The sequence below is a fragment of the Bidens hawaiensis genome, unplaced genomic scaffold (genome assembly GCF_021521415.1).
Source record: "Bidens hawaiensis isolate Kalapana, Puna unplaced genomic scaffold, B.hawaiensis_p1.1 tig00014233_1, whole genome shotgun sequence".
NCBI lineage: Eukaryota > Viridiplantae > Streptophyta > Magnoliopsida > Asterales > Asteraceae > Bidens > Bidens hawaiensis.
Window position 1 is genome coordinate 508,463 of NW_027492227.1, and position 72,089 is coordinate 580,551.

The 72,089-nt window shown below is 38.3% G+C and overlaps 1 protein-coding gene and 5 pseudogenes across 1 annotated transcript; 4 read left to right on the forward strand and 2 right to left on the reverse strand.

Annotated features, from left to right (window-relative positions):
• Nucleotides 1-6,146: 6,146 nt before the first annotated feature.
• LOC143546146 (dehydration-responsive element-binding protein 1B pseudogene) lies at nt 6,147-7,101 on the reverse strand (annotated as a pseudogene).
• A 12,169-nt stretch (nt 7,102-19,270) lies between these two features.
• Nucleotides 19,271-26,980, forward strand: LOC143546120 (UPF0481 protein At3g47200-like; annotated as a pseudogene).
• Nucleotides 26,981-28,958: 1,978 nt separating this feature from the next.
• On the forward strand, nt 28,959-30,522 carry LOC143546159 (UPF0481 protein At3g47200 pseudogene; annotated as a pseudogene).
• Nucleotides 30,523-32,712: 2,190 nt separating this feature from the next.
• On the forward strand, nt 32,713-34,528 carry LOC143546160 (UPF0481 protein At3g47200 pseudogene; annotated as a pseudogene).
• A 15,883-nt stretch (nt 34,529-50,411) lies between these two features.
• Nucleotides 50,412-51,954, forward strand: LOC143546147 (UPF0481 protein At3g47200 pseudogene; annotated as a pseudogene).
• An 8,447-nt stretch (nt 51,955-60,401) lies between these two features.
• Nucleotides 60,402-61,337, reverse strand: LOC143546121 (uncharacterized). Its single transcript, XM_077037852.1, has one exon. It carries the CDS (start codon nt 61,335-61,337, stop codon nt 60,402-60,404), a length of 936 nt encoding a protein of 311 aa, XP_076893967.1.
• Nucleotides 61,338-72,089: the final 10,752 nt, after the last annotated feature.

The window sequence follows — 72,089 nt, forward strand, 5'->3', positions numbered from 1 at the left end:
TAAGAGCGTCGATATAATGTACCGTCAAGCAGTTCATAGTTCTGCGCCTTGTGTTTTATCTTCCTCGCTTGCGCGCGATCATCTGGTACTCTTCCCTCCTTCAAGAATTCCATTATTGGAGTTATCCATGATGAAGGTGTTGTATGAGTTACCAGGACAGACTTTGCTACCACCGACGGGTTGCTCATTACTTCTACCCTGACATCTTTGCCAAAGTGATCAAAACTGGTTGATGCCATCTTACTCAGCGCGTCTGCAGATTTGTTTTCACTGCGCGGAATATGAATGATTCTGAAGCAGTCAAATTGCTCGATGAGCTTTTTCGCCTGCTCTAGATATAGAGGCATGGTGTTCTCCTTGGCATCATAAAGGCCATTAACCTGTGCTGCTACCAAGTATGAATCAACATGGGCCTCTAGCTTTTTAACCCCGAATTTGTGCGCGATGCGCAGGCCAGCCAGCAGGGCTTCATACTCAGCCTCATTGTTGGTGCTTTTGAAGTCCAACCTGATGGCGTAAGTATATTCATGATTCTCTGGATCCACCAGTTTTAGGCCTGCGCCGGAGCCTTCGTTGTTTGAAGCTCCGTCAGTGAACAATCTCCACACATTTTCTTCATCATTGGCTCGCGGAGGGTCTACCTCGCGCTGAGCCTCTTCAACTCTTCCTTCGGGGACCTCGGCTATGAAATCAGCCAAGACTTGTCCCTTTATTGCTGGACAGGGCTTATAGGCGATCGTGTGCTCGCCTAATTCCAGTGCCCACTTTGTCAGCCTTCCTGAGAGCGCGGGACGCCGCAAAACTTGCTGGATGTTGTAACCAGTCAGAACTTCAATGGGATGACCATTGAAATATCTATAAAGCTTGCGCGACGCGTGTGTTAGTGATAAAACTAACTTTTCCATGATGGAGTAGCGCGTCTCAGGATCTGTCAGCACCCGACTCACATAGTATATTGGCGTTTGGATTCCCTTGCGATCCACCAATAATACTGCGCCGATGGCGCGCTCTCCTGCTGATAGGTATAATGTCAAAGTTTCACCAGGAAGTGGAGCTGTGAGCGCGGGCAGATTTATCAAACATTCTTTAATCTCACTGAAAGCTTGCTCGGCCTCAGGAGTCCATTTGAACTGACTTTTCTTTAAGCAGTTTCTCAATGTGTTGACAAATGGGGTAGATTTGGTTGCATGGTTCGCTAGGAACCTGTTGATTGAGACCAATCTACCATTCAGCTTCTGTACTTCTTTCATGGTGGATGGTGAGGGCATGTCAAGGATGGCCTCCACATTCTCAGGGTTCACCTTGAAACCATCCTTGGTGACCATTACACCTAGAAATTTTCCCTCTAGTACGCCGAAAGTACATTTGCTCGGATTGAGCTTCATGTTAACTTCCTTTAGGCGCCCAAGGGTTTCTTCGATGTCTTTGAGCATTTGCTTTTCCTCCCTGCTCTTGATCACCAAATCATCCACATAGACTTCTAGGTTTCTTCCGATTTGGTCGCTGAAAACGGCATCCATAAGTCTTTGGTAGGTGGCGCCCGCATTCTTCAAACCAAAGGGCATTTTTGTGTAGCAAAAAACACCCTTGTCAGTTCTAAATGCGGTCTTGTCCTCATCTTGTGGTGCCATTTGAATCTGGTGATAGCCCTTGTAGGCATCCAGAAAACATTTGAGTTTGAATGGCGCCACGGAGTCTACCTTTGCATCGATGTTTGGTAGGGGATAACAATCCTTTGGGCACGCTTTGTTGAGGTCCTTGAAGTCAATGCACATCCTCCACGACCCGTTACTTTTCTTTACCATCACAGGATTGGCTACCCACGTCTGGTATCTTATCGGGCGGATGATGTTTGCGCGCAGTAAATCCTCAACCTGCTCATTCATGGCCCTCGCTTTCTCATCCCCCATGACTCTCTTCTTTTGAGCAATTGGCTCTACAGACTTGAAGGTGTTGAGAGAATGCTGCGCCACGTCTCGCGGAACCCCAGTCATATCAGAGTGTTGCCACGCGAAGACCGACATATATGCTGTGAGCAATCTTTTCATTCTCAACCTCGTGTCGTCTGATATCGTTGCGCCAATTGTGATCTTCTGCTCCGGGAATTTTGGGTTGAGAATCCATTCCTCTGGCGCGTTGTCTGCCATTGGAAGTTTCATTCTCCCCTCCCGCGGAGTACTTGTCACTGCGCACAAATGATCTCTGTATACAAAAGTTACACCTGTTGGTGTTGGGAACCCCAACGCGCCGTGCGCTGGCGACGGTATGGCGTTGAATTGGGCAATCGTTCCCCTACCCAAGATCATATTGTGGCAAGAAGTGGTGGGCAAGACCAAGAAGTTGACAACTTCGGCTCGCTTGTGTTTCTCATCCCCCATAGTTAGCTCAAATTGTATTTGACCTAGGGGATGAATGATTTCATTGGAAACACCAGAGATCGGTGCATTCACAATTTCAAGCCTTGCTTGGTCTGCCGGATCCAGTTTCCTGAAACACTGCTCATACATTATGTCTGACTCGCTGCCAGTGTCCACCAGGACTTTTGACACTTCGTAATGAGCAATGTGTGTAGTGATAACAAGAGGACTGGTGATGGAAGGGCCTACCCTGATTCTTGGGAAGATGACTTGCTGCTCGCGCCAATCTCCTTGGATTTGCGCGCTTCTCTTTCTTGAGGTCTGCCCTTGCCTTCCTCCATCGGCTACACAGATTCTTTTGTACTTTTTGCTGGCTGAGGCTCCTGATTGTTCATCTTCTGGTCTTGAATTTTTCACCAGGTGAGCTAGCTTGCCTGATTTCACGTCCTTTTCAATTGCATCCTTCAAGTGGTGGCATGCATCAGTGTTGTGCCCTGTGGACTTGTGAAATTCACAGTACTTGCCACTGTCTGATGGTCCCTTGTAGTGTAGTGGCTTGGGGCTTTTGAATTGGACATTCTCAGTGCTTAACACCTGTGAAGGAGTTTTAATGAGGGGAGTCCATATTCTTGGCAGAGGTCTGCTAGGATCTCTGCCGCCCTCCCTCTTGTCACCCTCCCCGCGATTACGAACATCTTTTTGGGGCTGGGGTGAGCTTGGTTGCGCCTGTTTTTCTGCGGAAGAAAAACTGGTTGGTTGCAACCTGGACCATACAGAGTTCTGCTTGCCCCTTTTTTCTTTGCTGCGCGGTGACTCAGCTTGATGCGCTCTTTCTCTTGCCCTATCTTGGGCAATTTGTTTTTCATTTCTCGCGAAGACTCGCGAGGCTTCCATTAACTTGGCCCACGTGGTGGGCATGCCCTCTCTGCTTACGAGAGCTCGGCGTAGTTGATCACTGCGAGCGCCTTGTATAAAGGCCACGCGCAAAAGTTGCTCAGTGATCCCTCCGATTGCCAGAGACTCCTGATTGAAACGAGTGATGTAGTCTTCAATCGTTTCATCATTCCTGCGCACGCAGTGCATGATGTCATCAGGGTCGCGCGTGTGTCTGCGCTGCTGTACGAAGTGGGCTTGGAACTTTTCCAATAGTTCCTCGAACCCATCGATTTGCCCAGTCGGCAAGCTCTCGAACCATACACGCGCCGCGCCCGTGAGGCAGCGAGCAAACATGTGACACCATGTTGGCATCGTCCAGCTCTCTAGGTTTCCCGTGTTGTAAAAACCTTGCAAGAAATCGTTTGGATCTGTTGTGCCGTCATATTTACCCAAACCACTTGGCATCTTGGTTTTGTGCTGGATGGGAGCCTGCGCGATGCGCGCAGTGAACTTTGAATGTTTCACCAAGATGGCTGGTCTATACGGTGTGGTTACGTCCACTTGCCCTCTGACTGGTGGGCTGTACGGCATGTGCAGATCCAGATCGGCTCTGGCTCCAGGCGCCATGTTCACAGGCGCGCGGAGCTGTGAGCCTCCTGCATGAGTATCTCGCGTCTTCCTCATGCTATGCACTTCTTCATCACTGAACTCAGTATGTGCAGTGTGAACAGAATGTCCTTCTTCCGGCGCGCGCGGCCTTTTTGTTCCATGAACAGTTTGCTTATCAAGCGCTTGCCTTTGTGTTAAGTCGGCTAGCTTTTTCTGCTTGACCATCTCATTATACTTGTCCATTAGACGCCGCTGCTCGTTTATGAGCCATTCTTTAGGATCATTTGTTTCCTCTTCTGGACCCATTGGTCCTTTTTGTTTCGCGCCGGCAAGATTTTGTAACGTAAGATCGTCTGGAGGAGTTTCAGTCTGGCCGTGGGGAGTTGTGATGAAGGGACGGTTACTGGTGGTGCGCGTAGAATCACGCGGCACCCTCAGAAACTGTTGTCCCTCATTAACATCCTCACGTTCAATATCCTCTAGAACTTGATCAACGTTATGAACGCCAGAAACCATGGTGATTTTTTTTTATATATAGATCTGATGAGATCTGATTGCCGTTGTAACAGTGGATGGCGCCAATGAAGAAACGTGGATCGACTCACTGGTAGACGATCTACTTTCCTCGGGTGTGATTATACTATTTCACCGATGGTTTTCTTGGATCTGGGTTCTTCCACCTACAAAATGAACAGCACCGTCAACTTACCCCTCAGAAAGGGACAGAGGGGTCCTCTTTGGGGTAACCCTCCGGTGTGAGAATAAGTATTTGTGGAGAAGATAATAATATGTGAGAGTAAGGAATTTAGAGTGTATTGCTTAATAGCTGAATACTCTGTGATTGTATGTTATCAGGTGATATGTGATGATGTTTCCTTGTGGAGTTGATGCTGTATTTATAGTGCTAGGGTTTCCACTGATTGGGCTCAGACCCAATTAGGGTTTTGCTGGCCTCCTCCAATTGTTCTGCGCCACGTGTCCTCTGGGACACCTGGTGCTTTCTCATTGGTTGTAATCACGTGGTAGCACATGTGTCATGCTGAGTTGTCCACCTTTCATTTGGCAGCTGTCAACATCAGCATATTCTTATTCCTTAAAAAGATACCTTCTGGAAGGTTGTCTGACGTGCACAATCAAGGTTGCCCTAATCCTGATTTGGATAAGGACGAGGTTGATTATGTGCATGTGTGATATGCGCCAATCCTGAGGATGCGCGAGGTCTTCTCTTTATTCTCACGCGCAGATGTTTCATGCGCAGATGTGATATGCGCCGCGCGCTGATGCGCCACGCGCATATGTGTGCCTGGGCATATGATGCCTGAGCATGTGTGGTGCCTGGGCATGTGATGCCTGAGCATGCGTGGTGCCTGGGCATATGATGCCTGAGCATATATGATATGCGCCATGCGCATAGGTTTTGGCTTTGTGCCTTTATAATGTCTTGATTTCAAGCCTGTTGTCTATATCTTGTGGGTTGACCCGCCTTGCTCCGTGTTGAGGCGGGTACATACCTCTTCATCATTTAAGATATATTATTGCATCGATCGTGTTTAAACACGGTACCTTTGGATGAAGTACTTATGTGCCCTACTGAGACAGAAAGGATTTGACGATTGAATAATTAAGAGTGTGCTTATAACGAATAAATTTTGTTCAATTCATATTAATTTCTTTTTTTACCACTTTTTTTAGTTTTTCTTTATTTCAATTACTTTTGTTTGGTAAATGATTTGTTGACCCGTTTTCTTTGCATAAACATTTAACTTTAGTTTAGATATGTTTAGCTAACCAGTTAAACATATCAGTTATTTATTTTTACGTCACGTTAAAACCTGCATGATCTATGTTAATGTATCGATGCATCAGATAACAAATACATCTTTTCTGCGCACCACGAATGTCACATGCTAGTTGTAAACACATTTACATATTTAAGTAAGTTGTAGATACATTTATATCATATAAGTGATATAACCAAATAACAATAATTATAGAACTTTCTTTTAGGATCTTTCAGCAAAGATGCATTACATTTGTAGAAACATGTATCCATAGGTTCCTAAGTAAGGTACACCGTGATATGCTCTATGTAGCATTTGTTGTTAAAACACACCTAAACTTAGGTAACTCTAGTAACAACTATATGTTCCGTGAATTGGGAACCCATGAAGCAAAAACGTTTGTCCTATGTTCTTCAAATATATACTCCGGTAAATAAACAAATTAATTTCAAATCTTATATATTATGATTGAATAAGCTCCAACATTTGAAATCTGATATATATATTATAGGTTTCAATGCTTCTAATACCTCCAAAGATTTAAATCAACATTAGAATCATTAATGTCATGATCATCACTCCAATCAAAACCTTTTTTCATGCCTGGTGGTGTAATCACCAATCCCTCCGCCATGCTATTATAAAAACCATGCATATTAAACAACATTTCTTCATCCACAAAACCCGTCTCCGCCACTTCCACCGCCATCTTCTCACCACAGTTTCCACCTGAGAAAACCCTGATGAAGAAGATGGCATGGTGTCATAACGTCTTGGTCCAAATGTAAGAGCTGCCTCAAAAGCAGCTTGTTTAATATCACTATCAGAAGTTGAAGCGGCTCGTCTAATCAGACAAGCCGAGTCAGGAAAATTAAGTGGTGAGTCATCACCGCCTAAAGCTAGGGTTGCTGCATCATAAGCCCTAGCTGCCATTTCTGGGGTTGGGAATGTTCCCAACCATATTCTATGTTTGGTACTCGGCTCACGAACTTCACTAACCCATTTGGACCCATTTCTTAACCGGACACCTCTATAGACGGGGTGTCTTGTTTCTTTAAACTTCTTCCTCCCGGCATTTCTCTTTGTTGATGAGGATATGACGAGTTCGGGTGTGTCGGGTGGAGAAGATGATGACGAAGAGGTCGAAAACGAGCCGTCGTCATCAATAGTTTCCATTTTTGTGACTTATAGAGGAATGGAGGAAGTTGATGAGAATTTATAGTAACACATTTTTAGCTTTTGGGTATTTATAAACAATATGAATAAAGAATTGAAAGTTGACATGAGAAGCTGGCTACATGATTTGTCATTAAAAACACGTGCAAGATTAATGACCAAGTAAAACATAGAAAACAAAAAAACATTTGTTTACAACTAAACGGCGGACGGAAACTGGTCCACCAGGACCACCACAGATAAGTGACGTGGAGAGCCGAACGTCGGATAAGTTTCATTCTTAATTATGTATGTACTTTATTTTTGGTTTTGATGTATATCAAACAAATATGAAAACCTAAAAAGAAAGAAAAACCAGTGCTACCACCTGTTCCGTAAATGTGTAGTTTACTAAGACCGGCCATTGTGGGCTTCAAAAAGGCTACATAGGGCCGATTTCGGGAAGGTCAACACCGGTGTTTCGAAACCTCGTTTTTTACGTAGAGAACCGCCTAAATATCAGTTAAAATTAGGATGTCAATCTTGACTCATGTGTTGAATAAGTTGTATCAAAATGTATAAGATGAGTCATAATGGGTCAAATTAAAAAAAATGATTGAAACGAGTTAAAACGGGTTGACATTTCTCGGGTTTTTTTATTTTTATTTTTTTATGGAACGAGAAAAACGGAGGAAACTTTTTGATATTTTTACTTTTTAAGTTTTTGATTTATATTTCGAGTTACAATTTTTTAGTTATTTTTTTGATGAGTGGTTTTGAAATGGGTCCAAATGGCTTGAAATTTCAAAACCCATTTCAAAACTCCTCACCAAAAAATTCAAAAAAAATAATTAAAAAATTATAACTCGAAATATAAATTAAAAACTTAAAAAGTAAAAATACCAAAAAGTTTCCTCCGTTTTCTCGTTCCATAAAAAAAACCCGAGAGATGTCAACCCGTTTTGACCCGTTTCAATTATTTTCTTTTTTTAGTTTAACTCATTCTGACCCATCTTATACATTTTGATACAACTCATTCAACGAATGAGTCAAGATTGTCACTGTTAATTAAAATTATTAAAATAAGTCAAAATACAACCAAAGCTGAAATCTGAAAAAGGTAGTATGAGCATTAACTAATAATAATAATCTACACGGATGATCGTTATGAACTCGTGGTTTAGGTCAAATTATGGATTTCTTCCCGATATTTACAAAATTGCATGCTTATTCGTTACCTAACATTATTCATTTCATAAACGATGATTGGGTATGATAAAATCACTATTACATCATTTTTCAATAGTTACAATATAGCCCTTATTTATTTCTTTAAAATGTCTACATTAGCTTTTGGATGGGGTCGAAAAGAAATGTACTATAGACTGAATTAACATTATACCTACTCAAAACAACATTTGCATGTGCTTCTTTATATATCACGCTATTTTGAAAAGTATTTATAGATGGAACCGTTGACGAGTTATCAACATTGACGCGAGTTATCATCATGTTGACATGTTACGCTAGGAAATGAACGTGTTCTCTAAAGGCAGACACACAATCTTTTAAAGTGACGCGTTGAATAAGAACCTCAACCGCAACCTTTTTTCTTCCTAGTTTTAGTAAAAAAAATTTATTTCAATTATAAGACCATTAACATCGTTAACTACCACAAACATGCTCGATCAGATGTCACATCAGATGATCAGATGCCATTAGCCCATCAAAATCACATATTTTCCCATCATCCTTGAAAACATCACTATATTTTCACATTATCGTCATGTTTTACATTTATTTTCATATATAATTTGCTTTTTTACCAAATAAAATTATTGTTAAAACTTTAGTTAACTTATTATAAAAACAACTACATGCTATTATGCTAAGTAAAATAATTTATTTAAACTAATGTATTGTATAAGAAAAATATAAACAACCAAATAGATAATGGCTTTGAAATAAAGAGATTTCAAATATTTGTTATTATGTAGAATTATTAAGCTTAAAATTAAAAATAAAGATAGTATACACTATACAAGCTATTAAATTAGGAAAAAATAATAGGCATTGTGGTATGGTTCTATGGGGTATGGGCCGTATGGCCGTATGGGACTATGTGTCATTCTCCATTTTTTAATTCAATTTATTTTTAATAATTTTCGATATAATATTTATTGAACCCGGAAACGAATTAAAACAGGTGAAACAATTAAATTACATTTAATTTTTAAAAAATACAAACCATAAACTTTAAAAAAAACTAATATGCTATGCCGTATTGTGGACGATTTTTTTCTTCGTTATTTTCAACATTTCGAGATCGCTTCCGATAAAAGTTGGGTTCTATTTTTTGGTAGAGAAAGATGAAGATGGTGAATAATGAAGATGAATATGGTGTTGATTGGAAATGGATTTGAAAATGGAAATGATATATACATAAACAATTAATATTTTTCTAAAGTTAATGTATGAAAATGGTAGGGACGGAAAAGGAAGGCAGCGTGATATGTGTGAGGGTGATCATTCCTCTCACGTGACACATGAAGTGAAGGAGAGGGGGCATGATGTGTCAATGAGATCATGCAATGATGTTGTGGTCATGTATGATCCCACACCTCACTGCTTTACATAGGACTCACTGCAAACACGGTAGCAATGTTCTTAATCAATGTCCTTAATCACTGACACTTCATGGAGAGGCGTCATCCTCCATGTTATGACACGCAGCCTAATAAAAATTCCATACACTCGGCTATAAATATAAAACTCCATCAAACGATAAAAGAATTATGATCCCTCTCGCTATACTTTGTCCTTATTATTCGTCACAAACTTTACTGATTATCACGCCGGATGGTGGTTACATGAAGCCAATGAAAGTTTCATGTAACGAGGATTGCTTGGTTTTCATATAAGAGCACTCACATCTAGATTAAGGATTCTTAGTTTATCACACCCTATAAAAATATCCATCTAGCCTCTGTATAGACTCCTGTTTCTTCATGAACTAAGTAAGTTTCTTTGCTATTGTGAAGTAATAATGCGCTTAATCAATGAATTAAAATCTTTGAATTGTTATCACGTATTCACATACACGGCCATGTAACCACAACAGGCCAACATCAATCAGTTATACTCGTCAACAATCAAATATCGATTTTCATATTGCTTGAACACAAATCGTGATCGATTAATCATTATCAATTCTCGCATTAAAAAATAGTTTATAACTTGAAATTTATATATTTATAAAAATGTTAATAACTTAATTTTATGATAATTTATAAGTGATAGAAAAGAATAAAAGAATAAAATATGAAAAGAAATACACAACAACAACCGTATCATGTGTGGATAGCTTTGTTGAACATTATACCTATATTTATCTATACTCTCTAATAAAAGTTTACAAGTTTTGTCACTAGTTACTCTTATATTAAACGTCAACTTTTTTAATAAATTTATAATAGTAAAACAATAGTTACCATTCTTAAAATTTATGTTTCAAAATTTGTTAATATAATATTACTTTCTTTTTTTTCAAATATTTGATATTTATAATTATCTTTTAATTTAAAAGTTGTTTTACAGACTATTATACAACGACTGTATTAATAGTGTTTAACGGGTTTATTGTTTCTTGTATACTGATTATTTATTAAATATTATACTTTCAAGAACTACTCGTGTAATACACGAGCCTTAATCTAGTATGTTATATAATCACGAGCTGTTTTTATTATAATCATTTTAGCTCTTCTAATATAAAACAATAATTTTGAAAGAAAATAATTTAAAAAACCGGTTCAAAGTGCCAAATGGACATATCCGGACAATTAAACCGTCAAATATGTAAAGCCCATCAATTCGAAAGACACATCCATCCTGCCCTGTTTGGTTTGTCATTTCTCAACGCTGAAGTAGTAGTTCGATCCAAATTTTTTGTCGAAACCAACTGAACCAGACCATAAACATCCCTAGACAAACGATTTAAAGGCTCGGCTTTCCTAAGATTAAATGTTACGGGATCTCCATCAATTAAGATCCCGAACAACAAAACAAGCATGTTTTAAGACCATTACGTTGATTAAACCGGGTTTGTTCAGGAGTGTAACGGGCCAACAAGTGACACGTAAGGAATAAACATAAGTCAGATTCATGGACCCATGTACGTGCTGTCTTTCATGTCCTTTTCCACTTTTGTATAAGTTGAAAATGGATTACAATCATGTGTCTACGTGGGTTATATAGTTAGGGGTTGGTAGCGAGATTCTTTCCCCATTTTAACGTTATACTATGGATATTAATCAACAAGCCAAACCACTTGTTACTTGTTTGAGATTGGTTGGTTAAAACGTGAAAACGGGTTGAGACTAAACGAGCATAAAAATGAATTTTCCTAAAGAGTCCGAGCCCAAACTTCATTTATCAATTTCACCGTGTCATGCAGTTTATTTATTGCATAACTAATAGTTAATAATTATGATAAAAATAAGTATTGTTAATAATTGTTAACTGAGGCGAGCTCGAAACGAGCTCAAGCTTTAATAACTATACTTGCTACCCAGAGCTCGAGCTTTATAAATAGAGCTCGAAATGACCCGAGCTCAAGCTTGAGCTCTTGTAAACAAAAGCATACGGTCAAACCTAAATAAACTCCAACTCGATTCATTCCGTTTAATTTTATTTAACAGTTCTTTTAAAATTTCTTCTAATCAAGTTTAAGGAAGAAAATAAGTCAAGTTTAGGTCATCCCAAACCATACCCGATTATTTAGGTGGAATAATCGAGCATATTACAAATCTCATAGCCGTCTCAAACCCAAAAAAGAAAATTTAAAACTAATCCTAACCCTTTATGGAATGGATATTACATGTCCTATAATTAAAAAATAAAATTATATGTTATGATAAAAATAATTATAATAAACCATAATCAATATATCATGTCTAATATTAAACTACTATAAACCAAATTCTTGTTTTATAATATTTTTATCTTGTGTTACGGCCATCCATGGTGGTAAATCCAAAATGTGAAACAAAAGATGGTAAAGTAAGGCGGTGCAGAGTTTCTCATTTCATACCAAAAATATGGGTTGTGATAGTGTGAATTGTGACGTAGGTTAATGTGATGTTAACATTATTAGTCTATAATTAAAATTAAAAACTTAACAAAAAGTGCCCCCAAACATGTGATTCCCTTACACACTCGCCCCATTTCGTTTATTAAAAGCTGAGTTAGATATAAAAATCTGTTTTTTATACTCAGGTTATACTTGTAAATGTACCTCCACAATTTTGATGTAGTAATTTCACCAATCATATCAAAGTATTTTTATTTATAATTTATTGTCTAAAGTCTAACGCGGTAATGCTACATTGCTAGTCACGTATGGGCAATTGGGCATCTTGCGTAAACGTTGTGTTAATAAAATTTGTTTTAATAAGGACTCAACTAGAAAGAAGTGCATTGTGGTTTTATTAAGGACTCAGTTATAATAGTTGTGTAATAAAAGGTTAGAATACAAATAGTAATGAAGTGTAGGGGTCAGTATGAGCAATTATTTATTTAACATTTTAACCACCTCACTTACGTTGTCGTGGAACATGAAAATCTTTGTATGTTGACGTTTGACTCCGTTTTCAACTTCACGTGGTGACACGTGACGTTTGAAACAAAGAAAACACCGTTTTCACTATTTTTATCGGCACTTAAACACTAAGACTCGTTCTTTTTATTTGGGAATGCAATTTTCTTTTCAGACACATAATTTTATTCTTTTATAACTTATATGTATATATGTAATTATTTATTTAAAAACAAGTAAATAGTTAGATAAACTTGCTTTTACTACAACCTTTAAATTTATGTATATATTGGGCCGGCCCATAGGGTGGCGGGTGGTCGACGGCCACGAGCCCGACACTCCGTTAGACCCGAAATTTTTTTTTTTAAATAATTTATATTTATTTTTATTAAAAGCAATATGTATGTTTAAACTTAGTTACATGATCATTGACTTAATCTAGTGGCAAAATGGTATTACTCTCAAGCAAAAGGTTATGGGTTATAGTTTAATTTGAGACATGTTTAATCCTATTTATATACAAAAGTTTTTTATACAACCCAAATTATAACCAAGTAAATTCATAAAAAAAATTAATTGTTTAAACCAACAAAATACCCTTTTTTAATTAACGTATTTATATACAAAAGTTTTTAATTAAAGCCACGCTGCCCCTAGTGGTGCACTGGGAGAAGCTATGTCAAGCTACCAGGAGGGTAGGCTGACAAACGAGCTTCGAATTCTCCTTGCCCGGATGCAGCCGCGCGTCGAGCTGCTTTGTCGTGAAAACGACAAGTTAAAAGCAGCTCGTATCTAAGAAGTAGCTCAAGTGCGGGCTGTCCGGGAGGAGAACAGGAGGCTCTCCGCCGTTGCTGCGGAGAAGGAGAAGGCCTTCAAGGCCCTTGAAGTTGAAGTTCAGGCCCGTCTCGAGGCCCGTTCCAAGGCTGCCCAAGCTGTTAACGAACAGCTTCGGTTAGCTAAGGAAACCGCTCGGAACGCAACTGAGAGGGCCACCAGGGCTGAAGCTGTTGCTGAGCCTCTACGCACCGAGAATGAGGAGCTTAAAGCCAAATTAGAGAGGCTCCAGCAGGCTCATGATGCCTTGGCCATGGAAGACGCCAAGAAGCTCCAAGAGATCTTGGACCAGAGGGGCGTGCTTGACCATACTGAGCGTAAGCTAAAGGGCGTCGAAGAGGCTGCGGCTAAAGAAGTGTTGCTTACCAACCTTAACAAAAGTGAAGCCGAACGCGCCCGTAACCAAGCTTAAGCTGCCCTCCAGGAGGCTCTGGTTACCAAGGAATGGCTTCTACGAGAAGCGTTGTCGCAGGTAAGCTTAGCTTCATAACGTCTTTACGCTTTTCTTTGTACTAAGAAAAGGTTTTGATACTTGTATTTTTTCTTGTAGGTTGTGCATCGGGTCTTCACGGACACATCATACGACGATGCCATGAGCGCAGCCCTCAACGCTTCTCATGAGGATGGGGAAAAGGCTGGCTTCCTGCTTGGTCTAGGGTTCGTTGAGAAGGGCATCCCGCCTTCCAACTTCCCTTTATATGATGTGGATACTGAAGCTGCTTATGACCAAGCCGTGAACCAGTATGCTGTCTTCCCGCATCCAGTGGTGGAGAAGGTGAACAAAGTTGCTGCTGCTGATGATGGGTTAACCATTCTCAAGACCTTCCTTGAACCGCCACAGCCAAGTGATGGTGCGGGTACAAGTGGGTTTGGAGGAAGTGGTCCTGAAGCTTGAACCTTTAGATCCCTTTCCACTGTTAGGATAGGTTTATGTTTTTGTATAGATTTACACTCTTGTAGGCGGGTAGATACCCGGCCATTCTTGTAATACTTGAATTTTTATAGAATGTAAATCCTTTGTGCGGGTAGGACCGTCACTCTTGCTTGATAAACGTTATACGACTTGCTCATGCATATTATAGTTTAATTTGGCACTTGTTTTGCCGCATAAACAATATATGATTCGCTTGTGCATACTTTAGTTTAACTTAGCAATTTCTTAAGTACTTTAAATAAGTTAACCCATTAACGTGACCGATAATAGGTTAAAGTTTTCCTTCCTCTTTCGTGATTGTGCGGGTAAGACCGTCACTTGCACTTAGTAGGATGGCTAAACTTTACCTATATCTGACCTGCGTAGAGGTTTTCCTCATTTTTTCCTTGAAGATATTTTCTAAGTGTTCTGAATAAGTTAACCGTTCGACGCGCGGTTGTCAATAGGTTAAAGTTCCGTTTCCTCTATCATGATTTGTGCGGTTAGGCCCGGCACTTTCATTTAGTGGGATGACCGAACTTCACCTATGACTGACCTGCGTGAAGGTTTGCCGTTTTTTGTGTTTATGCGGGTTTTGCCGCCTTCCACACGCAACGATTTCTTCACACTTATTTATGCGGTGAAAACCGGCATATCAGTGTTTTGAATAAATTAACCGTTCCACGCGCGATTGTCAATAGGTTCGGTCTCCTCTATCATGATTTGTGCGGGTAGGACCGGCACTTTCATTTAGTAGGATGATCAAACTTTACCTATGACTGACCTGTGTGAAGGCTTTCCTTATATTTTCTTTAGAAATTTATCGTTCTGTGTTTATGCGGGTTTTGCCGCCTTCCACATGCAACGACTTGTTTTCCCACTTATGTATGCGGTGAAAACCGGCATATCAGTGTGGAAAGCTCATTAAGCATAAATGTAAGACCATCAGCGTCAATGTGATAAGGAGAATCATTTCCATTAGAAGTGGCTCTGGGCCTTTTCTTTTACAAGTTTGGAATTGATCTACATGCAGACTGTGTAATTGAGCTCCATTCCATGTTCTTGGGAGTGTCATCGAGCCTTTCGAGCCGATATGCACTTGGTTCGGAATCTCGTTGTTTACGCAGTATGTAGTCTCCGATATTGAAGCTGCAGTTTATTCGTGTTTTCCCCAACTGGGGTTCTACACGCATTAGCCTGTTTAGCGTTCATTACGCCACGAGGTGCGTGAGCGTCCCATCTCTGACAAATGCTTCGACGATGTCCTTCAAGTCTACGCATTCCTCGGTGTTGTGGCCTCTTGTCCTGTGGAAGTCACAGAATTTGCTCTGATCAGCGTTGTGACGCTCTCGGATTATTGGAGCCTTTGGCCATGGGAGTCTCTCGGTGTCGAATATCTCGGTGACGCTTTTGGTGAGTGGCGTCCATCTGGAGTTCCGGTTCGACGACTGCATGTTATCCTTTCCGCCTAACCGAGGGTGCGAGCCGGATGAAGTGTCAAAGTTTACCCTTGACTGCCAAATGCCTAGCTTCCTTTTTTTGTTTAGTCGGGCGGTAAGGACATTGTTTTCTCTTGTTTTCTGGGTGTAGAGGTTTGTGCTTTGGAGAAGATCTCTACCCAGTTGCTTTTCCGTTTCCGCGAAGCGTTTAGCTGCTGTCTTGATGGCATCCCATGTGGATGGCATGCCATCTTTACCCGTTAAGGTGCGGATGAGCTCTGGGTCTTTTGTGCCCTGGATGAAAGCAGCGCGAACAAGATCTTCGCTAATATTACCCAGACTTAGCTTCTTTGAGTTGAAGCGAGTGATGAAGTCTAGCAAAGATTCATCTTCCTCTCGAATGCAATTGAGGATTGTCCATTGCTCTTCGGTATACTTTCTTTGTTGGCTGAAGTGTTGGCTAAACTTCTGTTGGAAGTCTGCCCAATCGTAGATGTGGTGGACCGGTAGACGGTCGAACCACGCTCTGGCTGCTCCAACCAGCGTCATCTGGAACATATAACACCACGTGGGTTCCGTTCAGTTGCTGACGGTTGCCCCCGCTATGAATCTGTTCAAATGATCGTCTGGGTCAGATATACCATCATAGGTGCCGATGTTTGACATCTGTTTGGCACTTCTTGGGGCGATTGCTTCCGCAATGTCCCTTGCAAACTTGGAGGTTCCCGCATTTGCAGCGGTTGGTCTGAAGGTTTTAGAGAAGTCACGTGGGTTTCCACCCGCGTTTTTTGGTTTGAAGGTTTCTCCAAAATTCATTCTCGGTTGGAATTCCATTTCCTTACGCTTCCCTTTCTCCCTATGGCGAGGGTTTGCGTCGGTGTCGGATTCCTCCGAATCATCGTCCAAGTACTCGCACTCATTGCTCATGTTGAGCTGTTGAGTGCTTCCGAATTCGTCAGCCTGTTGGAGTGAACGCAAGCGTTCATCCAACTCAGCTTGGAATTCCCTTTGACGTTTTTCCGCCCACGCTTTAACTTGTTCAAGTGTTTGGCGGGGGGGGGCTTCGTCTGTTGTCTTTCCACCTGGGTATCAATGAATCCCAGGGGAGGATTGTTTACTGCACTTGCCCCGGCTCGGGTAACCGGGGTAGTGTTTGTAAAATGTGTGTATTCGCCGGTGTTCCCCCCAGTAGCTGGGGTTGTGGTTACCGGTGTTTCTTGGTTATTCGCTGGCTTTGGCAACGGAGTAACCTTAACCATCTTTCCAGAAGTTTGAAAAAACTGAATAAATTAGTTCTAGCTTTTATGCACGGATGGCGCCAATGAAGAAACACTAATGGACCCCGAGTAGATTATGGATAATCTGGGGGTTAAATAGATGTTTCCCACGAGGGTTAGTTCCGGCAAAGATGGTTCTGATGACCTGCAAAACAGACACCGTGAGCTCGTCACTGAGAAGGGGGGGTACCTCCTTGTGACCACCCTCCGGCGTGAGAATCAGACTAGATTGCTCTTGAATATGTGTATATTAAGAGAAATGACTAGAGCAGATATGATGGTATGAGATGAGATGATAATACCGTTCCAAGGTGTTGGAGTATTTATAGCCGAATGTAGGTTTCCAAGAAGGTACAGCCGGCTGAATAGTATTCCTGTTCTGCCAACTGTGGGCTACGCACGTGCCATGCTGGTGGTTGGTGGGTAGGCAGCGGCTGATAGTGACCAGGCCGGCTGTGTACTATTCCTGTTCCACCAACTGCAGGCTACGCACGTCCTCCGACAGGTTGGTGAGTAGGCAGCGGCTGATAGTGACATACAGTACAAGGGCGTGCTGTTCGTCATACTGTTGTCAGTGAGCTGTCGTATCTTTGGTCAGATCTTTTATCCATACCTCGTCAGGTACAGTACAAAAGATCCTCCAGTATCGTACGGACTGGCTCATTTATGCGGGAGTGTCCCCGGCTTTGTGCGGGAGTTTCCCGGCTTGCTCATTCCTTCAGGTGACATTACTGAATTATTTAACAGTTAAGTGCCTTGTGCGTGTAGCCTTTCTGCGCGGGTAGCCTTCCCTGAAGGCTAGTATCCGTTGCTGCGGGAACAGGCGGAGTACGTCGACCATTGGGAGGCTTTTCCTGCGGGAACAGCTTGCGTACTGCGCGTAAGGACGTCACGTCTCTGAGCATGGTGGGTCCTGCGGATCCAGTTGGTTTCTGCGTGGACGTCTCTTCAAGGTGAGTTGCGAGTTTAGCCTTTGCGCAGACGTCCCTGTTGAAGGTGAGTCTTGCGGGTTCAACTGCGCAGACGTCCCTCTTTGAGGTGAGTCTTGCGGGTCCAACTGGTCTCTGCTGGGACCTACCTCTTCAAATGATAAATCTTGATTCTTGAAACTTAATAAGTAGGAAGATTAGTTACTTCTGAAAAAGATGTTATCTGAGTATTGAAAAAGATCCAAGAAAGTAGTGAAATTGATGAGAGAAAGTTGAAATGCGTGTGAGGTGGATTATTGAAGAAGAAAGATGGGCGTTGTGTGTCTGCAACAATAATGGTGGTGGTGGTCGGAAAATGAAGATCATGATGGTGGTGGTGCATGTTCTTTTATAAATAGTCTCCAAATAGGAAATTCACTTGAAATTCATATGCTGAGACGAATTTAAAAAAAAAACACGTGGTACGGTTTCATTGGTAGACGAAAACCATTGGCGGGAATCCAAACATTATGACGGAGATAGATTTGGTTGGACTAAATTAATAACTTACACAACTTTTGGACTATCTTGATCTTCTCTCTCATCCAAAAATATTATTAATCAATAATATTGTTCAGACAAAGCTTAAACAGATGAAATTTCTAAACCTTTAGTAGAAAGGTTAAATACAACCTGATTACGTTCCAAAAGCACTAATATTAATGTTTTTGGGCAAGAGTATGTTCCATATCGTAATGCAAATGGAACCCGGTAACTCGATCGTCTCGATCGAGAAACAATTTTGTTGCATCACACCCACACAACTTTTTCCATACCGACTGATCATTTGAATTTGACAATGAAACGGCAAACATAAACTCGATCAACTCTTTTTGTCGCGTCATCTCTACTCCCCCTCTTGCATGGCCCTATTCTCCAATTCCAAATCAATTCGATTAAAGAACGCTTTTTATTAACCTCTAAATTGAAAAGTCTCCGAAATCTTTGCGACAAGGTAGAATCTCCAATCCAAACTTAAAACACCTTCCTTTGCTCCAAAAAAAAGCGTGTCTGGTTTACACAGACAAAAGACTACAAGAGCGCTCATTAACGAATAAGTATTAAGTTTTTCAACAACATATTTTATATATTATTTCTAAGTAATAATAGTTGTAAATACAATACATATGGAGTTGCTTTACGTTCCAGTCACATTTAAATATGTTATTGCTAATGCTGCTCAACATATTTCATACCACGCTATTATAAGTTGTAACAAATTGATATCTAAAATAATATATTTTAATTAAAAATCTAAGACGTTTATATCGATTTTATTAGTAAAATATATATTGTCTCGTTTAAAGGGCAAATTGTAAGCTTTTAGATTTTATAATTTCAGAAATCGCATACATGAATTATTTTATACACCATGCGCAGTGTCCTCTCCTTTATTGTTTTTTACAACATTGATCAAAACCCTTGATTGAATTATTAATTTATTCACTTGTAAACACCAAATCAAATGGATCAAAAAGATGTTATCACAATAGATCAAGAAGTGGAAATCATGAAGACCCAAATGAAAAAACCACCTAAACTACTTAGTGAATCAGCCGGCAGTAGTTCTTGTTGCATATTTAGAGTCCCCCAAAGTCTAGTTGAAATCAACAAAGAAGCGTATCAACCTCGAATTGTCTCAATCGGCCCATACCACTATGGAAACAAGGATCTTGAAATGATTCCAGAACATAAATGGAGGTACCTAGATGATATGATCACAAGAACCGGTAAGTCACTTGGTTTTTTCATGAAAATTATAGTGTCAATGGAGGATAAAATTCAAGAATGCTACTCGGAGTCTATTGATCATATTGACACTAATGTTCTTGCTAAAATGTGTTGGGTTCTATATGGGTGTAGCCCCGGCCCGTCTTGGGTTGGGCAGTTGAAGACTAGAAGGGTTGAATGGGCTGGCCACCCACTCAACTTTAGTGGCCCGTTTTATATTATTTCTTGTAACTTATGGAGGAAGAAATAAAACCCTAGTTAGCCTCCCTATATAAACAATGTTGTATCTTGTAATTTCTTGAGCACCTCAATAAAAGAAGAGACCCTGTTCGTTGCCCGTGGACGTAGGTTACACACCGTGACCGAACCACGTAAATCCCGTGTTCGTATGTATTGCTTTACTCCTATACAATTATTATTATTAGCAATTGTGTGTGTTCGTGAAACCCACTTTCGCCGTCATTGACTTAATATATTACATTGAATTCTGTGATTTGTTTGTGGATACCTATTGCCATCGTCCAAGCATTTTTCTCACTACCATTATTAATTAATTTATATAGCCTACAATCATATTGTGAAACTCGATCAGAAGGAAGCAAGCCGTGCATGTTCATTCGCTTTCAGGTTCTGTTCGTTTGGTTACTTGTTTTTATTAATTTAAGTTTTGTTTTACTTCTCGTTTAGCTGCTGCGCTTATTCGTCTCGTATTATTATTCGTTTTAGAAATCAATTAGAAATACCGTTGTATTGTGTTGATTTCTGTCACCCTATCCGACTCCTTTCGGGTCAGCCGAGTACATGTAATACCTAACAAGTGGTATCAGAGCCAGTGTTGGCTCTCACTCTTTGATCTCCGGTATTATGGCTGATGAGGGTAAAACGAAAATCGAGAAGTTCGATGGACAAAACTTTGGATGGTGGAAGATGCAAATCACGGATTTGCTAATACAGAAAGATCTAGATGTGGCTTTGGAGGAACCGCCAGAAAAGATTACAGATGAGTGGAAAGCTATTGACAAGAAGGCGAAGTCAACAATTAGGCTTGCCTTGTCTATGAACGTAGCGTACAACATCTTAGACGAAACCACAGCGCGTGGAATCATGGAGGCGTTGTCAAACATGTATGAGAAGCCATCATCTGCAAATAAGGTGTTCCTAATCCGGGAGTTGGTAAACACACGCATGAAAGAGGGAGGTTCTGTTACCGAACACATATACACCTTCAATTCTCACCTGAGACGTTTATCATCGGTGAAGTTCAAGATTGATGATGAATTGCAAGCTTGCCTACATTTGTCTTCATTACCTGACAGCTGGTCAGGAACAATCACTGCAGTCACCAGTTCAGTAGGTTCGGATGCCTTGACTTTCAACAAAGTTCGTGACCTGATTTTGAATGAAGATTCTAGAAGGAGGAATAATGGAGAATCATCAAGCACTTTGCTAAGTGCTGAAGGTAGAGGGAGAAGCAAGAACAAAGGAGGCAACAGGGGTAGATCAAAATCTAAGAAAAGAAGCAAATCTAGACCAAGAAAAGATATTACCTGCTGGAATTGCCAGGAGAATGGGCATTTCAGAAGTCAATGTACCAACCCTCCAGCACCTCAACAGAAAAAGGAAGTAAAATCTACTTCGGAAGTAAATGCTGCTACAAATGAAGTTTCAGATGATGAAGCCCTAGTCTGTTGTGTTGAGAACACAGTTGAGTCTTGGATCATGGACTCTGGTGCGTCTTTCCATGCCACGTTTAGCACAAAGAGCCTAATGAATGTTAGAACAGGAAACTTTGGTAAAGTCCGTTTGGTGAATAATGAGGCTCTAGATATTACCGGGATGGGGGATATCGACTTGAAGACTTCTTCGGGAACTACATGGACTCTGAAAGATGTCAGAATAATTCCTGGGTTAAGGAAGATGCTGATTTCTATTGGGCAGCTTGATGTTGAAGGTTATAGTGTTACTTTCAGAGGAGGGCAATGGAAGGTCATTAAAGGTAACTTGGTAATTGCTCGCGGGAAGAAAAAGGGTACGTTGTACATGGCAGAAATCTCAGCGGGAGAGGTGAATTCAGTGGCTAGTGGACCGAGTCCATCATGTTTGTGGCATCAACGACTCGGCCACATGAGTGAGAAAGGTTTGAAGATACTGGCAGAGAAAGGAAAATTCCCTGATTTGAAAAAGGTGGAACTTGATACAGGGTTCTGTGAACCTTGTGTGCTTGGCAAGAAGAAACGGGTCACCTTCATAAAATCAGGAAAAACACTTAAAGCAAAGAAACTTGAGCTCGTTCATACTGATGTGTATGGACCAACACCAGTATCATCATTAGGTGGCTCCAACTACTACGTTACTTTCATTGATGACGCTACACGGAAGCTATGGGTCTATTTTCTCAAAAACAAGTTCGAGGTATTTGAGATTTTTAAGAAATGGAGGGCAGTCGTGGAGATGGAAACGAATCTGAAAGTGAAGTGTTTAAAGTCTGACAATGGTGGGGAGTACATCAGCAAGGAATTCGTTAATTACTGTGCTGAGAGGGGTATAAAGATGATTAATACCGTTCCCGGTACGCCACAGCAGAATGGAGTAGCCGAAAGAATTAATAGGACACTGAATGAAAGAGCTAGGGCAATGAGGTTAAATGCAGGGCTTCCAAAGACCTTCTGGGCAGATGCAGTCAACACTGCTGCATATCTTATAAATAGAGGACCGTCAGTTCCTCTTGGATTCAGACTTCCAGAGGAAGTATGGAGTGGAAAAGAGGTTAAATTCAAACATCTTAAAGTGTTCGGTTGTGATGCTTACATTGGGATAAAAGATACTGAGAGGGACAAGCTTGACCCTAAGGCGAAGAAGTGTACTTTTATAGGCTATGGAGACACAAAGATGGGCTATAGGCTTTGGGATCCAGAGGCCAGAAAGGTATGTCGGGCTCGTGATCCGGTTTTTAATGAAGCAAGACTTTACAAAGATAGAAAGTCATTCACACAAGAAGTTGATAAAGAACATGTAGAGTTTGAAGATTCAAGTGAGAAGGTTGATAGTCAGAGCTCAGAAACATCAGAAGAGGTTTTGGAAGAAAATGCAGATGAATTTGAGGATTTCTCTGACAGTGGGAGTTCAGAGCCTAATACTGAACAGTCTCCACTAGAACAAGAAATGATTACACCTCAGCTAGAGGTTAGGAGGTCTTCCAGAACCATTAGACCTCCTAAGAGATATTCTCCTTCTGTTAATTACCTTCTACTGACAGAGAATGGTGAACCACAGTGTTACTCTGAAGTAATGAGCTTGAAAGACTCGTCTCAGTGGGAGAAAGCGATGAGAGAAGAGATGGATTCACTTAACAAGAACGAGACTTTGGTTCTTACAAAGCTTCCGCCCGGGAAGAAAGCTCTTCAGAACCGATGGGTATTCAGGATCAAGGATGAAAGTGATGATACAAAGAGATATAAAGCACGATTGGTAGTGAAAGGGTTCCAACAAAAGCATGGGGTTGATTATAATGAGATATTTTCCCCTGTGGTAAAAACGACTACAATCAGACTGGTGCTTAGTATTGTGGCTGCAGAAAACTTACATCTGGAGCAGTTGGATGTGAAGACAGCTTTTCTGCATGGTGACCTTGAGGAGGATATCTACATGGCACAGCCAGAGGGGTTTCAAACAGTTGGTAAAGAAAGCATGGTGTGCAAGTTAAAGAAGAGTCTTTATGGGTTGAAGCAGGCGCCCAGGCAGTGGTATATCAAGTTTGATGATTTTATGGGCAGGAATGGATATAAAAGATGTGAGATGGACCACTGTTGTTATCTCAAGAAATTCACCAGTTCTTATATCATTCTACTGTTGTATGTAGATGATATGTTGATTGCCGGTTCAGACATGTCAGAGATTAATAAGTTGAAGCGACAGATGTCTGAAGAATTTGAAATGAAAGATTTAGGTCCAGCCAAGCAAATTCTTGGCATGAGCATCACCAGAAACAAGGACAGTTCTCTAACTTTATCTCAGGATAAATACATATGGAAGATTTTAGAGAAGTTTAACATAAGCGATGAGAAAACCGCTACTCGAAGTGCACCTATGGGTAGTCATATTAAACTTTCTAAGGATCAGTCTCCTAGTACTGATGGAGAAAAGGCAGATATGGCAAAGATTCCTTATGCATCTGCAGTGGGTAGTCTTATGTATGCAATGGTATGCACGAGACCTGACATCGCTCACGCAGTGGGAGTTATTAGCAGATTCATGTCAAATCCAGGGAAAGCACATTGGGAAGCAGTGAAGTGGCTGCTTAGGTACCTAAAGGGAACTTCAAAGATGGCGTTATGCTTTAAAGGCAAGAATGCAATTCTTAAAGGGTTTTCAGATGCTGACTTGGGCGGATGTAAGGAGACTTATAAGAGTACTACGGGATATGTGTTCACTATGGGGGATACTGCAATCTGTTGGAAGTCTAGACTGCAAAAGAGTGTGGCACTCTCAACCACAGAAGCTGAGTATATGGCAGCTGCTGAAGCGAGTAAAGAGCTTGTTTGGTTGAGGACTTTCTTAGAGGAGTTAGGCAGGGAACAAACAGATTATCCATTGTACTGCGATAATGAAAGTGCTGTGAAATTAGCCAAGAATCCTGTGTATCATGGTAAAACAAAGCACATTCATATGCGTTATCATTACATTCGGGGTTTAGTCAGTGATGGGACTATTCGGTTGGACAACATTAGGGGAGACAGGAATCCGGCGGATATGTTTACCAAGGTTGTGACCTTGGACAAACTGAAGCTATGTGTAGCTTCAGTTGGTCTCCAGGAATAGTGTTGAGGAGGTGGCGACGAACAGGTAGAAGACATGGTTTATATTGATGACAAAAGATTACAGGTACTGGTGTGTTTACAGGTGGAGCAAGTGAAGACGTTCCAAGGCTCCAAGTGGGAGATTGTTGGGTTCTATACGGTTGTAGCCCCGGCCCGTCTTGGGTTGGGCAGTTGAAGACTAGAAGGGTTGAATGGGCTGGCCACCCACTCAACTTTAGTGGCCCGTTTTATATTATTTCTTGTAACTTATGGAGGAAGAAATAAAACCCTAGTTAGCCTCCCTATATAAACAATGTTGTATCTTGTAATTTCTTGAGCACCTCAATAAAAGAAGAGACCCTGTTCGTTGCCCGTGGACGTAGGTTACACACCGTGACCGAACCACGTAAATCCCGTGTTCGTATGTATTGCTTTACTCCTATACAATTATTATTATTAGCAATTGTGTGTGTTCGTGAAACCCACTTTCGCCGTCATTGACTTAATATATTACATTGAATTCTGTGATTTGTTTGTGGATACCTATTGCCATCGTCCAAGCATTTTTCTCACTACCATTATTAATTAATTTATATAGCCTACAATCATATTGTGAAACTCGATCAGAAGGAAGCAAGCCGTGCATGTTCATTCGCTTTCAGGTTCTGTTCGTTTGGTTACTTGTTTTTATTAATTTAAGTTTTGTTTTACTTCTCGTTTAGCTGCTGCGCTTATTCGTCTCGTATTATTATTCGTTTTAGAAATCAATTAGAAATACCGTTGTATTGTGTTGATTTCTGTCACCCTATCCGACTCCTTTCGGGTCAGCCGCGTACACGTAATACCTAACAAAATGATGGTGCTTGATGGTGTTTTCTTGATTGAATTCTTTAGAAAAGTTCGTAAGTTGGTTTCCACTCATCCAAATGATCCCATCTTTAAAATGGGTTGGCTTACCCAACTTCTGATGGTGGATTTTTTAAGGATAGAGAATCAAATCCCATTTTTTGTTATAAAAAAGTTGTTTGAAGAGTCTAAATCCGAAGATCATAATTATCCGCTTAGATCTTTAATCCTAGACTTCTTCAATTATGTGATTAGTAGGCATTAGTAGGCAACCGAATGTTTTAATGACGGGTGAGCATATTCTTGATGGTAAGCATTTACTTGATTTTTTAAGAAAGAGTTTAATATCCTCAAACACGTCTGGGAATAGAAACTGGATTTCTAGTGATACCAGTGGCGGATCCAGAAATTTTCGCTACGGGGGGGGGGGGGGGGGGGGGCACAAAACTGATAGGGTGAAGAAACGGGTTAGGTCACAGGGCCGACAAACCGTTCTAGAGGCCGGGAGTAATGAACTTTCGGGGCGCATGAGAGCGTAAATGGGCCTCCCTTAAAGTTAAATAACATATTTTAACTATATATATAAGTTGCACTTTGGACAAATATATAGTTAGTTATATACATGATAATTGCATGTGCTCTAGTTGTATGCATTTTTAGAAAACAAATGAAAATAGTTATATAAATAATATTGAATGTAATATAAGTAGAGTGTCAAACAAATAAAATAATCAAATAATTTTAACGTAATTCGTAAACTGAAATTAAATTTTGTGAACTCATAAATTCATGGATAATAAAAGCTTTTATATAATACTTTTATTAGTTAACAATTTTATTTAATAATGACTAAATTTATAGTTTCTAGGTTGTTATGTGTCAAAAAAGGCTTGGGTGAATTTTGGGTGAGACATGAGAGAGTCAGTTTATGAATATTTTACACAATAACCCTAAAGTCATAAATATTCATCTTCTCCATTCCCTCACCTGCAATTCTTTTTTTAAAAAACATCGAACTGTCTACAATCGGTGATCGGAAAATCACTCCATTCTTTATCTTTTTAATTACCGACGGTGGGCACTAACCGATAGTTGACGGTGGGCATTGGCCGAATGTTTACTAATTATATACGAAGGTGTACCAGCAAATATGACACTCCGCCAGCTGGACGGTGGGCATCGGCCCACCGTCGTAAAGCCCTAGATCCGCCCCTGGTGATACGGTTGTTAAAAACAACAACCTTTCCCTTAAATTCATCGGACCTGCAACGAAGCTTGTTTTGTCCGGGGTTAAATTTGAGGCTAAACATTATGCTGCTAGCTTCTTGGATATTGAATTTAAGAACGGACGGCTTTTAATTCCTCCGATTAATATGGACAATTTTTATAGTTCTTTTTACAGTATGGCTTTCGAGCAATGTTATTTTTACTGTTCGAAACAAATTACAACGTATGTTGCTTTCATGGGATGTCTCATAAACACTTCAAAGGATGTAGGACTGCTTTTGGAAAAGGATATTATTGTGAATAGTTTTGGTTCGGACAAAGATATTGCAAAATTCTTCAAGGATGCTGGTAAAGATATGGTTTTTGATATTGATGATCATTACTTGGCATTCTTGTTTCTTGAAGTAAATAAGTATTGTAAGAATAAGTGGCGTGTAGGTTTGGCCGGGTTTAAACACACCTATTTTGAGAGCCCATGGTCCACAATTTCCGCCTTCGCGGCTTTTATTCTGCTTTCTCTTGCAACTCTTCAAACATTTTATACTCTTTTTCAGTACTACCGGCCTAAACATTAAGCGAGGTAAGCGTTCTAGGTAGTAGCCGGTGGTTGTTGTAGCAGCAGTCAGTTGATGATGGTTTAGTTTAACTGTTAATTCCTTAATTTAATTCTTTCTTGTAACCTGCTCTTTAGTTTTAGTAACATTTGTATATACTTAGCATTGCTACATATGAATTAGTTAAATCTAATGTACGTTTCTAATTTTGTGTTTTAAGAAAAGGATACTTTACTTACAAAGTGAATTCACTGAGGGTTATGTTTGAAATTTAATTGAAACCAAAGAGCCTAGCTTTGGCATTGGGATACTAATGTGTTGGATAAAGGTTTGTCTTTCCAAAAAGTGAAGTTGAGGTCTCTAGATTATTAAAAAAAGTGTAATTTAAGAATAGGGTTTAGATAGTAAGTGCTAGCTAGAGGTGCACATTTCAAATTATAATACTAAACCGATTTAGGTTGGAAACAGATTGAAGAGCCAAGGTTTAGGAACCTATGAAATTGGTTACGTTAGGTTCGATTTGGGGATCGGGTTGTATAACAACCGTTTCAATTTTTTAAATAAATCTATAAATAATAAATAAATAAATCTTATAACAATATAATAACATAAAATTCATTATTTTATATCATTATTTTTAACTTTAGAAGTTCTTAAAACATTGAAGACCACTAAAAAATAAATTTAGAAATTACGATACAAAATACATTATTTTTATTTATTCTTGGTCTTCGGGGAAGTCGTCTCATCTAAACATCTTCAATATTGTTGGTTCTTTGTAGTGGCGTATGTTTATCGATAGGTTGTATGTGAGTTATATATCGTAGAGTGGAGATGATCATTTGCTTGATACTTCTATATTGTGTGTTTCCTCCTCGATTGGATGTTTGTCTTAATTCATTCCGCTGCGTCTAAATGATCCTTCAAGCAAATGCACATGCATTTCCATTGCAACGAGAGTAAGTTTTGTTCTTCTAATTGATAAAACTACGTCACTAGTAGGAAAAGCGGATTCCGAAGCTACCATAGAAGAAAGGATGGTTAATAAATCTCGGATCATGGTGGCAAGGACTGGTAATTATATTTCCTTTCCTTTCCATCAAAAAATGTGAACTCGTTGGCCAAAATATACTCCAAACCACAACCCACTAGCCGCCAATCCCCCCCCCCCCCCCCCCCCTCGCTAGCAGGTTAATGCCTAATGGGCACAAAGAGGTGTGGTCACCCTCATTTCAACCAATCACATTTTGTTTGTTTTTTTTATTGTCTTGTTAACTAACCCCTTATATTACACTTGATATTAAGTTGGTTAGTTAAAGTCCACTGCATACGTGACAATAATGTGACACATTAACTAACCAAATCATAACAATAGTCTAAATGTTAATTTTTCAATTAAGTCACCTCATATCACTACACCATATATAGCGACATTTTCATCCTTTCATTACTATTTGTGGTTCACTGATGAGAAATAAATGAATAATGACAATGTGACTATCAATCACTCCTTTCACTTTATAAAGCTAGGTGTGTCACAAATAGTAATTGATCAATTTTTATCAGAATCAAAAAGCCGTAAATATTATCAAACGTCACAAGTTAAAGTTATTATTTATCAGAAAATTATTTCTTTACTAGAATAAAATTGCCTTTATCTATAAAAGTAAAAGTTAAGAGTAATTTCGGTGAAAATTGTAACTATAAATAGTATTCGACTAATTTAATTCAACTTGTATTTTCTTTTTCTCTCCCCCACCATTGTTACTTTTCTTGGAAAACCATGAAGCGTAAATTTAAGAGGAAAACCATAATTTAAACATGAAATTAAATTACAAGTTGTATCTTAATCGATCAGTTTGAAGTTTGAACTAAATAAGAACAAGAAAACTAAGAGATAAAAAATAGGATTAAAAATGTAAGGAACATATCCTCTTTAGATTGATAATTCAGAAATTGCATTTGTGAATTGTTTAATCATTAATGCAGTCGGACCCATGCTAAAAGTCTTGTTTTTTATATTGTTTTCTTGTCCCGGTTGTACCTTCATAAACATTGGTTCGAAGGAACGATGAAACACCATACATTTTTTTGACTTTTTAAATAATTCCTTTTTCTTCATCTCTCCAAACCTTTATTGCTCTATTAATACACTTCTAAACACCAAATCAAGAATCCAAATCATAAATGCCTCAAAACATGAATCAAAACCATGCCATCACAATAGATCATGAAGAAGTAAAAATCATGATGACCGAAATAAAAAGACCACCAAAGTTACTCAACAAATTAGCCGGTGGGAGTTCTTGTTGCATATTTAGAGTCCCTCGAAGTCTAGTCGAAATAAAGAAAGAAGCATACGAACCTCAAATTGTCTCCATCGGCCCATACCACTACGGAAACAAGGATCTTGAGATGATCCAAGAGCATAAAGGGAGGTTCCTTGATGATATGCTCACAAGAACCGGTAAGTCACTTGATGTTTTCATGAATTTTATAGTGTCAATGGTCAAACAAATTCGAGCAAGCTACTCGGAATCTATTGATCTTGGTCCTAATGATCTAGCAAAAATGATGGTCCTTGTCTCCTTGATGGTGTTTTCTTGATTGAATTGTTTAGAAAAGTTGGGAAGTTGGTTAACACTCATAAAGATGATCCAATCTTTAATATGGGTTGGGTTTCTTCATTTTTGGTGAGGGATCTTTTAAAGATAGAGAATCAAATCCCATTTTGTGTTCTACAAAAATTGTTTGAAGAGTCTAAAGGCGATAATACACGTACCCTTCAATCTTTAATCCTTAGGTTTTTCAATTATGCGGTCGATAGGCAACCAACAGTTTTAGAGAAATATAAGAATCTTGATGGGAAACATTTGCTTGATATTATCCGAAAGAGTTTCATAAACACTGAAGATAAAAACTCGATTTCTCCTGAAGCAGTTGTTGGAACTAAGAACCTTTCCTATACACTCATCCGGCCCGCGACCAAGCTTGAAGTGGCCGGGGTCAAATCCAGGTTAATCATCAAGCAGATAGCTTCTTGGATATTGAATTCCACGAAGGACTGCTTTTAATTCCTAAAATCAATATGGATGATTTTTACGGTTCATTTTTCTTAAACTGTGTGGCGTTTGAGCATTGTTATTCTAATTGCTCGAAACATTTTACAACGTATATTGTGTTCATGGGATGTCTCCTAAACACCTCAACCGACGTCAGTTTACTTTCGCAAAATGATATCGTGGTAAACTATTTTGGTTCTGATAAAGATGTTGCAAAATTCTTTAAGGCTGTTGGGAAAGACATACCTTTTAATATCAAGAATAGTTACTTAGAAGGCGTGTTTCGGGAATTAGACGAGTATTGTCGTAATGGTTTGCTTGTACGTTGGGCCGAGTTTAAACATACCTATTTTGGGAGCCCATGGGTTACAGCTTCGGCAATTGCGGCTTTTATGTTGCTTTCTCTTGCGTTTGTCCAAACATTTTACACCGTGTTTCCATACTACCATAGCAATAGCAAAAAATGAGGTAAGTGGTTGTAGTTGGTTGTTGTAGCAGCACTCCAATGATGATGTTTTAGTGACTGTTGATTCTGTTAATTCCTTAAATTCGTATTTAATATTCAGTATTGTATCTGTTCTTGAGTTTTAGTAACTTTTTGTTGTTTTAAGTGATCGATCAATACATAATTTGTGAAGACTTGTCATTACTACATATTAATTGGTTAAATTAAGAATTTTGTTTAAGAAGCCCGAGCGAGTTACAAGCCTTCGCAATTTCATTTGCAAAGAATGTGACATTCTTAATTTATTGTTACAATAATATTATTAGAAATTAAATGTTTGATTTCGTATCCCCACATGTGGCGTAATGGTAGAATACTTGGGGTTCTCAAGTGGAGACTCAAGTTTAAATCACACTTGCTTCACTTTTGGGTGGATACTGCCAATGAATTATTTGAGTTATGTATTATGCAAAAGTTGTCAGTTCGAACGCTGAGTTCATCCGGGTTTTCATCCCACCGTGTGTTATGTTAGAGTGTTATGCTCTTGTGTGTCAGTTCGAACCCCGAGTCCATCCGGGTTTTCATCCCACCGTGTGTTATGTTAGAGTGTTATGCTCTTGTGTGGCATAACGTCTGTCAAGTGGCAATCAACAGTATGGTTTCCCGGGGGAACACTCAAGCCAAACTCTAAAGACAGCGTGGGCCCGGCTAAGACAACATAGTTTGGCCAGAATGTGACATTGGGGCTCTCCAAATTTTGGAGAGTGCGATAGCCTAAGTACAAGAAGTCGTCGTTCTTAAAAAATGATTGATTTCATGTTGGCTAGAGAAGAAGAAAGTGGTGTTGGTGATGGATGCAACGGTAGTCGATCACCAATGATAGTGCTGGTCACCAATGTTGGTGTGGTAGTCGGAGAAAGGGAGTGGCGGCTATGGTTGGGTTGGGCTGAACGAGACGAAGGGTTTTAAGAGTTTTAATTTTATTTTCTTTATAAGTGGTCCAAATTTCTTTGTCTTGAAGTTTGCGCATGCTAGGAGTTAACTGATTTTTTTGGATGTGTGCTAAGTTAAATGACTAAAATCGAGACACCTTTTCATCTAAAATATAGAGAGTGAAACTGAAATTTATAGGGGCATGATTCATAAATTTGTTGTGTTTAAATGACAAAATTTGTAATTTAGTCTAAAATCCTATGTTTGAGTTGAATCCCTCTCTAAACCGTTCATATTAATCCACGAAGAACAAAAAGATGGCAATGGAAGAACTTAAAAGCCCATCTATCTAGGATGTTATCATAAACGTGTCAATCAAGCGCTTAAGTGGCATCAACGATGGAGAGCATCAAAACATTAACTTCATGTATGAAATTTGATAAAGTTGCAACTCATCCTTGCGAATTTTGAACTTCAACAAAGGTTTATAGGTGGACATGTCAATACTCGTAATGGTGATATTAGCTAGACAACAGATGACCGACAATGAAGGGAAAGGATAGTTGATTGTGTAGGTTGAAGATTTGGTACAAACATAAGGACACGGAGAAGTGATTGTATGGGGATGAAAGGACATGCTAAACACATAAATGATAACAATATATTAGCTTATGAAGATCTAGATCATTTCGTTCATTATCTTTTAATTCCACATCTCGTCTTTGTAGTCATCACCATCGAAGACACCCCAACCACAAAATTCCATGTTAATCTCATTGCTACCGCATCCTAGCTATCACGATCAATCCACTAATTCCACAAACTGGAATCGATAAAATAGAAGAAACACACGATTGGAGGGGATATGAGCAAACGACATGGAGATGTTGACGTCTAGTACTAAAGAAGAGGTTTAAAGGGGGGGGGGGGAGCAGGGTCTATGGTGAGGCTTTTAAATGAGTTTCAGGAACACAACGCTAATTTATATACACTTATCTTTATTGTTTTAAGAAGGGTAATTCGGTTATTTCATACTTCATTAACAATAAAAATAAACCATAATTTATGTGTTACAACTTTTCAAATATGAATCAAGATTCGAGTTTTAGAAATAGAGTCACAAGTTAAACGAGATGGGCTCCACTACTCTACACGAGCTCGTGCCCTGCACGGCCCTTTTACACCCCTAGGCAAAATCCTCATCAAATTAATCGTCGGCTACATAAAACTTAGATATATAGTTACAATATATTTAACACAAATGTACAAAATTTAGACGACGTAAAAATCTTTTGAGTCAATTAATATAGAAAAAACTTATATTTTCATAAATCTAAGGCAATGTCTAGTCAAACTCTTGAATTTGAAACCGAGTATAAATAAATAACAATAATAATAATAATAATAATAATAATAATAATAACCTATTTTTCTAATTCAAAGGACCCACACGCATAAGTAGTATATTTTAATATTGGTTTGTCCTCCCAATAAGGAAACTACACAGAAGAACCCATCAAACCCCACAGACTTTGACCTATTCAATCCACTTGAGTTCTTCATAGTTCATATCCCCAATTCACTTGCTGGATTTATTCACTTACAATCACCAAACCAAGAATCCAATACAAAAATGTCATCAAACATGAATCATCAAAGCCATGTAATAACAATAGATCAAGAAGTGGAAAACATGACTGCCCAAATGAAAGAATCACCAAAACTACTTCACAAGTCAGCTGGCAAGAGTTCTTGTTGCATATTTAGACTCCCACAAAGTCTAGTTGAAATCAACAATGAAGCCTATCAACCTCGAATCGTGTCCATCGGTCCGTATCACTACGGAAACAAGAATCTTGAGATGATTCAAGAACATAAGTGGAGGTTCCTCAATGATATGATCACAAGAACCGGTAAGCCACTTGGTTTTTTCATGAAAATTATGGTGTCAATGGAGGATCGAATTCGAGAATGCTACTCCGAGTCTATTGATCGTTTCGCGACTAATGATCTAGCTAAAATGATGGTGCTTGATGGCGTTTTCTTGATTGAATTGTTTAGAAAAGTTGGGAAGTTGGTTAGCACTCAACAAGATGATCCTATCTTTAAATTGAGTTGGATATCTCCATTTTTAATGAGAGATCTTTTGAGGATAGAGAATCAAATCCCATTTTTTGTTCTAAAAAGGTTGTTTGAAGAATCTAAACCCGGAGACCGAACGCTTCAATCTTTAATCCTAGAGTTTTTCAATTACATGGTTGATAGAAAACCGGAAGTTTTGAAGAAGTGTGAGAATCTTGATGGAAAACATTTACTTGATTTTTACAGAAAGAGTTTCATACATACTAAGAAAATTATCCCAAAAGCTTCAAATAATAATGATAAAACGCTTAAACTCATCCGACCTGCGACCAAGCTAGTTAATGTTGGGGTCAAGTTCAAGGCGAATTATCAAGCCGATAGCTTCTTGGATATTGAATTCCAAAATGGATTGCTTTTAATCCCTCAAATCAACATGGATGATTTTCATAGTTCATTTTTTATGAACTGTATGGCTTTCGAGCAATGTTATTCTAGTTGCACAAAAGACATTACAACATATGTTGTATTCATGGGATGTCTAATGAGTACCTCAACCGATGTAGGTTTGCTTTCGCATAATAAGATTATTGAGAATTATTTTGGTACAGATAAAGAGATTGCAAAATTTTTTAAAAATGTTGGGAAAGATGTGGCCTTTGATATCAAGACTCATTACTTAAAAGACTTGTTTGTGGAGTTAAACGAGTATTGTAAGAATGGGTGGCACGTAGGCTGGGCCGGGTTTAAGCATACCTATTTTGAGAGCCCATGGGCTGCTATTTCCGCACTTGCGGCGTTTATGTTGCTTTCTCTTGCAGCTCTTCAAACAGTTTACACGGTTTTTCCATACTATCATAAACACGACTGATCAGATAAGCAGTTCAAGGGGGGTGGGCGGCGGTACGTTGTTGCAGCAACACTTCGACATGGTTATTTAAGTAGTTTTCTTATTAGATAGCACATCTTGTGAGTAGGTTGTTTAGTTTGTTTAACTTCTGATTTGATTTGTTGTATGTGATTATATTTGTAAATACTTTTTTCATTGCAACATATACGATTTCATATGGTAAAAATGGCGGAAAGTTAATCATGCATCATGTGGTGGCGTTGATAGCCGAAAGACAAGGGTGCATGTACCAATCGGCCGGGGTCCCGATGGTTGAGTGTTATGTGCCTTATGTCCAAGGCTTGATGCAAAACCACTATCGAGTCGGGGGTCTCACTGGACGCAGACTCTCTATTCCCATGGGGTAGAGGTAAGGTTGTTTACATCTTACCCTCCTCAGACCCTACCATAGTTTTGCTATTGGTGAGATTTACTGAGTACGATGATGATGTTGATGATGATTTCATATGGTAAATAAACGAATGTAGTTTCTTTGTACCATATAATTTTTTAAAAAGTTAAGACGTAATAGCATTAAAACTTTTTTTTTTTCGAAAGTTAACTTTTATAAACAAACGCCCCAAAAACAAAGGCCAACAAACCAATTACAGCATATTACACAAAAGCAAAATTATACCAATCGGCCCAAGAGACCGATCTATCTCCAAACCTATCTTTTCATATTGTTTATTATGATTTTATCAAAATATTTTTAAAACAAAATCAAAATTGTAATCTTCAAAAATTTTGGAGGTTAACTGTTGGTTCTCGTATAAGAAAGATGACATTTTATATATACTTGAAAACATGGTGAAACATGAATGATAAGTCAAAACACTATTTCATAATATTAAGATTCGCTTTGAATATTTAATCATGTTTTCAAAAAGTTTATAGTTAAGTTGCTGCAACTTGTTGTAATAAAAGTTTATAGTCAAGTTGTCGCAACTTGTTGTAATAAATTAGATTTATCTGAGATATCAAATCTTCTATATACTCAACAATCTTGGAGTATTTGTTACACAAAAGCTAAGTAAATAGACTAAAGCATGACTAACAAGTTTTGAAGGAAAGTTAATCGCTACTCCATTGATAAAACTTGTACCAAAAATAAGGTGTTAGATAAAATTTTGCCCCATACTTTTCCTGTTTTGCCGGTAGGCCATTTGCAACATATTATCCATCGAAGAAACTAAAAATGATTCCTGCAAGACTTTTATAGAGAAAGACTCCCGCTAAGCTTTTATAGAGAAAGATTCCTGCAAGACTTTTTACCAAAGGAGCTTCATCGATATATAGTTGGTGCCTTTATAAACATATTCTCCGTCACTGAAAGTTCTTTGTTTCATAGTGTGTGTGTGTTTTAAAAGTCGAAGAAGTCTAGATAGTGAGAATTGCCGGGAAAACATCTACAAAAAAGAAATGTATAGCAATAGAATCTAGTATTGGCTAGCTATTGGTGATTTGGTGGTGCTGCCGGTGAGAAATGAATGTATGATTTATTTGTGTTTAATTAGTGGCCGGTAGGGTGTGCGCACATTGCAGCTGGCTTGAGTTAGGCCCAAATCTATTTCAATGATCATCTCCAAGGGTATATCATCGTGTAAAGTGTAAGGTGTATAGTGGTTCACATCCCAACCAAGCATTGGATCGTGTAGAGCGCATTGCACCCGTATAGTAATTTTAGTGGAGTAGATGTAAAACAGAGTGTGTGTTCTCCGGTTAAAAAAAATATATTCCAATCATTATTGAAAACATTGAATGAACATGTGCGGCCAAGCAATACAAATAAGGGGAAAATTACAGAATTAGACATGTTTAACCAAAAATTTATCAAAATAGACATGTTTATTTTAGCCTACATCTCTCCAAACATTAGTTTTTTTGACCAATAAACAACTGACACGTCATTGAAGCCGGCTAAGGCGGCTAAGCTTAGCCGCCACTTTATGGGCACGAAATTTTATGAAAAATAAACGGGTCCCACCTTTAACCAATAAAAATTCGACACGTGTCAAAGGCGGCTAAACTTAGCCTACAACTATGGTTATTTAACCAGCATCTTTGACTCTTAGCATGCTTCGGGATACGTGTATTTAGTTAACCGGCTCCAAATATTCCTTCTTAGCTGGCTCCAACTCGGCTTGTAGGCTAAGGCTTCACTTAGCCACCTTCTTTTTTTCATTTAGCCGTCTAATTTTAGCCGCCAAAATTGAATATTTTACCAATCTTATTAAATATTTAGCCGGCTTCACTTAGCCGTCTTCTTAGCCGGTGTAAATTTAGCTGCCAAAATTGAATATTTTACCAACCTTACCAACTCTATTAAATATTTAGCCGGCTTCACTTAGCCGTCTTCGTAGCCGGTGTAAATTTAGCCCTTAAAATTAAATATTTTTATCTACTCACTTAATTATTTAGCCGGATTCGCTTAGCCGCCAATTTTTTTTCTCCTAGCCGGCATGTTTTAGCCATTAGCAATAAATACTTTACCTACCCAAATTTAATTTTTCACAAACCATTTTTATAAAGCTATACAACCATATTACATTTTATAAAACCATCTCCACTCTCTTAAACTTTTTCACTTTCTTATCACAAGATACTCATTTTTTTTTAAAATATGTTTGTTAACGTCGTTGTTTACTCAGATCAGATTGTAGGCTTTACTTAGCCGGGATTTTAATGAATGAATTAACTTGGTTTATTTTCATTAAAATTGTTCTTATGTATGTAGATACTGTAGGTTCCCTGGATGGATCTGCACGGGATATCTAGATCTACACAGGTGCGGAATCCCTGCGTAGGTCGTTACGAGCGTAGAACACGAATCAAACAAACACACGATACGAATGAACACACGTTATATTATAACCGAAACACGTGATATAATCACTGAATACAGACTTAATACTCTCTGGTTCTCACGTCTCTCGACTCACACACACTGTATATGATTTCCTTCAACTTCTTTAAACAAGCCGTATAAATACACGACAACTTCGCCTGATATGTTCAGGCGAAGTTGTTGCTAACTTCGCTTGACTAACAAGTTCGCCTGATAAGCGAACTTGTCAGTAACTTCGCTTAAACATAAACAAAACACAATTAACATTACAGACTGGATTACAGACACTAGACTATGAACTACTGACATTATGCACCAACAGACTCCCCTTTGGCAGTAGCTTCATATCTTTATCTTTAAGCACTTGTCTTGTAATCTTCATGCATGCACTCCCTCTCTTACACAGACCGTGACTACTCGCTGATATTTCCTCGCTTCGTCTTTCCAAGCAGGAATATAGAATATCTTCTTCTCGTTTAACACCTGCAGATCAGCTTTAGATAAATTAACAAGATGCATCGGATCATACACTCTTAGCACTTCTTGTTCGTCTTCGTCTTCCATCACGGCTTCAGCAGTCTGGCAATCCACATACCACCATTTCAGATCTTTCAGCACATCTTGAGGCATAGTCTTCATTGGAACCTCTTTCAAACACCGAATCGGCTTATATTTCATCACCATCCAAGGTTTGCCATCTGCTCTCATTCCTCTTTCAGTATCTTCAACTAATTTCCCTTTATGTGGTTTTAGCAACTCAAACTTTTTCTCTTTAATACTTTCTTTCCATACTATCTTCCCAATAACTCTGGCCATATTATCATCACTTCTATTAATCAACCCCAGTCTGGCCAAATCCTTTACCTCACACTCAGGTAAGGTATTTAGAGATCTCAACGTCCTCTTAAAGTATTGGATCCCATCATATCTTTTCACCACGAACACTTTTAGCTGTTCATCATATAACCAACAGATAATGCCTTTCTTTGCTCAGCGTACCCTTTAATATTATAACTTTTCTTGAACATTGTAGGTACCACTGGCTTCTTCGTTTTGATAAACCAATGAGCATAGCCTTCCTTCCATCTAGGCTGCTCCTCCCATTCTGTATCATCAACTACTGTATCTTCACATACATTCGACTTCTCAATGGTTGGAAGCTCGTGTTCAACATTTTCCTCTACAATTTCACCATCTTCAACATCATCTTCTATCACTATCATCTTCTATCACTATCTGTGCACCAATCTTCTCAATTTCTTCTAATGGCAGCACATCATCATCACACACATCATCAACATCTAACATATCATCATCCAACTCCTTCAAGGCATCGATCACATCATCTCCCATCTCCTTGTCATCTACCATCACCACCAGAACCGCCAGCTGCACCTGCAGACTCCCCCTGAGCTGTGGTTGTCCCAAGAGCTTGAGTAGTTCTTGGCAACTCACCACCTGCACCTTTCGATGCATTGGGATCATCGTCTCTGTCATTCTTCTTCTTTGTCCTGAGCTCGTCGCCTTTACAGCTCGTCTCCCCCTGAGATGCCAAGAACTCCTTCATAGCATCTATAATTTTTCCATGTTCAACCAGGAGGGACGACTGTAGTTGATTTTCTGCTACTAGGCGTTGAATAGCCTGGGTCTGGATAAGATTCACCCTTGATTGTTCTGCCACGACCTGTTCAAGTGCAGCTATTCTTTCCGAGTCTGATAGGGTTGCATCGAAATCGAACCTCATGTGAGATATGGCTTGAGTATACTGAGGAGGGATTTCGAATGAAACCGGGACATCAGAAGTAGCTGTGGACGTAACCGCAGGTGGTATCGTGACCGACAACCCTGCAGTGTGAACCACTGTCGACTCAATAACCTGTGCAACAACCTCAGACGGAGTAAGCGTTGGAGGCGGCAACGATACAATATCTGGAGTCGTCAGCTGGAGTGTGATGGATGGGAGGCCAACAGATGATGATGTAGCCACCACGGGAACGTCCGTGGCGCTTGGCCTTGTGACCTGTAATGGTGTAGGAACAATTGACATACCGGACAGTGCGGGCGGAGCGAAACGTATGACTCTAGAGCTCTCACCAGCTCCCCTACCTGCACCTGTCCTGTCCCTTCTTGAACTTCTGATCAACTTATGAATGTCTTCATCTTCTTCTGACTCACTGTCGTCATCTGTCCTCTTTCTCTTCCCATACGTCCTCTCTTGAGTCACCATCATACGTCTTGCCTCATCCATTACATCATCAAAATCTGAGTCAGCCACCGTTGTAGCTGCCCTAGTAACATGCACAGTCGAGGCACGTTCAACAGGGACCTGAACGTTCTCCTCTGGATCCACCCGATCCATATCAAAGAAGCCTTGACTACCAAATTCTGCATCAAGGTCCACTTCCTCCTCCGGTGACACAACAGGAGCAGCAGGTATAGCTTGAGGTGCTCCTGCCTGTTTTGGTGCCGGGTCCCTAAACTCATCCCCACGAGCAGGCACATACTCCGGGTTGATTAAATACCCAAACAGGAGTATGCCTAGGACGCAGTTCAGGCTTGCTTCTAGCACTCGAAGTTCTACATTGAGCAAAGATACGCTTGTTCACACTCTCCACGTATCTGATAGGGCGACGTTGAGGCAACGTGGGAGCAACATGATTCAAGATCATTTGGAGAAATCTTGGATACATGATGAATCTCTCACGCCCCATTGCCCTTCGCTGTCGATCAATCTCATAGAAGACCATCTGACTCAAGCTGTAACGCTTGTTATAAGTCAGAGCAGTCATCGCCGACTGCAAGGTCGCGCCCATCCCGTCAGTGCCCGCCTTCCTCCCTGACATGCAGACCATCATTACGTGCATGAGGAAGCGCAACTGATCGAGCAAGAAACCTTTCCTTCTTTGTGTATCCCCCAAGGGACCAGAATATCCCATTCGTAGAAATGCTCCATCACGGAACGGAGCAACAAACTCTGTCGGGTCGTCCCTCGTCTCCTCTCCGAATTGCAAAGCCACCCGGATTTGTTTAGACGAGAACTGAACATCCTGACAATTTACCGTTGCACGCATCACCGGGGGGTCGACGCGGCAGTCATATTCCACCGTCTGCCAGAAATCTTCAATGTTGGGCAAGGAAATCGGCAGAGTTGTCGTAATGGCGTGAAATATCCGCGAGCGTAGCAGGAATGTGATGATTTCGCGGAAATCATCTACTCCACTCGCGTCTGGGTCAAGTGTGATATACATGTTATGACCCGGAAAGAATTGTCTTTCATTATCTCCTCCATCATCGCCACCAGCACCTCCAGCACCAGCAACAGCAGCCATATCTGCAACAAACGAACCAAGTTAGATAAACGTTAGAGCATAACACAAGTTCGCTTGTTACCATGAGCGAAGTTGTGATAAAATCTGTATAGGCGAAGTTAAAGGTGGGGCGAAGTTGGGAACAACTTCGCTTCATCTTTAAGTTCGTCTAATAACTAATAAGTAAAAAGGTCCAGGCGAAGTTAATGATAACTTCGCCTCACCACAACATCGCCTCAGGCGAAGTTAAACCTCAGGCGAAGTTACGGATAACTTCGCCCAAACTGTAAGTTCGCCTGAAACTGAATCGGCGACAGTAAGGCGATTCGAACGACGTGCAGTTGATGATTTCGGAGATCAAGGACTCCGAAATACATGATTTTATGAAGTTTTATACGTTCAAGTGGTTTACTATCACTTAAATACAAGTTTGAAATCGGGTGTTTAAGGTTTCGTAAGACGAGGTCGATAATCGAGTCGAAACGACCGATGATCAACCTCAAAAACATTGATTATACGATACTAGAAACCTTACACACCTTTAATCATGGAATGGAATCGAAATAAGAACACAGATGATTTTGATCGATAAGTTCGCTAAGGTTTACGGAGAGAATAAGTTCGCTGAAACCAGAAAATAATAAACTGTTTGACCTTAAAAATTCCTTTATATAGGAGCGGAGTTATACAGGCGAAGTTGTGGATAACTTCGCCTAGGGCGAAGTTATTCACAAGTTCGCCGATTTTACAAAATAAACCCATATAGTTTGAACATTTTGCAATTAAGTTTTAAAAACTTCCCTTTAAGAATTAAATGACACGATCAAGTCCAAGTAACCAAGTATAAAATCAACAACTACATAAATACGAAAAACTTTTAAAAATTAAAGTACAAGGGATCAAATTTCAGTCTCGACAGGGACTACTACGTTTTAGAAAAGATCCGAACAGGAATCATACTAACTACGTGACTGTCACATAGATCCGTGTTTAGCTGTATTATGACATAAAGAAACAGGTTGTAGGCAGGTAAATAACTTAAGATGGTTTTCATCGTTTCTGTGATACGAGTTAAGTTCAATTAAGCTCAAAAATTAAGTGGGCAACAACTCAGAGATTATGATGCCTCCTATCTATTCTCAAAGCGTATTTGGCTTTCCCCAAGTCACCCCGAATTGACTTCGACCCATAGTGTCTGATTAAGTTTGTAAGTACTCTTCATCTGCTTCCCGTTCTCTTTCTTACATCATGATTGACATTTCAAGTTAAAGAATGTCTTAATGACTTATAAATTTTTTTTTTAAACGAACATTTACATAGACTTCAGAGTAGTAAACAACTGCAAGTCCCGAATCTGGATCACTGCAGTTTCTTCACACACTATCTTTACGGGAATCAGAACACTAACAGGCTCGTGTATGACCGGGTAATCGCTTTTCTGCCTATCATTCGGAAAGATATATATGAAGACATGCAGAACTCTTAAGAAGTTTCCACATAAAATCGAGTAGATTTAGTTAGTATCACTTCTACTTTTACGCACCATAAAAAGCTACCATGACATACAATGACTGTTCTAAAGCCTTTTAAGCCTAATAACTTCACTAGTTAAGCACACAGAATCAGTAAATCTATCATTTTCCAAGGTTGGATCAATTTTCTGTTAAAACATAGTAACAGAACTTCTTACGAAGTAGTAGACTTGAAAAATAATTTCATTTCCCTAAAAAAAATTTTTGACTTCAATCGCCCCGATCAGTTCAAAGTCTTCAGGTAAACGGTTATCCTGCGAATCCAATGGATTAGCTGGACCGACCACATACAAGTATGTGTCCTTCTAACTAAGTATGATCGACTAATTTTCAGCGAAAGAATAAAAACTCATCATAAACCGCCCCGGTCACTTTCAGTCATCTGGTTAATGGCAACCCTCATACTCTACAAGTAGAAAATGAGGACCAAACATATCCGATGATATGTCCTTCAAACTGAGGTAACCGACATAATTTTAAGCGATAGTGACATTTTTTTTATATATGCACAAAAAGCATGGTTACTCGGGATTGATCATCCCATTCAACTCAACAAGGTTTTGAAATCTTGATTTGTCAAACGCTTTAGTATATAAATCAGCGAAATTATCAAGCGTATCAACCTTTTCGAGCTCAATCAGCTTCTTCTCAGCACAATCCCGTATAAAATGATGACGTATGTCAATATGTTTAGTTTTACTGTGCTTCACGGGATTGTTAGTTACTGAGATAGCAGCTGTGTTATCAATGCAAATAGGAGTAAGTGAGAAATTCAGACCATAGTCGCGTAACTGTTGTTGAATCCACAGAATCTGGGAGCAGCAGTTGGATGCTGCCATGTATTCTGCCTCACATGTTGAAATGGCGACTGATGTCTGCTTCTTGCATTGCCAGGACACTAATCTGCCTCCTAGAAACTGACATCCTCCAGTAGTTGACTTCCGACTCTGATTGCACCCTCCATAATCAGAATCTGTGTAAGCTACCAACTCCAAGTCTCCTCCCTTCGCGTACCACAACCCCAGCTTAGGTTTGCCTTTGAGATATCGCAAGATCCTCTTCACACCCTTTATGTGAGATTCCTTTGGGTTTGCCTGAAAACGAGCACAAAGACAAACTGCAAACATAATATCAGGCCTAGAAGCAGTTAAGTACATTAAAGAACCTATAATAGCCCGATACTGAGTTGGGTCCACATCTGCGTCATTGTCTGTCTCAGCACCCAATTTATGGTTGACGCAGATTGGAGTATCGAATGGAGTGTTGTCCTCCGTCTTGAAGCGTTTGAGCACATCATGGACATACTTGGTCTGATGAATGAACATCCCATCCTTCTTCTGATCAACCTGCAATCCTAAAAAGAAAGTTAGTTCACCCATAGCACTCATTTCAAACCTTTTCTTCATGACGGCCTCAAACTCCTGACACATGGAGACTTTTGATGCAGCAAAGATAATGTCATCCACGTAGACTTGCACCAGCAGGAAGTCGCTTCCTTCTCTCTTGAAGAACAACGTGCTATCTATCTTCCCTCTTTCAAACCCATTTTCAAGCAAGTAATCTGATAAGGTTGAGTACCAGGCACGAGGTGCCTGATGTAGTCCATACAACGCCTTGCTTAACTTGTACACGTGGTCTGGAAAGTCTGGGTCAGGAAAACCCGGAGGTTGCTCAACATACACAACCTCATCAACTTTCCCATTTAGGAATGCACTTTTCACGTCTAACTGAAATACCTTCATCTTCTTATAAGCAGCAAATGCCAAAAACAATCTAATGGCTTCCAATCTTGCCACAGGAGCGAACACTTCATTATAATCAATCCCCTCTTGTTGATTAAAACCTTTAACGACTAGCCTCGCCTTGTTTCTTATAATAATCCCTTTCTCATCTCTCTTGCACTTAAAAACCCATTTTGTGCCTATCGCATGCACATTCTTTGGTTTTTCAACCAAAGTCCAAATTTCCATTTTCTTGAATTGAGCCAGCTCTTCTTGCATGGCTTCGACCCACGAGCTGTCCTTTAGAGCCATTTGATAATTCTTTGGTTCAATCTGGCTGATAAAGCAGGTGTACAAGCATTCGTTGATTATGCCTGTCTCCTTAATGCTTGTGTAAACACAGGTGTGCTCATTCAAGCTACGTCTTGTTTGTACACCGGAGGACACATCACCAATCACATTCTCCAAAGGGTGATCTTTATGAATTCTCGTGGTCGGAACCGAACCGACATGCAAATTGTCTTCCAAGTTAGAAGAGAGCTCGTCAATGGTTGTTCCTTGCTGAGAGTGAAACGGATTGAAAAATTCTTCTTCAGGAGAGGCAGCAGGGGTATCGATAGCATTTGATGAGGAAGGTTGACGTTTATCAAACAGCTGTCTTTGCACTAGATTTTCTTCCTCATCAAGGATCATCTTCGTAGCAACTCTTTCTTCTAGTTCTGCACTATCCAAATAAGGTATGTTAAAAGACTTAAAAAGTCTATCATAGTCGAAAAACTCAGCAGGTCCGTTGCTTGGTTTTGGCGGTTTGTAACTTATGATATCGGTGTTACACACCACCTCAACCTTGCCGGTCGATGTATTAAAGACACGTCTGTTGGGAGTTCCAACAACATAATCGACTAAGATTCCTTCATCGGCTACTTCACCAAATTTAGAATTTGTCTTTAAAATCGAACAAGGGGACCCGAATGGTTCAAGACCACTCAAGTTGGGCTTCCTCCCATGCATAAGCTCATAACACGTTTTATTAAGTCTTTTAACAGTCAAGACTCTATTCAGGATATAACAGGCTGTAGCAACAGCTTCAGCCCAGAACACCACAGGAAGCTTCGAATCAGCCAGCATAGTTCTGGCTCCTTCAATTAACGTTCTATTCTTCCTCTCAGCCACTCCATTCTGTTGCGGAGTATACGGAGCGCTGTACTGGTGCTCAATCCCTTTCTGAAGGCAGAAGATCTCCATTTCAAAATTCTTGAACTCCGTTCCATTGTCACTCCTGATGAACTTAACCCTTTTATCCATAACGTTCTCAACTTTGGTAATCAAATTCTTCACCATCTGAGCCGTTTCATCTTTTGATTTCAGGAAATATACCCACGAATATCGTGAGTAATCATCAGTGATCACCAAGCAATAAGAAGTACCTCCTAGACTTTTTGCATTCACGGGACCGAAGAGATCCATGTGAAGCAATTCTAGAGTACTGACAATAGAATTGACCTTCTTGGTGTGATGGGATTTCTTGTGCTGCTTTCCCTTCTTGCACGCTAGACATTTGTCTTCAAAGTTGAAACTTTTCAAGGGAACGCCCAGCACAAGTCCATTCTTGACAATGTGGTTCATCTTCCGAAGATGAATGTGCCCCATTCTCCTATGCCACAATTCGGACTCCGATTCGCTCGCTTTTGTCATAAGGCATGATTCTTCTGTGGCCATTTCAGTCGACCTCATATCCATAATATACGCATTCCTCTCACGTGGAGCCTTTATCACAATCCACTCCTCTGGTATCTGAAAACCAGGATGCAACACAATCGCCTCATTCTTTGTAAAATGTACGGTGTACTCCTTATCACAGATCTGCGACACACTCAGCAGATTGTGCTTCAATTCTTCGACAAAGTTTACTTTCTCTAGAGTCATTTTTCCATTAGATACCGTTCCCATTCCTGTAATCTTGCCTCCACTTTCTCCAGCAAAGCTCACTCTCCCTCCTTGAACAGGTTTCAAATCGTGTAACAAGATTTTGTTACCCGTCATGTGCCGGGAACAGCCGCTATCCATAAGCCAAAGATTATTGGCAGCCCTGTTCAACTGTTCCTGCACGATTAAAACAAAAGATTAGAATCTAGGGACCCAAGACCAATTGGTCTTGGATCTATACATCCCGAACTTTGGTTTTCCAAAGTTAGTCTTTGTATAATTCCTGTAAGTCCTATTAGTATACCTCCTTTTAGATTGATTGTGAGGCCTTCCAAACCTTTGTGAATTGAAAGAATTAAAACTTACTGTTTGGTTATCAGCAGTGTGAAACTGAGATTGGTTTCTTTGAAAACCTGAATTAGTCTGATTTCTGAATTTTGAATGGTTTTCACTTTTACCAGTATTATAATTACCATTAGGCTTAGTCTCAGTTTTGGTATACCTCACACCTCTGAATCGCTGCTTCAGAGGGCAATCTGCAACTAGGTGCCCTAGTTGATTACACCTAAAACAACACCTATGCTCAACTTTCTTTTCTACAGTTGTTTTGGATGTCGAGGCTGTACTACCGCCCGTTTGTCTCACATATGGTGAGACATAAGGGTTTAGCGGAGAACTCTTTTTAGTTGTTTTATCTTTCTCTCCACTATTTGGTAATACAACCTCCTCCTTTGTCTTACCCGACTCGAATGACTTATCCGAATCTGATGAGACCGGACTCGGAACAGAAATTTTAACACTTGACACAGGCGGACTTGTTTCGCCTCTACTAACATCTGGTTCTTTACTAGTTACCTTAATTGGAACTGTCTGAACAACCTCAAAGTCAACAGATTTCTGATTACTAGGATTAAAAGTGTAATTGTGATTATAAGGTGGTGGAACCTCATGATAACCAATTCCTCCCCTCTTAACTGAGGAACCTTGATCACTAACAAGATGATCAAGAATAGCAGAGGAATTTCTGAACTGCTCAAGTTTTCTATTCAGTTCCACCACTTTCACCTGGTGATCAGCAATCTGTTTTTCTCTTTCAGCTATTAGTTTGGTTTTTTCTTCGAAAACTTCATAGCTTAGATCAATCACTTGAATTTTTTCAGCAAGTTTTGCTTTTAGACTTTTAATATCTTTTTCACAAGCTTTTATTTTAACTTTATAGCTATTTTCTCTTGCTTTTGTAAAATGATGATCTTCTTTTAGAGTTTTAAACTCAGCATCCAAACTAACATACTGATCAGTTATAGTTGCTAATTGCTCAGACAAGTTTTCACATTTAGAACAAGTAGGTTTAGAACATACCTCGGAGAGATGGTCTTTAGCATCAGCCATGAAAGCTTTTTCTTCTCCAGTAGCTTTCTCACTTTCTTCATTTTCCACATTCGCCAAATTTGCCTGTTCAAAGATTTCTTCAGAATGCAGGTTCCAGTTATATTCACCATCTTCTCTGGAAATCATGGCACTATAATCTTTACTACCCCCATTATGCTGTGTAGACTTGCCTTGACCACGTTCTACACGCTCATTTCTGCACTCCTTAGCAAAGTGGCCGTTTTGCTGACAGTTGTAGCATCTTACCTTCGTCTTGTCAAACCCTGGCCTTCCACCGACAAACTTTCTTCCGGTCTTTTTCATAAACCGTTTCACTCTTCTCACGATCATAGCCATCTGCCATTGCAGATCCATTTCTTCCAGATCATCAGCATCAATTTGGTCATAGTCTTCATCCAACATAGCTGGATCAACAATCTTCCCCTGAATGTAGTTCTCATAGGAAGCAATAAAAGAAGCATAGAGAGCAAACTGCTCTTCAGCAGATTTGACACTCATAGGTATCTTAGAGTAGTTGTTGCTAGGAATACTTGGAGAGCAACTACTCTTGCTTGCTTGCGGTTTAGATGCACTAGATCCACCTGCTACAAAGCAAACATCACCATTCGTGTTGACTGACACATGCCCCTCATGTGATGAGTTGGCGCCCGACTCTCCCTTCGAGTAGTAGGCAGCTGATTCAGTCTTCGAACCTGAACTAGAGTTGACTTTAGCACCATACATACCTGGATCTTGAACCTGATCCGTAGGTGTCTCCTTTCTAACCATGTTAAGCTTAAAGGTTCGGAGCTTGTTAACTGTTGTCTCAAGGTCATAGTCAGCAAAGTCTTTATCTTCTCTCATCAACACAGTATACATCTCCCATTTTGGTGGGAGAGCATCAAGAAGCTTCTCAACAATCTCATCTTCTTTGTATGCAATTGAATAGTTGCTGAGTTCAGTCATCAGATGATAATATCTGGTGATGATATCATCAAGTGATTCGTTTTTCAGATACTTGAAGACCGAGAATTGAGTTTTGAGCAATTTGATCTTCGAAGCACGGATTCCCACATTTCCTTCAAACCGGTTCTCAAGAGCTTCCCAAAGCTCTCTTGCTGTCTTGTACTTTCTAAAAGTTTGAAGGATCTCTTGTGGAAGAGCCATAGTGATAGCAGCATGAGCCTTGCTCTCGGCCTCATACATCTTTTTCTCTTCTTCTTCCATTTTGCTGTACTTTTTGATCTGATCACGACCTTCGTACTCCATAGTTGGTGGAATATAACCATCCTGGATGCATACCCACATTTTCGCATCCTGGTACTTGACATATTGTTCGAACCGATCCTTCCAAGCAACGAAGTCAGTTCCTTTAAGCAACTTTGGGGCCTTAGTAGCTGACCCTGCTTCTACTTCCATCTTAACTAACTCTGAGATGTTAATTGACGACATCTTTCTCAAAAAACTTAGAAACCCGACAAAAAAAATTTTTTCTGAAAAGTATTCTAGGCGAAGTTACGGATAACTTCGCTTAAGTCTTAACTTCGCTGAAGAACTTCGCTGATTCTTAACTTCGCTTGAGGTAAGCGAACTTAGGAGGTAGGCGGAGTTGTAGAGAACTTCGCTTGAGTTAGGCGAACTTGAGAAGGTAGGCGAAGTTGTGGATAACTTCGCTTAACCTTATATCTTCGCCGAAACCCTACGAACAGTGACGACAACTTCGCCTGATGAACACGAAGTTTCTGCAGATCTGATTTCTGGGTTTTTCGAGGTTTTTGACGGTGTAAAGGGTTGAATACGATGGTAGGAGGTAAGAATGACACACAAACACAGAAAACACGTCCCGCGAATAGTCGAAACGGGACGACCTCTACACCCGCGTGAATATCCCGAACCACACAATTGAGCAAAAGCTCTGATACCAATTGTAGGTTCCCTGGATGGATCTGCACGGGATATCTCGATCTACACAGGTGCGAAATCCCTGCGTAGGTCGTTACGAGCGTAGAACACGAATCAAACAAACACACGATACGAATGAACACACGTTATATTATAACCGAAACACGTGATATAATCACTGAATACAGACTCAATACTCTCTGGTTCTCACGTCTCTCGACTCACACACACTGTATATGATTTCCTTCAACTTCTTTAAACAAGCCGTGTAAATACACGACAACTTCGCCTGATATGTTCAGGCGAAGTTGTTGCTAACTTCGCTTGACTAACAAGTTCGCCTGATAAGCGAACTTGTCAGTAACTTCGCTTAAACATAAACAAAACACAATTAACATTACAGACTGGATTACAGACACTAGACTATGAACTACTGACATTATGCACCAACAGATACTAACAAAAAAGTAATATACGGAAATGTTCATTAATAATAAAAATTAAGAAACATCATAATAACAAAGCATACTAAATAAAGATTACAATCTACTCGATGGTAGGCCAACAACGCAAAATGTAAATTTTTGGGGGCTAAATTTTTGGTAGGCCGAAAAAAATATTCAATTTTGGAGGCTAAATTTACACCGGCTAAAAAGACGGTTAAGTGAAGCCGGCTAAATATTTTTAATAAGGTTGGTAAAATATTCAAATTTGGCGGCTAAAATTAGACGGCTAAATGAAAAAAGAAGGCGGCTAAGTGTAGCCTTAGCCTACAAGCCGAGTTGGAGCCGGCTAAGAAGGAATATTTGGAGCCGGCTAACTAAATAGACACGTATTCCGAAGCCGGCTAAATAACCATTGATGTAGGCTAAGTCTAGCCGCCTTTGACACGTGTCGATTTTTTATTGGTTAAAGGTGGGACCCGTTTACTTTTCATTAAATTCCGTGCCCATAAAGTGGCGGCTAAGGCTTAGCCGCCTTAGCCGGCTTCGGTGACGTGTCAGTTGTTTATTGGTCAAAAAACCAATGATTAGAGAGATGTATGCTAAAATAAACATGTCTATTTTGGTAAATTCTTAGTCAAACATGTCTATTTCTGTAATTTTCCCAATAAATTTTATATTTTAGCATCATAAATGCCACTAACTTTGCCATCATGTTATACCATTACATTGTACATATGAGTTAATTTCCTAAATGAATATGTAATTACAATTTGTATCCAAATCAGTTTGAACTAATTCAAGAGCAAGAAAACTTAAAGATAAATTAATATAGGTTGTTATTATTAACGCAGAAATTGCATATATGGATTGTTTTATCGTTTATCCAATTGGACCCACGCGCAAGTTTTGTTTATTCTACTGTCTTGTTCTTAAAGACTGGTTCCAGGAAACTAACCGAAGAAACAATGAAATAACATACAAGCTGACTTTTTTATTTCATATCTCCAACACTTGATTGCTCTATTTATTAACTTGTAAACACCAAAGCAATAAATCCAAGTCATAAATTAATGCCCGAAAACATGGATCAAAACCATGTCATCACAATAGATCAAGAAGCGCAAAATATGAAGACACAAATGAAAAAACCGCCAAAACTACTTAACAAGTTCGCCGGCAATAGTTCTTGTTGCATATTTAGAGTCCCACAAAGTCTAGTTGAAATCAACAAAGAAGCGTATCAACCTCGAATTGTCTCAATCGGCCCATACCATTATGGAAACAAGGATCTTGAGATGATCCAAGAACATAAATGGAGGTTCCTAGATGACATGCTTACAAGAACCGGTAAGTCGCTTGATGATTTAATGAATATTATAGTTTTAAAAGATAATAAAATTCGAGAAAGCTACTCGGAGTCTCTTGATCTTGGTCGTAATGATCTAGCTAAAATGATGGTGCTTGATGGTGTTTTCATGATTGAATTGTTTAGAAAAGTTGGGAAGTTGGTTAACACTCATCAAGATGATCCCATCTTTAAAATGGTTTGGATTTCACCGTTTTTGATGAGAGATCTTTTGAGAATGGAGAATCAAATACCGTTTGTCGTTCTAAAAACTTTGTTTGAAGAGTCTAGAACTGGAGACCATACGCTTCAATCTTTAATCCTCGAGTTTTTCAATTACATGGTTGATAGGCCAAGAGAAGCTCTACAAAATTATGACAATCTTGACGGAAAGCATTTACTTGATTTTTTCCGAAAGAGTTTAATAAATACTAATAGAAATTCGGTTGATTCTGAAGCAACTGATCAACCCAACCCTTCCCTTAAACTCATACAACCCGCAACCAAACTTTTAAACGCCGGGGTCAAGTTCAAGGCTAATCCTCAAGCCGATAGCTTCTTAGATGTCAAGTTCCAAAACGGAGTGCTATCAATTCCTCAAATCAATATGGATGATTTTTATAGTTCTTTTTTCTTAAATTGTATGGCTTTCGAGCAATGTTATTTTCATTGTTCGAAAGACATCACAGCGTATGTTGTCTTCATGGGTTGTCTCATGAACACCTCGGCGGACGTGAGTTTGCTTTCCCAAAATAAGATTATTGAGAACTATTTTGGTACGGATAAGGAGATTGCAAAATTCTTCAATGAGGTTGGCAAAGATGTCGCTTTTGACATCAAGAGTAATTACTTAAGAGACTTATTTGTGAAGTTAAACGAGTATTGTAAGAACGGATTGCATGTAAACTGGGCCGGGTTTAAGCATACCTATTTTGAGAGCCCGTGGGCTTCAATTTCGGCATTTGCGGCTTTTATGTTGCTTTCTCTTGCGGCTCTCCAAACATTTTACACCGTTTTTCCTTATTATCATAGTTAAGATTGAGATAAGCGATTCAAAATGGTGGCTAATGGTTGTTGCAACAGCACTCGGGTGACGGTGTGTAAATTCTAGTTTTATCGAATTCTTGTTGTGTATTCCACCTTGTAACTATTTGGTTTTGTTGTAAGTTATTAATAAATTTTGTTTTGTCATATGGGTCTTTGTAGCTATCTCAAATTTAATAAACTTTAATTAAAAATAGTATAGTGTTAAAAGGTTATAAGGTTCATACAATTCAATATTCGGATATTAATATTTACTTGGTTTATTTGTGTGTGTGTGTTTTGCTGTTTAAAGTTTAAACGAGCTGATGGATATGGGCTTTTAAAGAGTTGGGCTAAGAAGCTGCTGGGCTTGGAGTTCTGGCCCATTAGTGGTCCATCAGTTAGTATACATAAGTAAAGAAACAGAACGCATTATTGGATATTTGGATGATTCGAGATACATCTTTTATATTCTGCCTCTCTCGTTTCCTCCTGATTAACATCATCTGGTTCATTAGTAATTAGATCTGCAAAAACATTCTTGAAGGTTTTATAGTTTCGTTAAGATCATTATGATGATGATCTAAGTTTGTGTAGTTGGTTCAATCGGTGATGTAAGACTTTCCGTTAATAAAGGTTGTTTAACTCTTTGTTGATTGTGCTGGTGTGTTATCAATTCAAGAAGGAAATATTGTTTGTGACATATAGTTTGGTTCATTAGTTTCTTATCAGATTATATTTTTAAACTTAATTACAATATAATCATTGCTTAAAATCTTAGATGTTATATTATTCGTATTGAACCAATGAACTATATCTTGGTTACACTCATCCAGAATGAGATCCAGCTCATTAGCCCAATCCAACCCACAGCTCCTCCTATATATATATATTATTATTATTATTATTATTATTATTATTATTATTATTATTATTATTATTATTATTATTATTATTCCGTATGTTGTCCATGAAGCTACAACCTCAAAACTCCTTCTAACATAATGGGTTTATCCAAGTTGCAGTTCTGTCAATGCTTCTAACATTACCCTTTGTCCATTAACTCCCCCACACGAGTTTTCACGTGAGCAGTTATTTTTCTAGACGGCGTCGAACATGCAATAAAAAAGGTTAATGGACCACTCATTAGGAGTTTTCGGGTATTCATAAGCTAAAACTGACCGAACAACCTATATCAAGCAAGCCAGCACATTTGGTCATTTAAAGTACATACAGTCTGGTTGTTTGTTTACAATTTGGAACTTGGAATCTACCATGAAAACCAAACTGGGCATCTAACAGTTGTTGCATATATCTTAGGAATATAAAGATTTGTATGTATTTTTATTATATTCACAAACAATTATTATCATTTTTTTCAAAAGTTAATGCAAAATTATGCTCTTAAAAAAACAAGTTGTCAAAAATTGGTCAGCGACCGACCCAACCGGTCGGTCTGGCTGGTTTGCTTTGTCTTTTCCCGAAACCATAGTTAATGATGCTTAAAAAAAATTTCTTACTCGATCATATTGGAGTATAAACTTCTCTATTATGCAACATAAAAATTTTTATGAGCGATTGTTAATAATACACAAAAATAGGGTTGTCTGTTCGTGTCTTAACGTGCTTAACAGGTTAGAGACGACGCGATTAACACAAGTATCAAACATGAAAATCACTCGTTTAACAATTAACTTTGGTGGTTTGAGCATACAGTTATACATTTTATGTACCAAGAAAGAGAAATAATGTACTTTAGGTCTTGATTTTAATTATTTTTAAAAAAATCTAAAATTGTATAGTGCACTTTTTTGCTAAACAAGTCTTATCATATTTAAACATTTACACATTATGACGGACATAAAAAAAGTAGGGGCTAAAGATAAAATAACGAACGTCTCCTGCTATTAAATATGGGCTTTTCTAACCACACCGGAGGTGTGGTTAGAAAACCGCTCAAACCGTCGCTTATAGCTCTATCCACGGCTTATAGGTGTTTTCTAAAAAGATGTGTTTTTTTGTCTTTTGTTTAACCACGGCTTATAGCTCTATACGTGTCATATGTGTTTTTTAAAAAAACATTTTTTTTCTTTTTATGTGTTTAAAAAAACGTGTTTTAATGTATATTGGTTTTAATTTAATTTAATTGGTTATTATTTTTTATTTTGTTGTTTTATTAAAAAAAATTATTGAATTTCTTTATCAAAAATTACACCAATTATAGCGAAACAATGTAAATAAACGATACACACACACACACACAACCATTACAACAAATTTGTACAAATAATAACAAAATGTAGAAATCTATCTAAATGGCAGTGTCACGGGTGTGTTAGCAGGCGATGCTTAAATCGTAGGATTACGTGACGATAAAAAACACAAAAAACCACCACCGCGTTCTGACCATGAAGCGAGCACATCGAGCATTAGGTGTGGTCGCGAGGACAACGACGACATTGTACAATAAAAAACACGAAAACCACCACCATTACAACGAGTTTGTACAATAATAACAAAATGTAGAAATACATATATAAATGACAACGTCATTAGCGTATTAACGAAAGATAATTAAATCTTAGGATTTACGTGACAATAAAAAGTACAAAAACCATCATCACGTTCTGACCATTAAGCGAGCACATCGGGCGTCAGGCGTGGCCGCGAGGACGACGATAGACCGGGATTCAGATGTAGGTTTGATAGCACGACGGCAACGATGTCATTCGTGACACTGCCATTAAGATAGATTTTTATTATTATTTTTACAAACTCGTTGTAATGGTTGTGTGTATGTGTATATCGTTTATTTACATTGTTTCGTTATAATTTTTAGGAAAATTGGATATTAATAATCCCAACTATCAACTATTGGCCAATAATAATCCTAACTAACAATGTGACCGGTAATAATCCCAAATATCAGTTTTGTTACCAATAACAATCCCAGTTAAATAAAACAGTTAACTCCGTTAATTATTGATAACATGGCGCATGACGTGGCATGTGACTGTTAAACATGGTGGTTATTGTTCAAATTGGGTTGAGCCTGAAACTTCTGGACGAGTTGAAAAATATAAATACAAATTACCAGGCTAATTTCTTTGAGAGAATGGAAAGATACATAACGATTAGAAGAGCTGGCTGTAGAAACGAACTAGCTTAATTTTCTTTGAGATGATATCAGAATTTGATCTGTATATTTAAGATTTAAAATAAAATGAAAAATTACACCTCACCCTCCAAGTAATCACCACGTCACGCGCCATGTCATCAATAATTAACGGAGTTAACTGTTTTATTTAACTGGAATTGTTATTGGTAACAAAATTGATAGTTGGGATTATTACCGGTCACATTGTTAGTTGGGATTATTATTGGCTAATAGTTGATAGTTGGGATTATTAATATTCAATTTTCCTAATTTTTATAATTGTTGATAAAGAAAATAAAACAAAATCTATTTTTAATAAAACAACAAAAAGAAAAACAATAATTAAAATAAATAAAATTAACATAAAAAGACAAAAAAAACATTTTAAGAAAATATCCTTATATGCCGCGGATAGAGCTATAAGCGACGGTTTAAGCGGTGTGGAGTGTGATTAGCAAGACCCTTAATTATACCATGTTTTTTTTCTTCAGTTTCTTTGGCACATGTTATTTGACTTCAGTTATCATGTTTTATAAGAAACTGAATATGACCAGGGGTGGCTCCTGAGACAACGAAAATAAGTTAGGGCTTTAGGCCCACATTCAGTTAATGCCTCCAAATCCAATAAAATATTATATATAGATATATTATAACAAGTATAGTAAACTCAAATTAATGTATTGGTGTGATGATAGACTTAATTGTTACTAAAGTATAGGTTGTGAGTTCAAATTTGTAATAATCAATTTTTTTTCTTAACAATTGTTATGAAAATGCCTCAAAATCTTGTTTCGATTTAGGCCCCCACATTCGTTGAGCCGGCCCTGAATATGACATTATCATATATATTAAATGAAAAATGAAGCCGTATCAAATATAAAGTTTTATATTTTGATATAAATTTTATCTCTGATGCGTTTCTTTTTTTATAAAACTTATATTGAAATGTTGACACCAATTAATGCATAACAATGCTATATTCGTTATTTATAGCACGCAAATACATGATATGTAAGGCAATGTGTAGTGGGGCAATAATTTGGGCGAAAAGGGGCGATAAGTTGGAGGAACACCGCTCCCCAGGCGATATTGGGGCGAAAGGGGGCGGGGTCGGGATCTATTTCTCGCCCAGCATGTCTGTTGTTTTGTTTGTTTATATTATTATTATATATATATGTGTGTAAGAGATATATATATGTGTATATATATATATATTATATTACTATTGTAGTCCCTACACCATTACACCCCAAAAACAAATTCTCACGCCTTGCTGACTGGGCGCCACACGGCGTAAAACGCCCCAATTTGTAGCCCCTCCACTATGCATAGCCTAAGAAGTTATATAATAAGAACCAATGTGAATCATGTGATACAGCACGTGAAATATACTTGGTACATATAGATTCACCCATAATGAACCACCTACATAGAGTAAATATTAAGTCAGAATAACATATACATACATAGAGTAAGTAATAATTGAGTCATAATAGCATATTCAGTTCATCATCACTTACATGTTATATAAGATAACAAGTTTTAAGTAACTAAATAAATAACCTAATTTACTAAATAATAATAAATAAATTCAAATTCAAGATTATTATTAGCATGTCTCAAAACTCGCTAAAAATTTATTGTTTAAAATCAGCTTGTCTATTGTTTTCTTTACCAAATACTAATTTATTTAACTTGTTGATGATGTATGTTATTTGTATTTGTTTACATTTGTGGAGAAAGACAAAGGCGATAAATGTGGACGAATCGATGGTTTAAAATCCTGGGAAGCGTACACATACTGCAAGAGGGAAACAGTGGTCAGTGGCGTAGCCAAATTTAGGGGAACGAGTTCGGTCGAACCTGTACACAATTTTGTTTTAGTGTTATATATAAGGGTATTTTGACATCAAACACGTCGAAATTTCAACATCAACCCCCGTAGAAAACCCAAATCTAAGTGATAAACAATCGGTCGTCCGTCCCTCGAAATTTCCAAACCCGTAGGAAAGGCTACGCCACTGATGGTGGCAAGACTCGCCGGAAAACATCGGCTGAAAATTAGGAGTTGATGTTAACCGAATTTAATATGGCTATTGATATTTGATGGGGAGAATTTGCTACCGGTGAGAAGTTGACATGGTCAACGGGAACGTGGGATTTATTGGTGGTGTACTAGTGGTGGGTGTCACGCATTGCAAAATAGCATTGGCTCAACCTAGGCCCAAATCAATTCCGATCATTATTGAACACATTCAATGAACACTTGCCACCAAACATTATAAATACCTTTCATATTTCACCATCATACATGTCACTAAAATTTCACGTCGTCTTTAAGAGAGAAAGCTAGTTTCAAATAATGTTCCTTATAAAAGAAATATATACATATGTTAATATCATTAGGGATGAAAACCGATTCGTGTTAATAATGATGACAACATGCGGATACGTGGATATATATATATATCAGTTCATGACGAGTGAATACACTAGAGAAATTTGATCAACGATTGAGGATGGAAATAAGATTGAATTTGTCCTAGATGTGAGTTAGCTGGTATATATGTTATATCGTTCATGACAAATAAATTCGTCTTATGGATACAAGCGAACATTCGTAATCCATTTCGTATTTTAGGTTTTATCATCATGTTCCCTTGTCATTGGGCGTTTTATCCTTTATTAGTGTTTGACATAGATTTACCAGTGGGTGACAACCACAAGCAAAAGTAGAAGTAGTAGCTAGTTCATAGGTGAAAGAACCTTTTTTAGCCAGAAGTAACGTTTAAAAGGTTTAGATTCAAACCCTAACTTGGTCCACATCAAAGTATCAAACAGACTCAAGTTTATTACGTAAGAGGTAAATCAAGCTTAACATACTAGACTTGCTGGGTTGCGTATTCCCTAAGTCCGGCAACGTATTTCTCACTATGTGAGGTTTCTCTTGCCATATATTTTACATTAATTAAACCTGGGATGCCAAAACTAACTCCCAAAAGATTATTATGATTATTTCCAAAAGATTAGATGGCATGTTAGGATTGTCATCAAACTCTATTTATTGTGTACTTACATAGTTTCTCTTTTGTGCAATATATATCTGATGTGTCATATGTTGCTCCTGTACTTTCTTGTCTCATAAGTGCGTTATTTATTTATTCTTATGTCACTTTTGCTCAAAAAAGAAATTATTTCAAATTCGAAATTTTATGTTGTGAGTCATACTTGTAATGTGTTGTCTTATAATTTGTGAAAGACATAGTACAAAATTAGCATATATTTAAGTTAGGAGTATCTCTATACAAATGCATGATCAATACAAAGATAGCTTTTTCTCAAGTGGCGCAGCGTGTTGTCTGTTTGGATTCTATTTCAATACAAACCCTACTTTTTAATGAATTCAAATCCTAGTCAGGAATGTTGTAAAACCGTGATTTACTTTTTTTTTTTTCATAATTTGTCAAAAATTCTCTTGAAAACTACGACACTTACCCTATTTTCTCTTTAAAAAACGATCTTTTTTATATTAAGATATTGACGGTAAAAACTGAAGGCATTCTGTTTTTACAAATACAAGCGACCCTCATTTTGTATATTTCTATCAATCACGAAAAAGAAAATCTTATACGTAATTTTTTTAAATAGTTTTAATGACTATATAAAAATATGTTTATATAATGGGTTAGGCTAAATATACCTTCCTTGGTTGCTTGTCACCCCCCCCCCCCCTTGAAAAACCAACTTTCATATTAACCATTGAAATCATATAATTACCAAATTAGCACAAAAGTAAGGATTTAATATTATTTTTTTTACAAGTTGCGTTTTCTTTTTATGATTTCGAGTTTAGGGTTTTGGGTTTCGGTTTTAGAGTTTAGGGTTCGGGATTAGGGTTTCGGGTTTCGGTTTTAGGGTTTAGAGTTCGGTTTCGGGTTTAGGGTTCGGTTTCAGGTTTAGGGATTAGGGTTCGGTTTTGGGTTTCGGGTTTAGGGTTCGGTTTCGGGTTTATGGTTTCGGGTTTAGGGTTTTGGGTTTAGGGTTTATTTTGTAAAAGATAAAGTGGTAAAATAAGGATATTATAAATATATATACTATTAAAATTAAAAAAAGATATTATAAATGTTTATAATATTAATATTAAAAATATTAATATTAAAAAAAAAAAATTAATAGTAATATTTGATAGTTTTTAATTTGATATATGTAGTGGAAGTTATCAAATGAAAGTAATATTGTAGGGACTAATATGTATATAAATAATGTTAAGAGCTAATTGTAATTTATGTAATAAGTTCAAAGGGTATATTTAGTAAAAATGGAGTAAGGGGGGTACGTTTAGCAGCACCCTTATATAATTCATGGTTAGAGGGGCCAGAAAGCAAATGAAGGATGGGTACTTTGATGCTTGACAGGTTTGGTAACTAACTAATCAGTTGATCTTTAACGTCAAAGCAAACACTTACTATTTATAGACATTAACATGGTTGGCTAAACCTTTCCCTTCATGTTTTTCCTTGAGTTTTAGCCCACAATTCACACCAACTAATCAATCATAAGCCTAGATATCAAGTGAAATGTAACAGATAATTCAAATAAAAAACCAATACTAACAATCAGCATAATCAGAATTAGAACTTTTTAGCTGTTGAATTAATAAGTTAAGACCCTTTCACATCCGCTTCAACTCCTTTGTTGATAATAGCTTGATCTGTCAAACTACGAGAGAATGAAACTGTTTGATTCCCTAGCTAATACAAACTTTCACCGCCCGGATGGTAAACTGATTTAGACACTGCTAGTTCTGCCCACAGATCAAGTTCTATTCTATCAATTGTTTTCGTAAGCACATCAGTCGTAGAATGAGTTGTCTTATTGGCTCACTAATCAGATCGGTTTCAAAAACCATATGTCAATAGTTTAAGAAACAATATATATAATTAAATATAATTACCATGTTAATAGGAACATATGAATTTAATAAAATATGAAGGTTGAAATGGTTTCGAATCAATAAACAAGATTTGCAAGAGAAAACAAATATAAATGATAAATTTTTAACCGATACAACCACCTAATCACCTATACATTTTGCGAGGTTAACCAAATTAGCTTAAATGAAGGTGGTTCAAGATTGTCAAACGAACTGGTTGTCTAGAATGTTTCTTGGTCCAAACAGCCCATCTTGTGGGATTCAGATAAACACTATTTCTCAAACAAATAACATAAAAAGAATTTGGTATCACATATCACAATCACGGTGTAGATGTATTCCAATAAGAACATGTCCACAATTGGACCAGAAAGTCTTTCTAAATGCTTTCCATACCAAATATTTTGAATTAGTAAAATAAAAATATAAAAAAGTAAAAAAGGCGTATGAATGTAAGAAAACAAAAAATCAAATAAACTAAACCAAAAAAATAAAAACAAAAATCTACAATATGGATTTGTTGACTTAACTCTTGGTAGCATAAACTAACAGAGAGAATTCCTGCTTCTCATCTTTCATCTTCACCAGATCTTCCAACCATAGCCTACTATCCAACCCATTTCTTGTTCTGAACATAAAAACCGCCCGAACCGACCCGGGTCCGGACTCTGCTCCAGATTCGGACCTGGAAGCAAAGAACCAATCATGAACATCCCACATTAAGTCAACTTGCAACCCGTCAACGAATAAAGTCTGGTTACCCCTAAAATTCCAATGGAGCCTCTTGACCCGAATCATGACCCGTTTATCAACACAAACCGTTAAAGTAGGACTCTTTACATTTACACCGTCATCATCTCCGGTACACCGGATCAAAATATCATGACAACTTCCGGCACCGGAAAATTTAGCCTTGGTGGAATAAAGGGTATTTCCGGAAAAATACTCACGTCGAGAAATCAAATCAAATTTCGCAATTTGTTTATTATAACTTTTCGTTTTCTTAAATTCCGACATGTCTCCGAGGAAAAACCCGAGTTCGGAGTCTACGATGATAACAACATAGTACCCTTCAACAGGTTCTGCTCCTGGTCCGTACTGCGCCGCCGACATGTCGTAAAAAACCTCGTACTTCGAATCATTAATCTCAAACGCTTTGCTTCCTTTTTTCTTCCGAAATAAACGTGAGTTTGTGTTTAATCTGAACGCCGTGGTGGGGTCGTCGCCGGAGTTTATTTGCAGGCCGTGTGCGGTGGAGTGCCGGCACCACGTGACGGTGATCACGTGATGGATTCCGGTGGAAAGAGTGGTTTTGTAAATATTCGTAACGGCGGTTTGAATTGATGGGATTAATTTGGGTGAAGAAAGTGAAACTGAATTTGAAACGGTTTTGTAATTTGAACATGAAGATTTGTCAGAGACTTGAACTGCTAATTCACTGTAACAAGACATCAAACCCATCGTTACTTAACCCTGCTTGCGGTGCGCACATATGATGTATATATGTGTGAACCCTCGGGTGGGCAAAAGTGAAATTGCACTAATTTTGACGTTATTTTACTAATCTCGTGAAAATAACGTTAAAAGTGACGGACGGTTAATCAGGCATCATGTAGTGGCGTTGATAGCTGAAAGATAAGGGTACATGCACCGATCAGCCGGTGTCCCGATGATTGAGTGCTATGTGCCTTATGTCCAAGGCTTGATGCAAAACTACTATCGAGCCGGGGGTCTCACCGTAAGCAGCCTCTCTATCCCTATGGGGTAGAGGTAAGGCTGCCTACATCTTACCCTCCTCAGACCCTACCATAGCTTTGCTATTGGTGGGATATACTGAGTACGATGATAATGATGATTATCTCCGACGGAAAACTGAACTCCGATGAGTTTTCCGGCAAGCTTTCTTAGGTGTGTAATAAATGTGAATTTGGGTTATAAAACTATAATAAGAATAATGGTGGAATACTGATGTATTTATTTATGAAAACTTTGCTGGATTTATATTTATTTATTTTACTTTATATTTATTATTTTTTTAATAGCTTTTAACTTGTTTTGGAGTTTAATTATGTTTTTTGCCAGCTCATCTGAGATATTTGGGATTATTTAATGAAGGTGGAATTTCAGCTTTGGTTTGTTTTTCGTTTAAAGTGAGCAAAGTGTGAATTCGGATGATAATGAATAATAATGACTAGCATAATAATAATTTTAAATTACAAAATTTTGTCGGTTATTCCTAAAATAATTATCTTAATTGTGAGAAGGTCTTTTTCGTAACATAGGCTAGGTTAAAAGAAATGTGTAATGTTTTATGAAAAAAATAAAAAAATATGTCATTAACTACTAAAGTATAGAACGTTTTCACATTAAATTAAAAATTAATCGAAAACATAGGATATCTCTTTATGAGATAATTAACGTGTTTTGTTCGTAAATTAAATATTAAAACAATCTCTACTTACAGTTGTTTCTTCCTCTTGCCTATGCCCAAAACTTCAGGCAGGGTAGTGTTGAGGGTTTTTTCTTGATAATCTGGAGAAGGGAGGGAGGGGGTTGTTAATCCGCTATTCATGCCCTAACGTTAGGTAATCAAATTTAACATGTATTGAACTAGTAATAGAATTTTGTATCAGCCTAAATAAACAAGTTTGAATGGTTTTATATATTTTGTATACATGTGTACTAAATATCATTCAAAATAAAAAAAATCAATTTAAAAATACAAATAATGTATATACGTACATTACCAAAGGGTTTCTCTGATACAATGTTTTATGATTTATGTATTAACTGTATTGATATTAACAGCTTTATGTTCCTCAAAATCTCACCAAGGTCTATATGATTTTCCTACAAATTTATATTTTTCATATTTTGGATTATTATTGTGATGGGTTTTAGTTTTATCTTATTGATTTAGCCAGTATCATGGTTTTCTTAAAATAATAATGATCAAGGTTTTTAAGATTTTCTCATTAATATTTAGATTTTTTTATTAAGTGACGCTTTACTTATTAAATATACATGCTTTTGAAAATTTTATTTGTTTAATACGTTCACGTACAATACAATCACTTAAGAGCTAATGAGTTTTATTTTCCGGTATATGTCGCTAGATTTTGAAGACTTGGAGGGATAAATTAGCATTGAATACGGTGATATCATAAACTTAATATGGAATAAACTACACTAAAGCTAATACGTTAATGTGAAACCTCTGGTTTTAAGTGATTGTGTTTTTGTTAATTCGATAATCTTCAAATGTTTACACATATGAATCTGAACAGATTGTATGATAGGATCTTTAGTATTGAATTATTGAAGATCAATAACACGAAACTATAACAAACAATCCATCAAACTATTTTGAAATATAAACCCTAACCTACAACAAATAGTTGCAGATTTAATCTTTGATGAAACTTCTATAAATGGAGAAAGATGTAAAGTGATGACTTGATCTTCAATGGAAAACCCTAGCCTAATTTATATCCTTGGTGAATACAAACGGGTCAGACCCTTGAACGATCTATCATTGTTGATTAGTCAGGTAAAGTAAGAGCTTATGTAAATATGAAAAAGATAAATGCTAAAAATCAACGAACTTTCATTGATGGTAAGGCATTGATAGCATTACCATTTATTACTTATATGTTAATGTAAATCCGTGTAAACATTAGGTGCAAGTAAATGCTTTACAAACAAATACTAAATAACTTCCTATTATTAACTAATTTGCCTAATTTGATAGTAATTTGAGGTATAGTGGTCCCGGTGAATACATGTGTGTCAATGTTCCCTTTTAGGTTTCTTCGATGGTCTGTTATAAAATGATCATTTTCCTTTTGTTAACTAAGTTGTAGTCAGCTTCGATGGTAATTCATTGGTATTAGTGATCCCCGATGAATACAGACTAATAAATGTTTTCTTTTTAGGTATTATTAATGATCTGTTATAAATTAAAATCATTGTAATTTATGAGACTTATCTCACATCGGTTGTATAAACAATGGGTTTATATGAAAAACGGGTTCTCTCACACATTAGACTTTATATGTCTGTTTCTTTAGTAAAACGAATTTAACATTCTTTTTATACGATACAATCTCACCTTACCAAAATAATTAATAATCATAACTAAATATATTATATGTGATAGTTTTGTGCACTTAGAAATAAAATATGATGCTGGATCGTGTTGAAAACCAAACACCTTCATTCCGATGTAATATGTTATTTTATATGTATTTCATATTCAAACAAATAATTAGAAACCTAATGTTGGATGGTGAGGGGGCAAACTTAATTTTTCAACGTGCTTACTAACACCAAGTTTTTACAAAGAATTGTAACATTTATATGATTTATTATTACTATGAAATAAAGTCATAGGATGTGTAGCTATTGTTCAAGTCTTATGTTTATATGGATAACAAGTTGACGGCCATTGTTCTATAGTGGTATGATACATAGATAACTTTTTAAGATATTTTGATTAAATATCTTAGTTTTCTTATTTGATATCAAATGTGACGACATTGTGGAGAATACGTGGAGCAAAACATATTTTGCCATCAACTCTGGCAACCTGTCGGCAAAAACTCCATAAGGTTTTCAAAATTTGCTAAACAACCTCTAAAATATTTTCAAGTGATTATTGGACATGATTAGACCTTAACTTAGCACATATGAGGTGTCATATTATGCACATAAACACTACATACAAATAGCTCAAATGATGGTGAATGTGACACTTTTAATGACATAGATGCATGGTGTACATATTACTGTAATTTTTTATATCTTCGTTTTATGTATCAGCAATACTTAAAATTAAATTTGTTTAGCCACGTTTCTTTTAAATCCGTCATTGCATAGATGTCTAATTTGTATTCATTCATTCTCATTTTATGCACGGTGCACCCATAGTCCCAAACTAGACGTGCAATGACAAACGAGAGAAGTTTTGATAGTCGTTTTATATGTTTGGAAATAAAAAGAAAGCACAAATGGATATAAAGCATTTTAATGTAACCTGCCCATTTAACTATTATGGTTTTGTTAGGGCCCAAATTTTATAGTCGGATCTATGCTCAGGATCCCGAATATGTTCAGGATTCTCGAATAAGTTTAGTGTCCTGAGTATTAATGCTAATAAATAGATATTTCTCTCTTGGTGTTGATTTATAATTGCATATATTAATTGTTGATTTAATCCATGCGAAATACACGGTTGGTGGTTACATAAAACGTGTGGAATGAGTTACAACCGCTGGCATTAAAGGCCAAGTAATGGTTAATGGTCAAATATTGACTATTATGTTGAATCACGCACTTATAGTTAATATTAGCATGTGTAGGACCATGTTTGATGAGTAACTCCCAAAAGAATCGGTCAAAGACGTGGGATGAACATTGAAGAACGTGGATAGACTCAAAAGAAGAGTTCCCCAACGGCTATATTGGAAGACTCTTTCAGTTCCGGGATACTCGGAAAGTTAGTTAGGGATTTCATCCTATCTGTAACATCACATAAAATTCAGGCCAAAAATGTCAATTTTCAAAGTCAAATGACCAATTCTGCCAAAAATCTAAACCCCAGGGACCAAAATGTAATTTATGGATTTCCTGACCTATCGCGGTACGCGATGGGTCAGAGGAGACACCCATCGCGTACCGCGATGGGGATGTCTGATACACGTGACACGTTTGCCACGTGGCACACGGTGGTAGCGTCTGTCGCCACGTGGCAGCACGTCCGCCACGTGTCGCTACGTGTAAGCGGTGCCTGCCACGTGTCGAAACGTTGCAGGTCTAGGCACTGGCTCAGCAAGCCTAAATCGCGGTACGCGATGGGCTTGCCAAGTGACCCATCGCGTACCACGATGGGGTGCTCTTCCCATTTGCACACCAAAAACACACACTTTACTCTCTCACTAGCTTCTCTCTTTACCTCGTAAAGCGTGCCCACGATCCACCTCGAAATCCGTGCCCCGAAACCCCGTTTTCCGTGCCTAGTACCTCGTTATTTGTGCCACGTCCCGACGACGTTCCAAACTAGAAGAAGGTGTTGCCCGACATCCTGACTACTACCTCGAAGTACGTGCCAAGATGTATTTGTGCCGCGAGAAACATGCCAAGTGTGGAAGGAAGTGTTGATCAAGTGAAAGTTGAAAAGCGAGTAGCGTCGGAGTGCTGCCCAAGTGTCTAGGGTATTTCTAAGCCGACAAAGGTATGCATAATGCCCGACCAAAATAATAATAAATATTATAACGGCTTAATACCCGAGTCGATATTATTCTCGATAAACAATGAAATGAAAAACAAAGAAAATATAGAAAGAGAAATAAGAAATATATAAGAGTATATATGTATATAGATATAAATATTCTTTGTTAGAAATATATTATTTAAGTATAATGAGTGTACTTAATTAATAAAGAAAATAATACGTTTCTTAATGAAGAAGAAACGTCGGGTTATTATAAACTAAAAGTTTATTAAATATTACTTTTCAACTAAAGGTTTTAAAGTAAAATGGGATAATGAACTAAAGGTTCATCGAGATAATTAAGACTAGAGGTCTTAAAGCCGGATCGTATATCCGACTAATGAATGTTATACTCGTACTATAGGTGCGAGATAGCAAGAAGAGATCTACGGACGGTGTTGGAAGCCGATTCTATTGAAAAGGTGAATACATCCCACTTTTACAAATTTGTTTTCAAACAAACAAACGTGTTATGTGTAAAACTTTACAAGAGGCTTCGTGTCTCTAAAAACATTATAAATAAGAGTATAAGTCAGCCCTCAGGCTATGGTATACGTTTTTCTGAATCCTTACATATGTGGAATGCGGTGGGAACATCGCACCACGCTTGGTCACGACCTCCAGCCACGATGGGCCGGATCTAAGTTACGTCCGAGTGAGAAATGGTCATGTGTATATTTATGCTACCTAAGTTATGTCATAAACGCTGCGATGTTTCGCTGAGGTGACCTAGTGCAAAGACTCGAGTTTATGATGATTGTTTAAACTTGATTATTCCTAAGCCAAGATGGGCCGAGACTTACGTGGTCTTGAGGGGTAATTAAGTAAAGAAAATATTTTAGCGTCAGCATATTCACCAGCATTCGTTGCTGACGTATTTTAATAACATTTTGCAGGTAATCAAGATTAGAGCTTGAAGGACGAAGAAGTTCTAGAATCCGATGGCTCGGATAATTTTGTGTAAATATTAAAACATGTTTGTAAACTACAAACAAGTAAATACTAAACGAGACTTTTGTCTCGTCTTTTGTATTGTAAATATTTTATATTATCGATCCTTTGTTTTTATAAAGGCTTCCGCTAAAACCCGTAACTCTGATTTATTTACAAACATGGTACCAACTATGGATCATACCCTTAGGCCTAGAATGGGGGTGTGACAGGTTGGTATCAGAGCCATCGATCTTAGCGAATTGGGTATCATAAAACAATACCCAAGCTTCGATTTAAGCATAGGAAATATTTACTTGTTTATTTGAATAGGGATAAGATTGGTTGGTAACCTTTTCTTTCCCTCTCCACAATCTAAACTGTCCATCAAGATGTCTTACGAGAATTTAATGAAGTATTGTGATAATAAAGTAAGAAGAGCAAGGAAACACTACAAGTTTCAAGAGGCATCATGAGCAAAGATTATTTTGAATCATTCTTCAACGAAGAGCATAACCAAAACCCCAATCCAAGTCCAATCTATCACCTAGACAACACTCCACATGAAGTATACCAACCCCCAAGGCATTCAAGCTACCATCCATCAAGCCTTCCGATGTACCGACTATCCGAAATACCGACATACCATCCTTCTAAAATCCCCACCTATCATCCATCCGGAAGTTCAACACAATTACCACCAAATCCACATCCTTCATACGCTTTCCTCTCTAACTTACCAATCAAGGAGGAACTGAAATCTTCTTCATCCGACTGGATGCAATGCCACTTCAATCAACGAAGGTGGCATACCGACACTTCAACTATGGATACTGCTAATTCCCGTGTCAACAAGGAAGGACCCTCTCACAAACCCAAGATGAGAGTGACGATGCCATACGAGAAGATACATATGCCGGTAATGACCGAGGAGGAACCATAAGAAGAATCAGAAGAGGAACCGGAAGAGGAAACCGACCCCGAGGAAGATTATCCGGACAATCCAAATGAAGTAACCACACCGGAAGAAGAACAACACTCCACCCCAAGCTATGGTTCTATCGATCCATACATGAAATTTCTTCACGAACTCAAGGGAAAAGCGTCATCAAGTTTCCCACCATATCAAGGCGAGATTCCATCAATTGAAGAACAGGACAATGAAATCCGTGAGCAAAATGAAGCAGCCGATGCATTCTTCAATTATCCTTCTGAAGAGACTGCAACTCCATACCCTGATCCCAAGAACCACTATGATGTTGTGATGATGGGTTACCGCGACCCACCTCCAAGATATGGGTATCTGACTGACATGCCTCAGTCCCAGGAGGAGCATTTGGACCGAGCCTTACACGAAACTGATGACCTTAGGAAAAAGATTGCTATGGATGAGAAGAAAAAGAAGAAGATGGCAGACAAGCTTCTTCGCAAATGCAACAAGCTCACCAAAGTTGTGAAGAAGTTTATAAAGGATTGAGAAAATGAAGATGGCGTGTTTAAGAGATGAAGTTATGTGTGTAATATAATTTGTAAGATATGTGTATTAATAAGGATAGGATCTATAAGTTTGTTGTAACAATAATATACATATCATTTATGATATGTATATGAATGTGAAATAAATAAAATTGTATATTAAGAAAAGAAATGTGTTAAAATTTCAGATAAAAAGAATAAATGATAAAAATATGTCTCGACAAAGTGATAATCGAGAGGCCTCCCGAAAGGAAGCCGAGAGACGCGAAGTGAAAGGGAAAGGTCCTGAAAAAGAACGAGAGGAACCGATTCCCGATAAGTACATGAATCAAATACAACAAATGATCAGAAAAGTTGTTCGAGAAGAATCTGAAAATAGATCACGATCTAGACAAACAAAACATACTCAATCTGAAAAATCCTTCTCGAAAATCTGTTTCTAGACTTCGTACTCGACCTTCACGAGAGGAAGATAGCGAACATGAATCAAACGCTGATGTAGGGGTTCGTAAAGAACTTAAGAAACTCAAGATAGGAGGATGTTCCTTTAAAGACTTTAAGTACTACGGACCGAAAGAATTTCACGGTGACAAGGGAGCCATCAATACCGTAAGGTGGCTTGAAGAGATGGAGACGATTGTTATCACGAGCAAGTGTACGGAGGAGGAAAAGATTCAATATTCTGCTTTGATGTTCAAAGGCGAAGCGTTAGAGTGGTAGAACACGTTGATGATGAGTAGAGGAAGGGAGGTGATGTATAGTTTGTCCTGGAATGAGTTCAAAGAATTGTTGTCGAAGTTCTGTCCGATGCACGAGACAGACCAGATCCAAACCAAGTTCTTGGCTCACAAGGTTGTTGGAACAAACCTTCGTGAGTATAACACGAAATTTCACGAGTATTGTCGCTTAGTTCCCCAGCTGGTTACCCCAGAGTCCAACAAGGTTACACGTTATATATGGGGACTACCTTGAGAAATTCGGGATATGGTGAGATCGCACTTACCACAAACCACTGACTCCGCAATGGAGTTGGCTGGGTACTTGATGGGCGGAATGATCCGCAATAAAGAAGAAGATAGAAAGGTGGTAACGACACATGACGCAAGGAAAGGTGGAGATAACCGTTTCAAGGGTAAAGATCAACGAAGGTCTAGCTCCAATCTTGGCATCCCTCAATGCAAAATTTGTAAGAAATATCATAGAGGTAGATGCAACTTTGCTTCTCGAGTCTGTGAATCATGTAACCGACCTAGCCACGCTACGGTCGATTGTTGGAAAAAGAAGATGACCTGCTATAATTGTAAGGAGATGGGACATCTTAGTTTTGAGTGCCCCAATTATAAGCCCACGACTAGTGGTGCGGGTGGTAGCGGTCAGAAGAATGAGCCCAAGAAGGGCAATGCATGGGTCTTTGTCTTAGACACAAAGAAAGCGGCCGACATGCCGGAAACAATTATCGGTACGTTTCATGTTAACAACGCTTATGCTAGAGTCCTGTTTGATTCAGGTGCCAACTTAAGTTTTATAGATTATAAGTTTTGTAGTCTATTAAACGAACCTTTAATCAAACTCAATAAAACTCTAAGCATCAAGACCGCTAACGGCGAAACTGTTAAAATTACCGAAGCTTTAGAAAACGGAAAAATCTTGTTAGCCGGTTATGCTTTGCCTATTCAATTGCTACCCATGACTCTTACTGGTTTTGATGTTGTATTGGGTATAAATTGGTTATCCGATAACCATGCACGTATCCTTTGCAATAAAAATACAGTTGAACTTATAGCCCTTGATAAACGAACTATTCGAATTGAAGGGGATAAAGACGCTGGCCGAGTTACCCTAATTTCTATGTTAAGGGCTAACAAATGTTTAAATCAAGGATGCTTAGCATTCATGGCCTACATCACCAAGGAATCCAAACCCAAAGAACTCAAAGACGTTCCTGTTGTTTCCGATTATGCCGATGCATTTCCTGACGAACTCCCCGGCATTCCTCCCGATCGTAAAGTAGAGTTTAGAATCAATCTTATTCCTGGTACTGCTCCGATCGCTAAAGCTCCATATCGACTCGCGCCAACCGAGATGAAAGAACTAAAGAAACAATTAGACGAGCTTCTCGAGAAAGGTTTTACACGACCAAGTTCATCACCATGGGGAGCGCCGATATTATTCGTCAAGAAGAAGGATGGGTCCATGCGTATGTGCATCGACTATCGAGCTCTTAACAAAGTCACAATCAAGAATCGATATCCACTTCTTCGAATCGACGACTTATTTGATCAACTTCAAGGTGCTAGCTATTTTTCAAAAATTGATCTTCGTTCCGGCTATCACCAACTTAAAGTTCAAACCGAAGATATTCCAAAAACAGCTTTCCGAACGAGGTATGACCATTATGAGTTCACTTTTATGCCATTTGGACTTACTAATGCGCCAGCCGCGTTTATGGTCATGATGAACCGAATCTGTAAGCTTTACTTGGATAAATTTGTTATCGTCTTCATCGACGACATACTCATTTATTCTAAGTCTAAGGATGATCATGAAAATCACCTTCGAACCTTACTTGAAATTTTAAGAACCGAGAAATTGTACGCCAAGTTCTCTAAATGCGAATTCTGGTTACACGAGGTGCAATTTCTTGGTCACATCATTAATGTCAACGGTATTCAAGTGGACCCCGCTAAGATTGAAGCTATCTCTAAGTGGGAGGTTCCCAAGTCGCCAACCGAGATCCGAAGTTTCTTAGGATTGGCCGGCTACTATCGTAGGTTCATCGAAAACTTTTCAAGAATCGTTGTTCCCCTAACTTCTTTGACTCGTAAGAACATCAAGTACGAATGGGAAACAAAGCAACAAGAGGCATTTGATATACTTAAACAAAAGCTTACTCAAGCTCCTATACTGGCTTTGCCAGAGGGTACCGAAGACTTTGTTGTCTTTAGCGACACATCTCATTCCGGTTTGGAATGTGTGTTAATGCAACGAAAAAATTAATCGCCTACGCCTCTCGTCAACTCAAAGTGCACGAGAAGAACTATACAACTCATGATCTAGATTTAGGCGCCATAATCTTTCCACTTAAGATTTTGAGGCAGTATCTCTATGGAGTAAGATTTATTATGTACACCGATTATAAAAGCTTGAAACACATCTTTGAGCAAAAAGAGCTTAATATGCGCCAACGAAGCTGGATGGAAACTCTTAACGACTACGACTGTGAAATCGTTTATCACGAAGGTAAAGCCAACGTTGTGGCTGATGCCTTAAGTCATAAAGAGAACGAAAAGCCAAAAGGAGTCCGAGCGTTAAGGCTAGAACTTCAAATTGATCTTATCGACCAAATGAAATATGCTCAAGCTCAAGCTATTCACGAAAACAAGATCTCCGATGAAAAGCGTAACGGGACCATTGACTCGTTAGTCAAATGTGACGATGGTATCCTTAGAATGGGAAACCGAATTTGGGTACCGATCGTTGGAAACTTGCGTGAGAAAATCATGAATGAAGCTCACAAAACAAAGTACATGATGCAT

Bases quoted from the DNA above. Each gene is read 5' to 3' on its own strand.
- LOC143546121 (XM_077037852.1), bottom strand. From the start codon at position 61,337: ATGGGTTTGATGTCTTGTTACAGTGAATTAGCAGTTCAAGTCTCTGAC.